Here is a 72089-nt window from a genome sequence, read left to right as displayed (position 1 = left end):
TCGATTGTCAGACATTCTCTTCTGTATCCCCATTCCCAACATCCCTTTTGTTTTTCTTCAAGAACATTATTTGTTGGGAGCAACAAGTTGACAATAAGCCACAAAACAGTAGTGGTGTTATGTGGCATGGTCTAACTCAGCAAGTTTGAAGTGCATGTAAGAAAGGTTATCATGGGGGTCCCCAGTCGGCAATTAGATTGGGTAAATCTGATTAGCTCTAGTGCTGAGGAGGATGGATTGTTGGAATGTACATAAAATTGTTTTCTAGAACAGTATGTGGAGGAACTGAAATAATTCCTTAGAGGCTGGTGTTCCTTCACCAGATTCCCTTTATTTACAAACTCAACTCCATTCCTCAAGAGTGTTTCCAGTCCAAAGTCAGACACCTCTCTCTCTCTATATATCTGTATATAGTGAGACTCCCTGATTAGACAGGCATCCATTACCTCAATCAGGGAGCTCATATTCCAAGAAGCCCACTCCATGAGCCTCGTTGAGTTCATTGCAAGAATCAATGAGAAAATAGGCAATTTTCTATCTGGAATTGTGTAATGGGAAAGGGATGATGTTGTAAAGGAGCCTTGAGGGAAGAGTGACCATAACATGACAGAATTTTGCACTAAGTTTGAAAGAGGCACAGTTCAAACTGAAACTGGCGTTTTAAAGCTAAACAAAAGAAACCTGTATGAGGGGAAAGTCTGTTAGGTTGGGAAACTACATTAAAAGTTTGGACAGTAGACTGGCAATGGCTAATGTTTAAGGAATTTGCAATAAATGTACATTCCTTTAAGGAATAAAAACCCAACAGGAAAAGTGATGTAACCATGGCTAACAAGAGAATTTAAAAATGGCATTAAATCAAAGGAAAAGTCATAAGGAATGGCCAAAAAAGTAGTTTGCCTGAGGAATGGGAATTTTTTTAGAATTCAGCAAAGGAGGACTAAGAAACTGATAAAAAAAAGATAGAGCATAAGAGCAAACTGGTGAGAAACATAAAAACTGACTGTAAAATCTTCCATAGGTATGGAAAGAGAAGATTAATAAGGATAATTGTAAACCCACTACAGGCACAGTCAGAAGAGTTTATAATGGGGAGTAAGGAAATGACAGAGAAAGTAAACAAATATTGCATATCTTCACAGAGGAGGATCCAGAAACCATCACAAAAAATACAAAAGAACCAAAGGTTCTTACACAACAAATGCTTAAAAAATGTCTTCTTCGGGACAAAGTTCTTTGATTTGATTTATAATGCTCACATGTATTGGGATACAGTGAAAGGTATTGTTTCTTGTGTTATACAGGTAAGGCATACTGTTCATAGAGTACATAGGGGAGGAGGAAAGGAGAGGGTGTAGCGTGTTTGCTGCAGCTACAGATAGGGTGCAGAGAAAGATCAGCTTAATATAAGGTGGGCCCATTCAAAAGTCTGATAGAAGCAGGGAACAAACTGTTCCTGAGTTGGTTGGTACGCGTTCTCAAGCAATTGTACCTTATTCCTGATGGAAAAAAGCAGAAGAAAGTGTATTTGGGGTGCGTGGGGTCCTTGATTATGCTGGCTGCTGTTCTGAGTCAGTGGATGGGAGGCTGGTTTGCATAATGGACTGGGCTATGTTCACAACCTTTTGTAGTTTCATGTGGTCTTGGTCAGAGCAGGAGGCATTCCAAGCTGTGACACATCCAAAAAGGATGCTTTCCATGGTTTAAGTTCTTTGATGAATGTGGAGAGCTGTGAGAAGGCGCTGTATAAATGCCAGTTACTGCCTAGTCAACTAGCGTAGTGCCACCTATTCCACATGGTGTTGCCAATAAGGGCCCTGTTGGCCAATTCCTTCTTTTATTCCATTCGAGTTGGCACAGGAAATCAGCGGAAAAACAGCATCGCAAGCACAAATTAAACAGAAGGGTTAGAAGATTGCAGATACCAATAATAATTCTCAATGTGCACTGCTCATTAAACCATCATCAATCAGATCACCTGATAACACCCATCGCAAGCAATATTTACAAAATTAATTCCATTCCTTATGTGGACTTCAGATGTTTCCCATTCATCGATCTCCAGAAGAAACTCTTGTGTGAAACTATAAATGTTGCCAAGGCAACCACAAAAACAATGACAAAACTAATGATTTTATTCATTGCTTTGCAAATATACCCGTCTATGACATCACAGCACCATATTTGGCATAAAGCCTTAAAATGTATCTTCCTTTATATCCATTTCCACTTATATACTTTTTAATGGTTCTTAGAATATGGCCTTGTCATCCTATCTTGCTCACAGTGCGTCAAGATCAGGTTCAACAGTTCAAGTGACTTAACACATCACCATCAGAAATTAGAATTGCAGAGCTGGCTGAGGCTTTATGTGAGGTAAGACCCTTCCCCCCTCACCAAGCAGATCTCCCACGTGTCGGTGATATCGGATAATCCTGCTTCCTCCTGCTGTGGGCCATAATCTGCGCAGTCCTTGCCAGATTGTGGTGCCAACCCTTCCGAGGTGTGCGTCTCTGTTTTGGGCGAGTGCTGTGACAGATCTTCCGGAAGTTAGCCATCTTTGAGATGTGGGGTGTTGGCTCCCTGGGGCGTTTGGCTGTGAACGAGAGGAGTGATAATTAGGCACATAGCAATGCAGTCAGTCTCGTTGACTGAAGGAACAGCTGGCAAAGGGTCCTCACTTGGGTCTGTGCTGCCCACCTCACCATCCCGGCGGGCACAGTCCCAGTCCTCTGCAGCCAGCTGAACAATTTGCACTTTACACGGAAGGAGCATCTTCAGCTGGGCCATCCGACCCTTGGTCTGGACCTCTCCCTCTTACTGAGGGTACGCTTGACTTGCATGATTATAGATGGAAAGAGAATGGTCAAGACACATGCCAAGAAAGGCAGTAAAGATGCCTGGCTTGGATGGGTGTTGAATGGGGAGCCCTGTACAGGATCAGTGTGCAAACTGGACATGAAATCATAAGGAATGCTTTCCTTTATTTGGGTAAGGTCCTGAAAACAAAAGCAAGGACGTAACGTTGAAACTGTGTAAAACACTTGTCAGGCCACAGCAGGAGTTTTGTGTAGAGTTCTTCATTATAGGAAGAACAGAATTTCTCTGTGGAGAGTGCAGAGGAGATTCACAAGAATGTGGTCAGGGCTTGAAAACTGAGGAGAGTTTGGGGGTATTTCCCTTCGAACAGAGGAGGCTAAGAGGTGACATAATTGAGGTGTATAAAATTGAGAGGACTAGATCGGCTGGATGGGAAAGATCTGTTTCCCCTCACTGAGGAGTCAATCACCAGGGTGCAGGTTATTAAGGTGATTGGTAGAAGAGTCAGAGAGAACATGAGGAAAGACTTTTCACTCAGAGGGTGATGGGTTTCTGCAATCCACTGTATAAGTTCTCAACTCATTAAAAAGGTACATGGATCTTCATCTGAAGTAACCTGCAAAGCTACAGACCAAGTGCTGGAAAATGGGATTAAAGGGAACGGCTTGTTCATTTTTCCCTCGTTTTTGGCTGCCACGGACACGTTGGGCTGAATGGCCTCTTTCTGCACCGTAACTTTGCTATGGTTCTCAGGAGGCGATCCAGCAACGTATCACTGAACTCGGAGGCTGCACTCTTTCTCCGCCTGGGGCCGTCTCCCTGTTGCAGCAGTCCTGGGCAGCAGTCTTTGAGACTTTAGGGAAGGAAATCTGCCATCCTCACCTGGTCTGACCTACACGCGACTCCAGAGCCACAGCAATGTGGTTGACTTTTAACTGCCCTGTGAACAAGGGCAGCTAGGGATGGGTAATAAATGCTGGCCAGCCAGCGATGCCCATGCTCATGAATAAATGAAATAAAGGCTGTTGCAGGGGTGCTGTTTAAAGATGGGGCCTGCTGTGAAGGTCCGCTTAGGTCACGGCAGGCTGGGCGAATTACGGGCTGCCCATCCGGGATAAGACATGCTTCCGGTCGACGCGTACTCAATGAAGTGAGAAGGTGTGAAACACCGCCACTGCAACCAACAGGAGAATCACTGCTCTTCTTGCCTGCTGACGCACTCAGTCCATGGAGGGGAAAATCCCGCCCATAATGGCACTCCTGGACAAGGTGCACTCCCCAGTGATATCGGTATGTCTGACTGCTGTATGGCTGCTGTACTGTACTGCACTGCACTGTACCATTACAGAGTTCACATCTCCTCATGTACTGCACTGTACCATTACAGAGATTACATCTCCTCATGTACTGCACTGTACCATTACAGAGTTCACATCTCCTCATGTACTGCACTGTACCATTACAGAGATTACATCTCCCTACGTACTGCATTGTACCATTACAGAGTTTACATCTCCTCATGTACTGCATTGTACCATTACAGAGATTACATCTCCCTACGTACTGCATTGTACCATTACAGAGATTACATCTCCCCATGTACTGCATTGTACCATTACAGAGTTTACATCTCCTCATGTACTGCATTGTACCATTACAGAGATTACATCTCCCTACGACCTGCACTGTACCATTACAGAGTTTACATCTCCCCATGTACTGCACTGTACCATTACAGAGTTTACATCTCCCTACGTACTGCATTGTACCATTACAGAGTTTACATCTCCCCATGCACTGCACTGTACCATTACAGAGTTTACATCTCCCCATGCACTGCACTGTACCATTACAGAGTTTACATCTCCCTACGTACTGCATTGTACCATTACAGAGTTTACATCTCCCTACGACCTGCACTGTACCATTACAGAGTTTACATCTCCCCATGCACTGCACTGTACCATTACAGAGTTTACATCTCCTCATGTACTGCATTGTACCATTACAGAGTTTACATCTCCCTAAGTACTGCACTGTACCATTACAGAGTTTACATCTCCCCATGTACTGCATTGTACCATTACAGAGTTTACATCTCCCCATGTACTGCATTGTACCATTACAGAGTTTACATCTCCCCATGTACTGCACTGTACCATTACAGAGTTTACATCTCCCCATGCACTGCACTGTACCATTACAGAGTTTACATCTCCCTACGTACTGCACTGTACCATTACAGAGTTTTCATCTCCCCATGTACTGCATTGTACCATTACAGAGTTTACATCTCCCCATGCACTGCACTGTCTGGCTGCAAGAACTCAGAGAGGAAGAGAAAGGAACTGAGCGATTCCAGGCTGTCCGCATGGATCCTTCAGTGCGATTAATTCAGTCTGAAGCCAGGCAAAATTCAAAAAGAAATCAGTGGAAATCTCAACACAGGAGCTTAACATTGCCGAGTTGGAGTTTCATGGAAAATGCAATGGAAGTATTCCAAGGTGACTGTCGAATGGGAAGTAGTGTATCATTCCCACTCCTGGCAACAGGAAACCTGAAGTTATTTTAGATTTTTCATGGCCATTCATCTCATCTACTTGATAATAACAAATGCCTGGCTGTATTCACTGGATTGTGGCACTAGTTCCCCTTCACTTATTCTGTGATTAGAATCTCGACTTTCTGAAACTGATACTGCTGTGAGCTGCTTTTTTTAAAGAAAATATATTGTTTGAAGGAGGTTTCTTTCCCGATGTAAAACTGAGAAATTTCCCGAACATTTACGCCTGGACAGTTTCGAGAATGGATGAAATCCAAGGCCACAACTCCAACAATGTGTCTTATCTCTAACCTTTGAAGATCTTCTGCCACATTACTGTACCATTACAGAGTTACATTTCCCTGCGTACTCCACTGCACCATTATAGAGTTTACATCTCCCCACGTTTTGCACTGTACCATTACAGAGTTTACATCTCCCTGCGTACTGTAGTGTACCATTACAGAGTTTACATCTCCCCATGTACTGCACTGTGCCATTACAGAGTTTACATCTCCCTGCGTACTGTAGTGTACCATTACAGAGTTTACATCTTCCCACATAAACTATGCCTGTGGTCTTTCTGATCACGTGCCAATTTAGTGCCAAGCTCTGGGAATTTGGGCTGTGAAATCATACCCAATGGACCTGGGATGAAACATCCCAAACTCTCTCCCCCGCTGACAGTTGTGGCTTTCAGTCAGTAGAAACTTTCATCTTATCAGTCCTGGCTGAAAGATATCTCCTGTCAACTACATGTTGTTGTGATAAAACATGTAGATTTCTTATAATACTGTATCTGTGATGCCACACACATTGCCCTTCATTAACAAAGTTCTCATACAATAGGTTCAGATAGCATAGTGATAATGTTATTGGACTAGTAACCAAGAGGCCTGGCGTAATGCTTCAGCGTTATCCAATACCCAGCAGGGCAATTAAAGAATTGGGAATTAAAAAGCTATCTCATTAATAATCTTCATTAAACTACTGATTATTAGAATCATACAGTGCAGAAGGAAGCAATCCATTCCATTGAGTCTGCACCGACTCTCTGACAGAGCATCTTACCCAGGCCCTTCCCCCCATCCTATCCCCGTAACCCCACACATTTACCATGGGTAATCCATCTAACCGATACATCTTGGAACACTAAGGGGCAATTTTGCACGTCCCAGCCCACCCAACCTGTACATCTTTGGAGTGCGGGAGGAAACCGGAGGCAGACACGGGGAGAACGTGCAAACTCCAGTCACCGAAGGCCGGAATTGAACCTGGGTCCCTGGAGCCGTGTGGCAGCAGTGCTAACCACTGTGTCACCGTGCTGCCCTATCCACCAGTGGAAGAAATCTGTCGCCCTCATCCAGCCTGGTCTACACGCGATTCCAGGCCATCCGAAATGGCGGAGGAAGCCAATCACTAGCTGCTGAACCAAAGACAAGTGGCTCATTTAAGATGGTGAGTCACCCACCACCTTCCCAAGGATGGTTAGAAATGAGCCTTGCAGACAATGCTCACATCCCAACAATATATCAAAGAAGAAGGTTGAGAAGTGCCCCTTTAAGAAGGAGGTTTGGGGGCAGGGTGGTTTAGCTAATTCAGTGGCGAGACTGATACAGAAATAGAATATAGTTAGCAGCTTGGGAGACTGGTAGCTAGTCTGAGAGTTGGTTTTAAAGGAAAGGTGTAGTTGGGGGCAATTGCATTTGAAGGAGAGATCACGGCCTCGGAATTAGAGAAGGCGATGCTGGCGGATATGTCAACAGTTTCTACAATGACAGGGAGAATGTTTACAGGGATAATGGTGGCATTAAACCGCAACTCACCTTGATGTGATGCTTGGCATTCTTCACAAAATGAAAGCCAGAAGGAAAGAAAAACAAAGTTCTCTCTCCCTCCATAGCAGAAAATACTTAGGGCTGATCTGTCCCACACGTGGGTTCCTTGTCTATGATAGTTTTGTTGAATATATCTGAGGGTCATAGATTTTATCCCTGAACTGAATTCTGAATGCATCCTTCACCACTTACTTATCCTGTGTTAAACTTTTGTTATTTAAAATCATTATCAAGAGGAATTCTATTTATTTTTAGAAGGTTACTCTTTCATAGAATTATAGAAACTAGAAGCAGGAGTAGGCCATTTGGCCCTTCCAGCCTGCTCTGCCATTCATTTTGATCATGGCTGACCATCAAATTCAATATCCTGATTCCCCCTTCCTCCCCTATCCCTTTATTCTGAAGGGCTTTACCAAATTTCTTCTCGAAATCACACAATGTTTTGGCTTCAACTACTTTCTGTGGTACTGAAATCCACAGTTTCACCACCCTCTGGGTGAAGAAATTTCCCCTCACCTCAGTTCTAAATGATTTACGCTTTATCCTCAAACTATGACCCCTAGTTCTGGACTCCCCCACCATCAGGAACATCCTTTCTGAATCTACCCTGTCTAACCCTGTTAGAATTTTTAAAGTTTCTATGATATCCCCCTCACTCTTCTAAATTCGAGTGATTATAATCCTAACCGACTTAGTCTCTCCTTCTTTCTTCCAATGCTCCCGTTTCCCTCACCTCATGTGCCCACCATTGTTGGGTTATATTTACATTGGGACACTTGTATCCGTTCTGTCTTTTATGAATGGTGTAAATGAGGGTGCATGTGAATTCCATGTACTCCACAGTAATCTGATCATAGCTTGTGCTGTGTGCCATCTGAATGATATAACAAATGTGTAGAAAAATAGCTTAATTCTTTACAATAGCTGATTTCAAAAGACAGCAGAAGTGTGAAAGTTGGCTATTACTCTAAGGAGCCAAAATGCAACACGTTGCCATCGAAAAAAGTATCTTTCACCACTTAATGCATTAGGGTTAAAGAGAGGAGAGCTGAGTGATATGTTGAAGGGAAAAGGCTATCCTTGTTTTTCTTGAGGGCAGAGGCAGAAATTCCTTTCAGACTGATTCATTAGCCTTTAGTCTACATCTTAACAAAGATTGTACTGCATACCAGCACACACAAAACGTCCCAATGATAAAGCTCTTTCGGAGGAAGTCATTTCAAGGTTAGGAATTTCTGAACGGCCAGTGCCCAGTGGCAGACTGTGGTCTGCTATTACTGAATGCATTGTCGGAATGAAACAGCGAGAGAGAAGAGTCCAAATGTCAGACCAGCCAGTGAACTGAGTCTGTGGAGAACAAAGATTTCAGCTTGGCCCACCCGATCATTAGGGCCGATAGTTATAAAACAATCTTGCTTGAGCATTGTGGTTTGATCCTGCTATGCGATGATCACTGCTTTTAAGAATCTTTACTAGTTTCTCTTTAGTGGTTAGAAACCCAGCCCTTCAAAACCTCCACGTTTTGGCTCTCCTCCAGTTCTTGGCCTCTTGGGCATCCCCAATTTCCATCCCTCTGCCATTGGCAGCTGTCTTGGCCCTAGGCTCTGGAATTCCCACTGTAAATCTCTTTGATACTCTCTTCTCCTTTTAAGATACTCCATAAAACCTAACCCTTTGAACATGCTTTTTTGGGTCATCTGTCCGGATATTTCTTTTAAGGCTTGATGTAAAATGTCATTTTGAAAATGCTCCCTAGCAACCTCTTGGTTCATTTTATTACATTAAGCGTATTGCTAGTTGTTATAGCAGCGACATTTAGAGAGCCATTGCTTGACTTGTATTGCTATAAACTGAAGTTCACACTCGCTCATCTTGTAACCTGCGACAAAGATGATACAGACAAGGCACTAAAAATTCAAAGTTTGGTTATTAGTCACAAGCCGGCTTACATTCACATTGCAATGAAGTTACTGTGAAAATCCCCTGGTTGCCATACTCCGACGCCTGTTTGGGTTACACTGAGGGAGAATTTAGCATGGTCAATCCACCTAACTTGCACATCTTTGGATTGTGGGACGAAATTAGAGCACCCAGAGAAAACCCATGCAGACACAGGGAGAACGTGCAAACTCCGCATGGACAGTGACCCAAGCCAGGAATCAAACTGGGGCCTCTGGTGCTGTGAGGCAGCAGTGCTGACCACTGTGTCACCTTGCCACCCAGGGACTGTATTGGGAAGTTGTCTCCAAATTCTCCCTCCCTTACTTCCTCGTCTTATTAAAAAAAGTGTTACTTTCTGCACCTGCACCGATGCCACCCATCTCTACCTCAGCATCACCTCTGTCAGCTCCTCCACTATCGCTAAGTTCTCAGATTGTGTCGAAATGTTGGGAAGATTAAAGCCATTGTTTCTTGCCTTGCTGTACATTCTGTTCTCCAGTGTAAAGAAGCATATCATACTAGTCTAACTATGATGTAATGGCATATGACTAAGTAACTGAGATCTGGAGGAAAGCAGAAGTATAACATTCTGTAGTTTCTAAAGGCTACATTGAATAAACAAGAAGAGTTTTTATTAACTAATAGTGCAGTAGCTTCTTTAGGGAAGCAGACAATTCTTAAAGAACGCCATCAAGTGAGACATAATGGCTGCGGACAGTGAGTACAAGACACCTCAAAAAAGCAATTCACCAAAGATTCTTAGACAGCACCTTCCAAACCCACGACCACTTCCACCCAGAAGGACAAGGGCAGCAGATACATGGGAACACCACCACCTGACTTGGAAATATATCACTGTCCCTTCACAGTCGCTGAGTCAAAATCCTGGAATTCTCTCCCTAATGACATTGTGGGTCAGCCCACAGCGCGCAGACTGCAGCGATTCAAGAAGGCAGCTCACCACCATCTCCTTAAGGGCAACTAGGGATGGGCAATAAATGCTGGCCAGTCAGTGACGCCCATGTCCCACATACGAATAAAGAAAAACCCAAAGAAAGACTCAGCACGTGACCTTATTTGGCTGTTCAGGCCACGCTCCCGCTGCAGTGAAGTCGGAGAATTTGACAGCCAGCCAAATCTCTGTTCACTGCAGCAGGATGGGAAAATCCCATTGGCGTGAACAGTGGTAATGTTCCAGCTTCAAAGTGAAGATTGCAGACATTAACATCCTTGGAAGAAGAGTAAAAAGAAAATTGAATTACGGTTTACCTGAGAACTCAGGGCATTGTGAGATGTAAAGAACAAAGAGAACAAAGAACAACACTTCACGGGAAACAGGCCCTTCGGCCCAACGAGCCCGCACCGCCATTTTAACATTTTAACATAAACTGAGACACAAACCCAGAGTTCAGACAACAGTGGGTGCAGCTCACAGTCTACAAGCCAGGCTACTAAAGTGGTAGCAGATCCAGAGCTTAAGACAAGCACTATAACTCTCAGAACCTTTCTGAAGCACTGAAACTTCTCAAGAGGCTCAGCACTGGGACAATTGGAGAAAGAAATTTTCTAAATTCAGGTTTGCACAAGAAGGAACAAAAACATCAGGTCAATACATTTCTTTATGCAGTTGGAGCTATTGCTGATGACACAATTGCAAGACTGGGAGCAGTGAGATTTCAAGCTCTTCCAATTAACTTCTTTAGACATTTGATTTGTGCTTCAGTGTTTGGGAAAATGTAATCATTGAAGATGCAAAATTCAATCGTCAGAAACATAAAATGGGTGAATGCATTGGATTTATACACCAATACCTGTACCAGGTTAGCAGATTAATAGCATACAATCACATAGTGGTTAGGGTGCTGGATGAAACTCTTTCGTATTCCAGCCTCTTTCAGGTCCCTTATAAACAACAGAAGATCCAAATGTCACTAAGGCAATACATATCACATGATAGTCCAAGATTGGAAAGCAAAGTAAAGTGGTTGTTTGTGGGGAAACTGATTTCCCTTTGAAACAAATGAGTGAGGTTGTTCAGAAAGAAAAAAGAAAGCACACGAAAGTAGAAGCCACAAAATCGGAGGAAAACCCGCCAACTGCCATCGTGAAATGCTCTTGATTGGCGCTAAGAACACCCAAACAGGTGTCGGATTGTGGCAATTAGGGCAATTTCACAGTAACTACATTGCAGGGTTAATACAAGCCTCACTTGTGGCTAATAAATAAGCTTTACTTTAAGAATCAAGGGCAGCAGAGTGCCATAACTGCGGAAAGTTAGGACATTTAAAAATTGTTTGTGGATCTAAAACACAACTAGCCCGGTAGTAAAAGGAGAAGATAACAAGGCCAGACCAAATACAAGAAGTGGAAGAGCCATAGTAAATACAAATAACCTTACTGGGGGAAGTTAATAAAGCAGAAAATAATAATTGGAGCATCAAACTAGAAGTGAATGGATATTCCACAGAATATAAGATAGATACAGGCACAAGTGTTTCAGTCTTATCTAATGAAATTAAGTGGCTCAAATCCATCACCCTACAGCCATAATCCATCCACTTACAACTACACTGCAAGTTGTAAGTCAACATTTGGCAAGATTAAGACACATAATAAAAAAACAATTGAATCTCCTTGTGTCATAAAGAAAAAGAATCATCACTGTTAAGCAGGAAAGCATGCAAATGATTGAAGCGGATCTACAAGGTTGATGAAATTGCTGATAGGCAGTTGAACAATGTATTCAGGCATGAATTCTCAAACATTATTTTCAGGTTTAGGAAAGATGAAATCTGAACGTCACACAAGCCCCCCCCAAAGCAGATACTAAGCCAGTTGTCAACTGAGGCAACACCGTGACGCCATGGTTACAACTGCTGCCTTACACACCAGAGACCTGGGTTCAAACTCCCGGCTTGAGTCACTGTCTATGCTGAGTCTGCATGCTCTCCACGTGTCTGCGTGGTTTTCCTCCGAGTGTTCCGGTTTCCTCCCACAGTCCAAAAGACGTGCTGGTTAGGTCATGCTAAATTCTCCCTCGGTGTACCTGAACAGGCGCTGGAGTGTGCCGACTAGGGGATTTTCATAATAACTTCACTGCAGTGTTAATGGAAGCCCACTTGTGACACTAATAATAAACCTTAATGTCCTGGAAGACATAAAAGGGGTAACATGCCATGTGGAAGACATACTCATACATGGTTCAAAGTAGGAAGGTCGTGCAAACTTCAGGGATAATAGCCAACCCACAGAAAATCAAGAGGATTAGAGTGTTCCCTAGAACAAAGAACAAAACAAAATCAGCCCGGGAAACAGGCCCTTCGGCCCAACGAGCCCACGCCGCCATCTCAACACCACCAGTCCACCTCTCTACCCACGACCCCTGTCTAATGTTTTATCGCCATCCAGATTGAGGGAAAACTGATTTAGGGACAATTTATTCCTGCCAATCAGCCTAACAGCACATCTTTGGGGTGTGGGAGGAAACCGGAGCACCCGGAGAAAACCTACGCAAGCACGGGGAGAATGCGCAAACTCCCACAGACACTGGCCCAAATCCACGTGTCTGCACAGCAATCAGCGATAGTCACTGAGCTGTCATCTTGCCCAGTATCTTGTTCAGTTTAGGCACACACTAGCGACATGAAGCACTAGGCCAATCTCGAACAACCAAGAGCAGCCCCAGTACGACCCATCGTGTGTATGCCCCTCGTTGGACACGAGGTGGACCGACTTAAAACCTGTGAATGGAAAGAGAAAAAACATTATTATCATAGGAACATCATCGAGGTGCAAAGATTCCTTGGGATGGTTACTAAGCTCCAAATTGGGCCAAAACCCGCAAGGGCCACGTCCAGCTCCGTCTTGAATGTAACTGGCCCCAATAGTTTTCAGTGATAGAGAATTCCACAGTTTCACAACTCTCTGAGCAAAGAAATTCTTCCTCATTCCAGTCCTGAATGGCTTACCCCTTATTCTTAGGCTATGGCTCCTTGTTCTGCGCTTCTCCAACATCAGGAACATTATTCCTGCATCTAGCCTGTCCAGTCCCATCAGGATTTTATACGTTTCTATGAGATGCCCTCTCATTCTTCTGAATTCCAGTGAGTACAAGCCCAGTTGATCCAATCTCTCTTCATACGTCAGTCCTTTCATTCCAGGAATCAGTCTGGTGGATCTTCACTGGACTCCCTCAATAGCAAGCATGTCTTTCTCAGAGTAGGAGACCAAAACTGCACACAATACTCAAGGTGTACCTCACCAAGGCCCTGTATAACTGCAGCAAGACATTCTTACTCCCATACTCAAATCCTCTTGCTATGAAGGCCAACATGCCTTTAGCTTTCCTCACTGTCTGCTGTACCTGTATGCTAATCTTCAGTAGCTGTTCCACCATGACATCCAGGTCACATTGCACTTCCCCTTTTCCTAAGCTGCCACCATTCAGATAATAATCTTCCTTCCTGTTTTTACCACCAAGTTTATCCACATTATATTGCATTTGCCAAGCGTTTGACCACTGATCCAGGCTGTCCAAGTTACCCTGCAGCCTCTTAGCTTGCTCTTCACAGCACACTCTGCCAGCCAGCTTAATGTCATCTGCAAATGTGGAGATATTGCATTCAATTCCTCTGTCCAAATCATTCATGTATATAGTGAATGGCTAGGGTCCCAGCACTGAACCCTACAGTATCCCACTAGTCACTGCCTGCCACTCTGAAGAGGACCCATTTATTCCTACTCTCTGCTTCCTGTCTGCCAACCAGTTCCCGATCCACATCAATACATTGCCCCAAATACCATGAGCTTTAATGTTGCTCACTAATCTCTTGTGTGAGACCTTGTCAGAAGCAATTTAAAAGTCCAGACTCACAACATCCACTGGTTCACCCTTGTCCATTCTACTGTTCACGTCCTCAAAAAATTCCGGAAGATTTGTCAAGCAGGATTTCCCTTGAGTGAATCCATGCTGACTTGAACTAATCCTACTGCTTTCCAAATGCTCAGTTATTACATCCTTAATAATTGACTCCAGTATTTTTCCCACCACTGATGTCAGGCTAACCGGTCTATAATTCTCCATTTTCTCTCTCCCTCCATTTTTTGAAAAGTGGGGTTACATTCTCCTTTAAGGGAGAAAACATCTCACAATCATTGATCATCTCTTTAGTTTTTAGTGACAAACTGGTTATGCCTTTGAATTGAAATTCTCTAAAAAGCACATTAGGATAGTAAAATGCTGAGCAAGTGTCCAGCAGTCAGTCAGTCAGTCAGTTAGGCATTAGTCATTCCATCGAAGAGTTAATCTCAAATTGCCTTACATGTGTAGTAAATAGCCAATAGCAGAGCGAGCCACCAGTGCCCTCAACTTGATGAGAGAGAATGAAGGTATTTACAGAGGAGGCGATCTTACCCAAATTTGGCCAAGTGTCAGTTCTGGTGAGAAAACGGGTGTGAAACTCTTGATTGTTCTTTTCTCCAGATCTTGACACTTTAACAACTAATAAAAAAGACTGGGTGTGGTTTATCTTGTCACTCTGGGGAGGCAGGGTCTCTTAAATTCAGGAACCGGCTTCACTGAGATCGTGGCACCCATAAATGAGAAATGATTTCCCCCCTTGCCCCCCCACCACAACAGCATCGGGGGTGTCCCTTCCCCCATCCCTCACAGTCATCCTTGGCATCGCTCTCCCCGCATGCGTAGAAATCCAATGACGTGCACACATCAGCTTACCCGTCACACCACCAGCTCATTTTGCTTCCTAACTCGGTTATTGCAATACGATCTTAGCTTGTGGATTCCACAGATCCCACACATCACTTAGTTGGCCGGTTGTTCAGGATTTCTGTCTCGCAAGCATTTGTAGGAAGTGTTACAGTTTTTTTTTTAATTCACTTTTGAGACATGGGAGTCACTGGCTGGCCAGCATTTATTGCCCATCCCTAGTTGCCCTTGGAGGGCAGTCGAGAGGCAACCACATTGCTGTGGCTCTGGAGTCACATGTAGGCCAGACTGGATAAGGTTGGCAGATCTCCTTCTGTAAAGGGCATTAGTGAACCAGGTGGGTTTTTCTGACAATCAGAAATGGTTTCACTGTCTTTAGTAGATTCTTAATTCCAGATTTTTTTATTGAATTCAAATTCCACCATCTGCCATCGTGGGGTTTGAACACAGGTCCCCAGAACATTAGCTGAGTTTCTGGATTAATCATCTCACGATAGTACCATTCGGCCATCACCTCCCCTCATAGGGAGTGACAAGAACAATCCAGAATCATTACAAGGATAAACTAATTAATGATGTTGTAGAACTAAATGTGATTTGCAAAGCATCGACTGCCACTTTATTTTGACACATTGTTGCTACGTAGTTCATGTAAGTAAGCTGAGTTCGTATTGCACATTATCCCCATTAAAAAGACAGGTGCGCACGTCCCTTCTGCACAATGCCCCCTATAAAGGCCCCCTATGAATGAACACCGCTCGACAATCACCAGGCAAAAGTATTCTCTTCCTGTTGGGGAACACTTCAGCGGTCGTGGGCATTTGGCCTCTGATCTTCGGGTAAGCGTTCTCCAAAGCAGCCTTCACGACACACGACAGCGCAGAGTCACTGAGCAGAGACTGATAGCCAAGTTCCGCACACAAGGATGGCCTCAACCGGGATCTTGCGTTCACGTCACGCTATCTGTAACCACCACGACTTGCCTGGGCTTGCAAAATCTCACTAACTGTCCTGGCTGGAGACAATACACATCTCTTCAATCTGTGCTTAACCCTCTCTCCACTCACATTGTCTGAACCTTTAAGACTTGATTACCTGTAAAGACTTGCATTCCAAATATTATTTTGTAAATTGAGTTTGTGTCTTTATATGACCTGTTTGTGAACAGAATTCCCACTCACCTGATGAAGGAGCAGTGCTCCGAAAGCTAGTGGCTTTTGCTACCAAATAAACCTGTTGGACTTTAACCTGGTGTTGGGAGACTTCTTACTGTGTTTACCCTATAAAGGAGCCAGCCTTTACCCTGGGCCTACCATCAGCATACAACTGTGCATGTTGGCAGCAAATGCAGCTGATACTAAAGGGTTAACATCAGAAGTATATGATGTGGATGTAACTATGATGCAAGATCTAAGTAGAGTTAGAGGATGTACATACAACTGTAAATAAACAAGAGTGTTATTTTTAAGTTTATTTATTAGTCTCACAAGTAGGGTTACACTAACACTGGTTAGGTGCATTGGCCATGCTAAATTCTCCCTCAGTGCATCCAAACAGGTGGCTAGGGGATTTTCACAGTAACTTCATTGCAGTGTTAATGTAAGCCTACTTGCGACACTAATAAATAAACAATGAAGTTGCTGTGAAAATCCCCTAGTCGCCACACTCTGGCGCCTGTCCGGGAACACTGAGGGGGAACTTAGCATGGCTAGTGCGCCCTAACCAGCATGTCTTTGGATTGTGGGAGGATATCAGAGCACCCGAAGGAAACGCAAGCAGACATAGGGAGAACACACAGACTCTGCATAGCCAGTGACCCAAGCTGGGAATTGAACCTGGGTTCCAGTGCTAACCACTGTGCCATCGTGCTGCCCTGGTTTTTAGGAACTACAATAACTTTCTTCAGGAAACAGAAAAACCCTCAAGAACACATGATGGAACACTATGCTACCAACTCCATCCCTCAGTCTTGCATAAACAAAAGATTAAACCAGTTTGTTCACAACCTTGGTGTCAAATTTGACCCCAATTTAATTTTCTGACCATGTTTTTGCATTCATCAGTCATGGGATAGGGCAAAGAGGTAATGTTGGAGCGGCACAGAGTGCTGGTAAGGCCACAGCTGGAGTATTTTGTGCAGTTCTGGTCATTTCATTATAAGAAGTACGTGACTGCACTACAGGGAGTAGAGAGAAGGTTCACCGAGATGTTGCCTGGGATGGAACATTTGAGCTATAACAAGATTATTTTCTTTAGAGTAGAGAAGGCTAAGGCGGACATGATTGATCTGTATACGATTATGAGGGTATGGACAGGGTGAGGAGGGAGCAGCTGTTCCCCTTGGTTGACGGGTCAATCATGAGGGGGCATAGTGTTAGGAGAAGAGGCAAGAGGTTCAGAGGGGCTTTGAGAAAAAACCTTTTCACTCAGAGGGTGGTGGGAATCTGGAATGTACTGCCTGGGAAGGTAGCAGAGTCCAGAAACCTGACAACCTTTAAAAATATTTGGATGAGCACTTGAAGTATTATAATATTCAAGGGACAAGTGCAGGAAAATGGGATTAGCGTGTCTTTCGTGCTAGTTATTGTTGGCGCAGACTTTGTGGGCCGAAGGGTCTTTTCTGTACTGTATGACTCTATGGGTCGTATCTTCCTTTCCTGCCCCCCACAGGAGTCGTAGTGGGGTTGTACCACAGACCATGCTAATTTCCACGGACCTTGGGCTGGATTTTCCAGCCTTGGGGCAAGCCTGGTCGGAAAATCCTGCCCTAGGAATGTCTTGGCTCATCTGAGGGAAACCCTCACTCATGCCTTTGTTACCTCCAGATCTGGTAAGGATGGCAGATTTCTTTCCCTAAAGGACATCAATCAACCAGATGGGTTTTTACAACTGACGATTGATGCCTGGTCAACATCACTGACACTAGTTTTCAATTCCAGATTTATTCATTGAATTCAAGTTCCACCATCTGCAGTGATGGGACTTGAACTCATGTCCTGCCAAACATTAGCTAGACCAGTGACGTTACCACTCTGCTACCATCTTCCCATGAGATCGGCTTGGTGTATTTAGTCATTGGGAATCTGAATTCCCTGCTTTTTATTGACAGAATACATTGAAAGATTCTGATAGTCTCTGGATGAAGTTAGAAACAGGTTTTGAATTGGAGAATCCTATGTGGCCCATTGAATCTGCACTGACAACAATCCCACCCAGGCCCTATCCCCTTAACCCCATGTATTCACCCCGTTAATCCCCCTGACACTAAGGGTCAATTTAGCATGGTAAATCCACCTAACCCGCGCAACTTTGGAGTGTGGGAAGAAACCGGAGCACCCGGAGGAAACCCACGCGGACACAAGGAGAACATGCAGACTCTGCACAGACAGTCTCCAAGGCTGGAATTGAACCCAGCTCCCTGGCGCTGTGAGGCGGCAGTGCTAACCCACTGTGCCATCAAGGCTAGGAAGATCCCCAGAGAGTTGAGGTTTGTGTATTTCTAATTGAACTAATTCTAATTGAAGCATTGCTATGTTTCAAACACTTAAATAGAACGCTATAAAGAAAATTAGGACTAAATACCTTTCATGCGTCAGACACACAATATTAAACCTCTAATTAATATGCAACAAAACTCTAACTTGCAAAGCATGGAATTATTTTTTATTAGTATTGTGCAAAGTCCAATTCTGCCTCTTTAAACAGTAGCACTGAGCCATGTGTCAATTGCATTCAAATGAAACCTCCTGATGCATTAAATGAAGTAGCCAGTAGGTATTGGGTTGCACTGGGTTTGACGATGTGTTTGATCCTTGGCTGTTTGTGTGTGAAAGTGTTGCTGTTGCCTGAACTGTAAAATGATCTTCCCTTTTCAATGTGTGTGTTCCTCTGGGCCGGAGCACAAACTTAGGCGTGTTTGATGTCTTGAGGTGTTTTTCTTTGCAAAGGCTTCTGTTAAGTCTTTTGGTGCCTCTTCAGAAATTCCAAAAAGGTTTCTTTTTTTTTGAGTGTGTGTCCAGTTGCACACCTTCCCTTGTGCGGAAACATTTGTACCACTCTGCTTTGTATCTGAAATAATAATTTGCTTTAAGATTTTCTTCCGATCTTTCCTTTAAGAAATGAAACAAGATAAACTTCTGCGCATTAGTGCAGATAGTGGCTGGAGAAATCTATTGTTTGCTTAAAGAGAAATCCTTTCAGCGGAGAAATCTGGTGAAATGCATAGGGAATTAATGGAGCAAATCTTTCAATTTCTCTGGGGTGTTCCATGACATCTTAACCAGCGTGTTCTTTAGATCAGTACATAAGTGATTATGAGACAAAGCGAGTACTTACTGGAATACCAGCAGGTTGGCGCTAAAAGGTTGCTGGGGTCTAAGCCTTCTACTAGGAAACTGGGGCCCGGACAATTATGTGGAATATGAGCCCCTCGCTGGTAAACTCAGCATCCTTCACCAGTGTTGTTTTGGAATCTGCCTCATCAAATAGCTGTCGAGGAGGTAAAGCCTTCCCCTCGAGATCCCTGGCTCCTGTGTGCACAACATTGACAAAGATGTGTCCGTAGAAAGAATTAACAGTGGCAAGAATGTTGAATCGAACCTAAATGCACTCTGAAGGGTGGAAAGGCAAATATAATACATTGCCCAGGGTCTCTGAATGTTACACAACACATTCCATAGGTTGCCTTTAAAGAAAAGAATTGTATCAAAGAGGCACTCTGTTCACAAGATCATGCAGTGATGACTTAGGGAGGCCATATAATTTATTCATTTCCTTACAAGACCCCATGGGGTTGTGGGGACAGGGCTTAGGTAGGTTAGTGATCGGTGCAGACTCGATGGACCAAATGGCCTCCTTCTGCACCATCTGTTTGTTTAGTGAGTGATTCCAAGCTTTGAGTGTTCCTCGCTCTATCGGGATGTCCCTTCCATCATAGAATCCTACAGAGTAGAAGGAGGCCGTTTGGCCCATTGAGTCTGCACCGACCACAATCCCACCCAGACCCTATCCCCACAACTCCATGCATTTACCCTAGCTAGTCCCCCTGCCACTAAGGGGCAATTTTTAGCACGGCCAATCCACCTAACCCACAAATCTTTGGACTGTGGGAAGAAACTGGAGCACCTGCAGGAAACCCATGCAGACACGGGGAGAACGTGCAAACTCCACATAGACTGTGACCCAAGCTGGGTCCCTGGTGCTATGAGGCAGCAGTGCTAACCACTATGCCACCGTGCCGCTTCATGTGGAGGTCACCCTTTGAGTGATGAAAACATTTGCGATGTCAGGCTTAAACTTAGTTTGAACTTGAGTTCCTTTTGTCTTATTGCTACAATTTAATGCAAAGTGATGTTCCAGGTTTTCCTTCTCCATTTCCCTGGCTCACTTTCACCCATCTAAAAGATCATCTCTCAGCCACCTCCCTTTCGGGTTGAAGAGCTTAGATTTCTCCGTTTTTTTTTCTTTGTGACTCAAGCCCAGCCTCATGGCTCCTCTCTATGGCTTGAATGACTCTTTTCTCTCTTGCGGATGACAAGGGGAGGGGAGGTAATGGCCTAGTGCCTTTATCACTAGACCATTATTCCAGAAACTCACCTCATGTTCTGGGGACTCGGGTTCAAATCCCGCCACGGCAATTGGTGAAATTTGAATCCGATAAAAAAAATCTGGAACTAAGAATCTACCGATGACCATAAAACCATTGTCAATTGTCGGAAAAACCCATCTGGCTCATTAATGTCCTTTAGGGAAGGGGAAACCTGCCATCCTTACCTGGTCTGGACTACATGTGACTCCAGAGCTACAGCAATGTGATTCACTCTCAACTGCCCTTGGGCAACTAGGGATGGGCAATAAGCATTGGCCAGGCAGTGATGCCCATGTTCCACGAATGAATGAAAAAAAACATGTTGCATTTATATAGTACCTTTAAAGAAGTGTTATGTTACAAGACACTTCACAAGGGCATTCTCAGACAAAACGTGAAGTGGAGTCACACGTAAAATATATTGGTGCAGGTGATCAACAGCTTGGTTAAAGAGCTAGATTGTAAGACGTGTCTTAAAGAAGGAGAGAGATGTGGAGGTGGAGATATTTAGGGAGGATATTCCAGAGTTCAGTGTCCAGCTGGCAATTATGCAGGGATTCAAACTTGGGGATATGCAAGAGGCCAGTTTCAGAAAAGTGGAGATATCTCGAAAGATCCCAGGGCAGGAAGAGGTTACAGGGACCAGCAGTGACATTGTACAAAAGGTCGAGAACTGACCAAATCACCATACAATCAATTTGTTCATAACTTTGCCAACTTGTGTTTCACAATTCCCTTGTTATGAGCAATATTTAAACTAGTTCCCAGCTCTGCATTCTTTATTTTGTGAGTGGCTCCTTACACACCTCAAAGTTCTGCATTTCTCACTTTCAGCAGGGTATGGAATAGAAACTTGACAATTTGCAGGACAATGGGGAAAGAACAGGGGAGTAGGAAAATTAGATGGTTCTTTCAAAGAGCTAGAACAGGGAGGATGGGCTGAATAGCCTCCGGCAGGGCTGTCTGATTCTTTGCGAAGGAATAACTTGTCAATTAGACTGTATCATTTATCATTCCCACCTTTTGGCAGGACAGGAGAAACCACTTAAAACATTTTCTTATGCCAACAGAGATGTTTTTAACAGCGTAGATTTGGGAGAGATTGTTTTCATCAGCTGGAGGATGAGAACCAGAGGGTACAGATTTAAGATAATTCATAAAAGAATCGGAGTGGAGGGGGAATGTTAGGGGAGAAGAGAAGAAATCTTCTTACTCAGTGACTTGTTCCAATCTGGAACATATTGCCAGGAAGGATGGTAGGAGTAGATTTAACTATAACTTTCAAAAGGAATTGGAATAACACTCAAAAGCAAAACAGAATTGCAGGGCTGTTGGGAACGAGCAAGAGCAAGGGATTGAGATAAATTGAATAGAGCTGCCGAAGAGCTAGCACGGATCCAATGGGCTGAATGGCCTCTTGTGCTGTATGATCACTGATTCACAGAATCATAGAAACCCTACGGTGCAGAAAAAGGCCATTTGCCCAATTGAGTCTGCACTGACAACAATCCCACCTAAGCTTTATCCCCACATATTTAACCCACTCATCCCTCTAAGCCAGGCATCCCAGAACACTAAGGGGCAATTTGGCATGGGCAATACATCTAACCCACACATCTTTGGACTGTGGGAGGAAACCGGAGCATCTGGAGGAAACCCACATAGACATGGGGAGAATTTGCAATGTCACACAGACAGTGACCTAAGCCGGGAATTGAACCCAGGTCCCTGAGCTGCGAGGCAGTAGAGCTAACCACTGTTCCACAATGCTTCTCCAATTCTAGATTGCATTGTTGGCAATAGAATCCCCAATGCACCCAGTGATTGGTTAAAGTTAAGACACTTACAAAACCAAGTCTATATTTCTACAGGAAAACAACACTGAACTGAGGATTGCTTGTTGTTTTGCCAGCTGGTTCACCTCCTTGGAATGAAGTTGGCGTGCGGAGCTGTGACTGCACGTTCCGACTTCTTTGCTCTGATAAACCTTAAACCAGGTGCTCCTCTCTTAGGAAGCTCCTGTCCTTTGGCTCAGTGCCTCTCTGGGGAGGCCTGGCTGGTGTTTGGAGTATTGCAGCAAAAGTCCTGTTCCTCTGAGGCACTCTGGCATTGACCTGGCACGGAGCAGCCGTTCACAAACATTGCCGTGCTTACTGAATATCTGACATCTCTTCATATCTCTACTCTCATTTTTAGTTTTTGCTCATTCTTGACTAAAAACAGTGGCTGAGAAATTTGCTTGGGCAAGGCCTATTTCGCAGCCTAAGATTTCAATACAGCGGCAGGCTGGCTTATTAAAAGCTGGCAATGCTTCACCTGCCATTGTGATAAAGACCCCAATCTGGCATGTAGTTCCCAATGAATCAGACAAAAGGGCTGTTGTGTGTAAAGGGAGCTAAGTGCTATTGAGGCACCTCTGCGCACTCAGGTCATGCATTCAGGAAAACTGAGCCAATATTTATTTTTATTCACTCGTGGGACATGGGCATCGCTGGCTGGGCACCATTTATTTCTCATTCCTACAATCCCCCGTGACCATCGTAACAGGGATCTAATCTCCAATGGAGACCCATGAAAGAACAATAGCTTTCTAGCTTAAATTTTTCATTTTCAAAAAACTAAATTGCTGCCAACAATCTAACATACCCTGGGCAAGCTGAAATCACTTCCCAAATCATTGTCCTGGATATCCATTATTGTATTGGGAAAGAAGTTGTACTTTTCTAGCTACTTGGGCAGCATGGTGGCACAATGGTACCCAGGGACCCAGGTTCAATTCCGGCCTTGGGTCACTGTCTGTGGGGAGTTTGCATTTCTCCCCGTGTCTGTGCGGGTTTCCTCTGGGAGCTCCGGTTTCCTCCCACACTCCAAATATGTGTGGGTTAGGTTGATTACATTAACGCTGCAATGAAGTTACTGTGAAAATCCCCTAGTCGTCACACTGTGACGCCTGTTCGGGTACACTGAGGGTGAATTTAGCGTAGCCAATGCACTTAAACAGCATGTCTTTTGGACTGTGGGAGGAAACCAGAGCACCCGGAGGAATCACATGCAGAAATGGGGAGAACATGCAGACTCCACACAGACAGAACAAAGAACAGCACAGCATGGGAAACAGGCCCTTCGGCCCAACGAGCCCGCGCCGCCATTTCAACATTGTGAGTTCCCTCTTCCACCCATGACCTTATGGCACTCCACATTGGAAACCAGATTGAGGGGACACCCAAGCCGGGAATCGAACCTGGGTCTCTGGCACTGTGAAGCAGTAATGCTAACCACTGCATCGCCGTGCTGCCCTGACATGAGACTGTGTGTGCTGAGTGGTTAGAATGTGGGGTGTAATATTTGACAGTATGGCGGAGGGTGATTTGATCATGGCCTTCAGAAGAGAATTGGATCGTTTGCAAAGTTAGGGGGAATAGGTGCGGGAGTGGAACCAGCTGAGTTGCTCTTGCAGAGAGCTGGTGCAGGCATGAAGGGCTGAATGGCCTCCTTCTGTGCTGTGGCCATCCTATTGGTGGATTTTTTTCCACTCCTTCTCGAGGGCAGGATCTTCTAGTCCAACTGAGGTTGACCCCTGCGCCAGGCTCCCTGGCGGCTGGACAGGTGAACCATGCTGTAGACTTCAACGGGTCTGGAAGATCCCCTTGACAGCCAATAGCGAGCTGCCTCTGCAGGGGAATCCAGCCCCGCTGTGGCTGGAAAATTCTGGCATAGGAATATGTTCTGTTTCTCCCCTGCTGTATAAGTAGCTACGTGGGGTGATGGGAGGCAATCTGGAAGGACTAACTCTCCCATATCCTGCTTGGGGTGGTCTGCCTATTCTGTCAGATGTCTTTTTACAGGCGCATGAGATAAAGGCCATTCCATAGAATAGAATCAATTTAACATGGCCAATCCACCTAACTTGCACATATTTAGAGTGGAATCATAGAATCCCTACTGTGCAGAAGGAGACCATTCGGCCCGCCAAGTCTGCCTCAACTATAATCCCACTCAGGCCCTATCCCCATAACCCCGTGCATTTACCCTAGCTAGTCCCCCTGACACTAAGGGGCAATTTAGCATGACCAGTCCACCTAACTTGCACATCTTTGGACTGTGGGATGAAATTGGAGCACTGGGAGGAAACCCATGCAGACATGGGGAGAACATGCAAATTTCCACACAGACAGTGACCCAAGCTGGGAATCGAACCCAGGTCCCTGGTGCTGTGAGGTAGCAGTGCTAACCACTGTGCCACCGTGCCACCCCAAAAAGCAAACTGGAGGAAAATCACGCAGATGCGGGGGGAACGTGCAAACCCCACACTATCAACCCAAGGCCGGAATTGAACCCAGGCCCCTAACGCTGTGAGGTAGCAGTACTAATCACCATGCCACCATGCCACCCTCACCTAAAAGACAATCTCTGGCAACCTAATAGCCTCGCTGCTCAAAGTCGAAACTTTGCATAGGCAATTTCCAAATTCTTGCCCCACACTCTGTGAAGAGTGTATCAGCTCCTACACCCCTCTCTCTTACATCCAGTTTGAACGGTAGCGTCTGGGAATAACTGCGGTGACACTGAATATCCTCCAGGCATCAACTGCACTTCCTGATTGTCGATTAGCAGTGAAAGATAAATATGTTAATGAACCGTTGCGCAACTCAATGTCTTTGCATTGTGACAGATGTTCAGCACAATATTTATTTTAGTTTTAAAAAAAGGCTCTGCACCTGGAAAAAAATTACACAGAATTAATTCTTCAAATGGAAGCTTTGTCATCGGCCTCTGAGCCCTCATTAAGACCCTGTGGTATTAAATACAGTATGAAGAAAATGGATTTATTTATAGTCTGACAGATGACATACAGGTGCTGTCTTTTTGAAGAAAAATTAATTCTCCTTACAGTAAGTGATTTAAAATGAAGATGGATCCGGCAGAGGGACTTCACTGGAGCATTCTGGGAGAAGTCGGCCCAGCAACATCTCGGCTGGCATAGTGGTTCGCACTGCTTCCTCACAGTGCCACTGACCCGGGTTCGATTCCCGGCTTGGGTCACTGTCGGTGTGGAGTTTGCAGGAAAGCAGGCAAACGATTGAAGCTGATTTACAAGGTTGATGAAATTGCTGATAAGCAATCCAATAGTGTATTCAGGAATGATTTCCCAAACAATATTTTCAGGTTTGGGAAAGCTGAAGACTGAACATCACGCAAGCCTTAAAACTGATGCTAAGTCAATTGTCAACTGGGATGGCACGGTGGCAGAATGGTCAGCACTGCTGCCTCAAAGCACCAGGGACCCGGTTCAATTCCTGGCTTGGGACACTGACTGTGTGGAGTTTGCACATTCTCCCTGTGTCTGTGTGTGTTCCCTCAGTGTGCGCTGGTTTCCTCCCACAGTCCAAAGATATGGGGTTAGGTGCATTGGCCATGCTAAATTGCCCCTGAATGTCAGGGGGACTAGGTAGGGTAAATGCATGGATTAGGAGGATAGGGTCTGGGTGGGATTGTGGTCAGTGAAGACTCAACGGGCCAAATGTCCTCCTTCTGCACTATAGGATTCTATATAGCTGAATCATGGGCTGAGTTTTCCTGTCCCGCCCATCATGGGAATTGTAGCAGGCGGGACAGAAAGTTCCACAGATAATGCGAAGGTCCGTTGACCTTGGGTGGGAATTTCTGGACTTGGGATGAGATTGGTGCAAAATCCCACCCCATTTGTCTGTGAAATACAAATTTGCAATTGGTTACACAATGTCTTTCTATGATCTGAAAGGGAAGGCTAAAAATCGACTCATGCAACTTCATTTTTTCCCCACAGTGCGTCTGTTTTGTTTCTCCACAATATTAGAGGTCATGGAATCCAATGGTAATCATGCAACAAAGCATTCTTCATTCAGCCTGTGTGAGGCACAACAGCATGGATCAGATGGGCTGAACAATCAGCTTCTGTGCTGCACAACCTGGATGAAATGTTCCTGTGTTGTCCACAGAAATCATAGCGAGTGGGACTCAGATCATGCAAAGATCTTTTGACCTCGAGCAGAATTATCCGGCCTTGAGGCGAGCACGGCTGGAACATCGCGCCTCTGTCTCATTCTATTTTCATGTACATGCTATCAGTAACAAGCAAAACGCTTTGCATTTACTTCCTTCGCATTGTCTGACTCTGAGGGCAATACGGTGGCACTGCTGACTCACGGCGCTAGGGAACCGGGTTCGATTTCGGGCTTGGGTCAGTGTGTGGAGCCTGCACGTTCTCCCCGTGTCTGAATGGCTTTCCTCCGGGTGTTCTGGTTTCCATCCACACTCCAAAGATGTGCACGTTAGGTTGATTGGCCACGCTAAATTGCCCCTTCATGTCAGGGGTTTAACAGAGTTAATATGTGGGATTATGGGGATAGGGCCTGGGGGGGATTGTTGTCAGTGCAGGCTCAGTGGGTCGAATGGCCTTCTTCTGCAGTGTAGGGATTCTATGATTCTATGTCTCTGTCCCAGCGCATCTGCTGTTGAAACTCTCATCAATGTCTTTGTTCCTTCTCGATTAAACCATTCCAACACACTATTCCTTACTATTCTTCCACTTTCTATCTTCCTTAAATTTCAGGTTGTCCAAAGCTCTGTTAACTGTGTCTTTACTCTCAGTGAGTCTCCTGTCTTCATTGTTAGTCTCCCGGTCAATCAATGTCTTTATTTCAAAATTCTCTTCCTTTCAAATCTCTTCATGGCCTCTCTGTAATCTCTCCCGATCCTCTGAGATATCATGTGCTTCTCTAATTCTGGCCTCTTGAGCAACCCTGATGTTAATTGCTCCATTATTGGTGGACGTGACTTCAGTTGCCTGGGCCTCATGTTCTCGAATCCTTTCCCTACATCTGTCTGCAACCACACTTTGCTTTCCTTCTTTAAGGCATACTTTAAGTCCTACATCTTTGACCAAGCTTTGGTCAGCTGCCTTAATGTCTCCTCATGTAGTTCAGTGTCATATTTTGTTTCATAAAGCCCCCATGAAGCACCTTGGGATGTTTTATCATGTTTAAAATGTTAAATGAATCCAGATAAGATAGGGGTGTTTAACGGGTTTTTAGATAGGCAGATGGCAATGCACGGAATAGAGGGATATGGATCAAGGGCAGGTGGAAAGATTAGTTTAATATGGTGTTATATTCGGCACAACATTGTGGGCCAAAGGGCCTGTTCCTATGCTGTACTGTTCCATGATCTATGTAAGTTCTCTAAATTGATGTTTTAACTAATCTGGAACAGATTTGAATGCTGAATTAGATTTGTATGAAAGTGTGTGTCTGTGGAGAGAGACACACACGCACACATACACACACACATAAAAGCACATGCACACACATGCACATAAACACATACATACAAACACACATATACATATACGCACACAAACACACACATGCACACACACATATATGTAAACACACACAAACACAAATGCTTGCACGTAATCAGACACACAAACACAAACATGCACACATAAATACACACACACAAAAACACACACACACAACTATATCTTTCTTAGCTTACGTACACAGCTGTGTGCCATCACTTACACCTATGCATCAGCCCCGTAGAAACATAGAAAATAGAAGCAGGAGAAGGCCATGTGGCCCTTGGAGTCTACTCCACCATTCATTATGATCATGGTTGATCATCCAACTCTAATTTAATCCTGCTTTCTCCCCATAACCTTTGATCCCATTCACCCCAAGTGCTATATCTCACCCCCTTAATAAGAACAATTCAGGTACGATCCTGATGGAGGGTCATTAGCAGCGAGAATCTTTTATTCTGTTCGGAAGCCGTTTCACGCAGCCTTATTATTATTTTCTTTGGACCCGTCTGGGTCAGTGTGGACCTGTTTGCCTGTTCTGAGTCAACTCAGCAACCCATAGGGCCCCAAAGCTGTCCATCAAACAGGCCCCACTGACACGAAGCCCTGAAACGAAGTTCAGCCTTGCCCAACTATCCCACCCCGTTCATTCACTGTTGTAGCCATTCCATGAAAGGGAGATTTTCTCAGAAACTGCAGACAACTGACTGCTGTAGTTTGTCTGCAAGCCAATTGGTAAAAATAGTTTCCATGCATTGTAACAAAAGGGGATAGCTCGAGATATATCTCATGGATAAAGTTCTGTGATCTGTTTAATGCTTTAATAAATTATACCGGGAGAAGTTAGAAAGACAATTAATTGCATCTGACTGAATTATGCCTTGATTTAAACTCAATCAGCTTTGTCTCAGATTCTTTATAATTTTGTCTCTTAGCAATAGGGAGAGAAATATTTGGGATTAGCTGCTTTGTGCAATAGAATACATCCCTTTTCGTGCAGTTCTCAAGGGAGGTAAGGAGTTAGTTTCACTCCACATAGCAACAGAAAACTTTGCTGATTGCTTTATTTCATGGTCAGAAGGTTCTGGGTTCAAGCCCCACTCCAGAGATCTGAGCACAAAAATCCAGAATGACTCTCCCAGCCCAGTACTGAGGGAGTGCTGCGCTGACTGAGGTACCATCTTTGGGTGAGATGTTAAACTAAGACCCATTCTGCTCTCCGAGTTGGATATTCAGTGGCATTATTTCACAGAAGAGCAGGGGAGCTATCCCCGCTACCCAGGCCAATACCAAACTCTCAATCAACAACACAAAAGGGGAGGCAATGGCCTAGAGGTATTATCGTTAGACTATTAATCCCGAAACTCAGCTAATGTTCTGGGGGACCCGGGGTTCAAATCCTTCCACGCCAGATGGTGGAATTTGAAGTCAATAAAAAAAATCTGTGATTAAGAATCGACTGATACTGTGAAACCATTGTTGATTGTCAGAAAAACCCATCTGGTTCACTGATGTCCTTTAGGGAAAAAAATCTGCCGTCTTTTCTTGCCTGGCCTACATGCGACTCCATAGCAAAGTGGTTGACACTGAACTGCCCTCTGGACAAGGGCAACTAGGGATGAGCAATAAGTGCTGGCCAGCCAGCGATGCCCATGTCCCATGAATGAATAAAAAAAAGTAGATTACAGCTATTATATTGCTGTTTGTAGGAGCTTGCTGTGCCCAAACCTGCTTGCCACATTTCCTACATTACAACAATGACTTCAATTCACAGCTGCATCCATTGACTGCAAAGCACGTTGAGATATCTCAGTCATAAAAGGCGATACAGAAATTATTTTTTTTTAATGGAACTTTCTCTTTAAATTGACCTAAGATGCAAGGATGTTGATTTAATGTTTGAGTGTTGTGTTTGGTTTGCCTGTGAGTGTGTTGCCACATGGGGTATCATGCCTTTCACAAGGCATCAATTTTTTTCTTATTCATTTGTGGGACACGGGTCTTGCTGGCTGGCAAGGGATTGCCCATCTCTTGTTGCCCTTGAACTAAGTGGCTTGCTGGGCCATTTCAGAAGGCAATTGAGAGTCAACCACATTGCTGTGGCTCTGGTGTCACATGTAGGCCAGATTCTTAATTCCAAATATTTTTTATTGGATTCAAATTGTACCATCTGCCATGGTGGGATTTGAACTCAGGTCCCCAGAACATGAGGTGAGTTTCTGGATTGATAGTCTAGCGATAATACCACAAGGCCATTGCCTCCCACATGCTACAGATTTAGATATGGTTTTCATGACTCCAAATGTAACATGAGTGACATGAAATTGGTTGTGTTTCAGTGTTTCCACTTTTCTGTCTGGGTGATTGGTCATACTTCCATCCTTCAAAAAATGTGCGGACAATACATTAAACAAAAACTGACAGAACCGAAGGAGGAGACATTGAGGACAGATGAGCGGTGCTCTTGATCAAAGATGTAGGTTTTAAGGAGCAGAGAGAGATAGAGGTGCCTTTGGGAGGGAATTCCGGAACTTAAGGCTGTTAAGGTAGGAATCAGAAATCTCAAAGTCTGAGATTACACGCAACTGACTGAAGAACAGCTTCTTCCCTGCAAAAGTCAGACTTTTGAATGGATCTACCTCGCATTAAGTTGATCTGTCTCTACACCCTAGCTATGACTGTAACACTACATTCTGCACTCTCTCATTTCCTTCTCTATGAACGGTATGCTCTGTCTGTATAGCGCGCAAGAAACAATACTTTTCACCTTATGCTAATATATGCGTCAATAATAAATCAAATCAAGTACATCATGAAACCCAACTAGACCTTCCAACAGTCTTTTTTTGTGACCATAAGGTATTTCACTCCAGGTATATACTACTGACACACTAAGAAGCTTTTATCAAAACTTTATTTAACAATACAATTTAACTATAATAAAGAACAAAGAACAAAGAAAATTACGGCACAGGAACAGGCCCTTTGGCCCTCCAAGCCTGCACCGATCACGCTGCCTGACTGAACTAAAACCCCCTACCCTTCCAGGGACCATATCGCTCTATTCTCATCCTATTCATGTATTTGTCCAGACACCGCTTACAAGTCACTATCCTATCTGTTTCCACTATCTCCCTGGCACTGAGTTCCAGATATCCACCACTCTCTGTGTAAAAAAACTTGCCTCGTACATCACCTTTAATCCTTGCCCCTTGCACATTAAACATATGCCCCTTAGTAATTGACTCTTCCACCCTGGGAAAAAGCTTCTGACTATCCACTTTGTCCATGCCCGTCATAATCTTGTAGACTTCCATCAGGTCGCTCCTCAACCTCCGTCATTCTAGTGAGAACAAGTTTCTCCAGCCTCTCCTCATAGCTAATGCCCTCCATATCAGGCAACATCCTGCTAAATCTTTTCTGTACCCTCTCCAAAGCGTCCACATCCTTCTGGTAGTGTGGCGATCAGAATTGAACACTATATTCCAAGTGTGGCCTAACCAAGGTTCTATAAAGCTGCAACACGATTCGCCTATTTTGAAACTCAATGCCTCGGCTGATGAAGGCAAGTATGCCATATGCCTTCATGATTACCTTCTCCACCTGCATTATAACTTTTAGTCACCTGTGCACCTGTACACCCAGATCCCTTTGCCCGTCAATACTTTTTAAGGGTTCTGCCACTTACTATATATTTCCCATCTATATTAGACCTTCCAAAATGTACTACCTCACATTTGTCCAGATTAAACTCCACCTGCCTTCTCTCTGCCCAAGTCTCCAACTGATCTATATCCTGCTGTATCCTCTGATGGTGCTCATCACTATCCACAAATTCACTAACCTTTGTGTCACCTGTAAACTTACTAATCAAATCAGTTACATTTCCCTCCAAATCATTTATATATATTACAAACAGCAAAGATCCCAGCACTGATCCCTGAGGAATGCTACTAGTAAGAAGTCTCACAACACCAGGCTAAAGTCCAACAGGTTTCTTTGGAAGCAAATACTACTAGTCTTCAGAGCACTGCTCCTTCGTCAGGTAATTGGGAGTTCTGTTCACAAACAGGGCATATAAAGACACAAACTCAATTTACAGAATAATGATTGGAATGCGAATCTTTACAGCTAATCAAGTCTTAGAGGTACAGACAATGTGAGTGGAGAGAGCATTAAGCACAAGTTAAAGAGATGTGTATTGTCTCCAGACAGGACGGTTAGTGAGATTTTGCAAGTCCAGGCAAGTCATGGGGGTTACAGATAGTGTGACATGAACCCAAGGTCCCGGTTGAGGCCATTCTCATGTGTATGGAACTTGGCTACCAGTCTCTGTTCAGCACTCTGCGCTGTTGTGTGTGGTGAAGGCTGCCTTGGAGAACATTTACCCGAAGATCAGAGGCTGAATGCCCATGACCGCTGAAGTGTTCCCCAACAGGAAGAGAACAGTCTTGCCTGGTGATTGTCGAGCGGTATTCATTCATCTGTTGTCGTAGCATCTGCATGGTCTCTCCAATGTACCATGCACTCTGAAAGCTAGTGGCATTTGTTACTAAATGAACCTGTTGGACTTTAACCTGGTGTTGTGAGACTTCTTACTGTGTTTACCCCAGTCCAACGCCAGCATCTCCACATCATGAATGCCAATAATCACAGCCCTCCACTCAGAAACGCACCCTTTCACTGCTACCCTCTGACATCTAGGACTGAGCCAGTTCTGTATCCATCTTGCCAGCCCAACTCTGATCCCATGCGACTTCACATTCTGTACCAAGCTGCCATGAGGAACCTTGTCAAAGGCCTTACTGAATCAATGTAAACAACATCCACTGCCCTACCCTCATTAATCATCTTTGTCACTTCCTTGAAAAACGTGATTAAGTTAGTGAGACAAAAACTTGATCAAGTTAGTGAGACCAAAGCGCAATCAATTTAGTGAGGCTAATCATAAATCAATTAACTTAATTTTTACCAATTAAACATGACGATACAATTCTTGACTGCTAATCTATCTCTATTTGTTCCAATTCAGGCAATATTCCTCTTATAGACTTAAACTCCTCTTCAAAATCAGCAACACACTGGCTTACGTGTTTGGACTTGGGCTGTCAGTCCTCAAGCCTCCAGAACATCCTCAGAGAGAGATAGGGAGACACAGACCATTTCTTCTAGTAGGTCTGAAGTAGCAGCTCCAGAGAGAGAGACAGAGAGAGAGAGAAATCTCCTGCTTCTTTCAGAACCCAACAGTAACTGCCTGCTTTCTCTGTAAACTTAGCTCCCTCCCTTCAGCACATGACTGTCCCTATCAATCAACCAAATCAAAAACCCACTCTGTAACGCCAGGGGAAAAAAAAACAAATGGACAAAAATCCATTAACTCAGATTAATACAAACACATCCCCCCCTAGATAAAATCAATCATTTGTCTGCATTCTCAGCAAGTGAGTTGCCTGGTGCCCAGATAAATTGGCACTATGTACAACAGAGCTGGATTTTAAACATACCCCTCACAAGAAGCATGATATGAATACGTTTCTTAAAGGCACAGTATCATCCCTGGGCATAACCGATGCAGTCATCAATGGTGGAACGAAAGGATCTGGGGCATGGGTAAGAGACCAGAAGCCCAGATATCCTGGAAAATCGTAGCGCTGAACGAGGTTACAGAAATAGGGAAGGAGCAAGGCAATGAATGCATTTGAAATGCTAAAACCGTGCACTGAAAACAATGTACATGAGTGCAGCAACAGGGAGCAAAGGGTGGAGGAGACTTGGTGAGAGTTAGGATCTGAGTGACAGAATTCTGGTCAGATCAAGCTCTTGGATAATGGGCAATGGGAGGTTGAACAGGAGAAAATGGGAATACTGGAATCTGAAGGTAATCAAAATCAGGATGAGGGTTTTGGAAGCAAATGAGCTGTGGCAGAGGATGGGCAATAAGAAGAAAGTTTTACATTTATTTATTAGTGTCACAAGTAGGCTTACATTAACATTGCAATTAAGTTACTGTGAAAATTCCCTAGTCACCACACTCCGGCACCTGTTCAGGTACATTGAGGGAGAATTTAGCATGGCCATTGATCTAACCAGCACGTCTTTTGGACTGTGAGAGGAAACTGGAGCACCTGGAGGAATCCCATGCAGACACAGGGAGAATGCGCAAACTCCACACAAAACAGTGACCCAAGCCGGGAATCAAACCTGAATCCTTGGCGCTGTGAGGCAGCAGTGCAAACCACTGTGTTACTGTGCCGCCCAATCTAACAGTGGTGGAAATAAGTGCTCTCTGTTATGGAGAGGAGTCGGGGCTTGGGATCATATAGGATGCCAAGGTTTTAAACATTTTGAGAGTGGGCCAAGGAATGGAGTTTGGAACTGGGGCCAAAACTTTTCTGCCCATTGGGCCATCAGATGTCCCTAAAGCCCTGGTTTGCCAATATTGTTCTAATGGCAAAAGCGCTGTGGTTTGTGCATTAAATGGATTTGCGATAAAGCTGACCTATGAGCACCTGTCTACCTGAAGCACGGGGACATTGGTATCTAACAGCAGGAATGTAGCTGAGATTCCACAAGGCATGTTTCAAATCTAAAATCCTCTGCCAAATATTAAAAGCTCCAGGATATAAAGCAATGAACCGAAGCCAAAAAAAAATGATTCTTAGGAGGATTATGCAATGCTTATGCTATAATACAACACGATATTCCAGAAGATAGGATACCAGGGCACAGCTATGATTTAATCAATGTTTTCTTGTAGTGGGGATCAACCAGATTCACAATGGATTGACATAATTGAAGTAAGTGATAGTGGGTGACTATGAAGTCACTGGGTACGTACATTTGATCTCTCATTGTTGCACTCCACTATGTGCAAGAGCTGTCATCTAGTGAAAGTAATCTGTCTGGTGCTGCTAATTCCCTGTATCACATGGGCCTGAGCAAACCCTGTCCTGTTGGATCTGGGAAAGAGCCAAATCTGAACTGCCAGTGCTGTAAACGACATGTACAAGCCCTTTGATGTTTCGCTTTTCTTCCATTTCATTCAGGATCTCAGGACGATGGTCAGTCAATTCCAATGTTGCAATAAGCCACTGGTTGGAACTGCAATCCATCCAGAAACTACACTCCTGACTCAGCCACTGAAGAAGCAGAGAGGGTGGCACAGTGGTTAGCACTGCTGCCTCACAGCGCCAGGGACCTGGGTTCGATTCTGGCCTTGGGTGACTATCTGTGTTCTCCATGTGCCTGCGTGATTTCCTCCGGGTGCTCTGGTTTCCTCCCACATTCCAAAGATCTGCAGGTTAGGTTGATTGGCCATGTTAAATTGACCCTTAGAGTCAGGAGGATTAGCAGAGTAAATATGTGGGGTTACAGGGATAGGGCCTGGGTGGGATTATTGTTGGTGTAGGCTCAATGGGCTGAATGGCCTTCTTCTGCACTGTTGGGATTCCATGATTCTTGAGGGACAGTGTGGGATTGCTTAATCCTATGTCAGAAGGATTAATATTCAACCTTGCAAAATGGTACAGCGCCTAACATAAGAAATAGGAGCAGGAGTAGGCCATCTAGCCCTTCGAGCCTGCCCCGCCATTCAATAAGATCATGGCTGATCTGAAGTGGATCAGTTCCACTTTCCCACTTTCTCCCCATAACCCTTAATTCCCTTGTCTATTGGAAACCTATCTACCCGTGACTTCAATATATTGAGCGAGGCAGCCTCCACCACTTCAACGGGCAGAGAATTCCAGAGATTCACCACCCTTTGAGTGAAGAAGTTCCTCCTCAACTCTGATCTAAACTGCACCCCCCCTTATCTTGAGGCTGTGCCCTCTAGTCCTGCTATCCTTTCTAAGCGGGAAGAATCTCTCTACCTCTACCCTATCCATCCCTTTCATTATCTTATACGTCTCTATAAGATCCCCCCTCATCCTTCTAAACTCCAACGAGTACAGACCCAGTCTATTTAGTCTCTCTTCATAGTCCAACCCCCTCATCTCCGGTATCAGCCTAGTGAACCTCCTCTGCACTCCCTCCAAGGCCAATCTATCCTTCCGCAAGTGCGGCGACCAAAACTGCACACAGTACTCCAGCTGCGGCCTATTTGGTCAATTGTGCTTCTGCTGACTCCTTGGAAGAGTGGTCAGCTGAGTCCCACTGCTCTCTCTCCTTTTCACGCTTTCCGGCAAATTATTTTGGTGAGTTACTATCAAATTGGCAAAAGAAGCAACCATGAGCTACCATCTGGAATACACGATCTGAAAGGTACCAACGGGTATTGTCCTATTTGACCTCAGGATTGGTTCCGATCCCATTCCTTCCCCGTCTGCTCATTTCAATCACTCTAACAGTGCCTGCCTCTGCTCCTTCCTCTGCTGCTGAAATCCAAACCCATCTATCAGGGCTCGATTTGATAATTGCGACGTTCTCCTGGCCAGCCTCCCACCATCCATCCTCACTGTAAACTTGCCAATCTGTTGCCTGGTGATTTCTGATGTGAGGAACTGTTGACTACATTCCAGATCTAACAGGCTGAATTTTCCCAGCGTAGAATATTCTCAGCTGTCGAGACCATTCCTGGATCCCTATCCTAGCCACGAAAGCAGTGCTCTCTCGGGCTCAAATTCCCAGAAGGCAGCCAGTTAACAGTAGCCCCCACCCCCGACCAGCCCCCACCCCCCCCCTTACCTACTGATGAGATCGCCATCCGGTTAGGATTCAGCTTGCCTTGAGTAAGCGGCAGATTTCGCCTCAGCCTCGCAGTGAGGGAGGCTGCTGAGAGGAAGGCAGCAGGAGAGGGAGGGTGGCAGCATCAGTGTGATGCCAGTGCCCTGCCACTGCATCACACCCCCGCCAGCACTATCGCAGACACATCGGTCCTGGTGAAAGAAACGTGCTCCTGGCGCAGGTCTGCCCCGGAGCTGGTGGTCAATTAATGCACTGAGCGCTGCCCGGGGATGGCAGAAAGAGGGTGGGCACAAAGAACAAGGAGGGTGCAGGCTGGCATTTCCAAATCACCACCTCAGAGGGGCAGCCACTCCGGAGCTGTCTCAGGGAGCTGCCGACTGGTGGATAGTAAATATCGACGTTAAAACAGTGCCACGAGTGTCCTGGCAACACAATCAAGCACTGATGCCCATTCTCAGACACAATGGGTGGCATTTTACAGCCTCGCTCGGGCGAGACTGGAAATCCCTGCCTGAGGTCAATGGACATTCCCGTTGTTGGATCATCACCCGCACCGATTCCGTGGTGGGCAAGATGGCAGAGTTACGGCCAGTTTGTTAGTTTTATTTTAACCCTGACAGTTCATCCCACCCTGGATCCAGGTTGCTACCAAAATGCAAACGCCATCTGGCCAATCGGCCCGTCTGGCAACAATAAAAGCAACCGAGCCACGTAAAATTGCATTCAATTTTCCCCTTTATTGGCTAAATTGCTGGCGGGCATGCTTCTGACTCCCGCACGCACCCACTGACCGAAATATTGAGGGAATACATGATTATTGACTGATTTATTATTGTCATATGTATCAGCACATGGTGAAAAGTATTGCTTCTTGAGCCTCATACAAAGGATACCGTTTACAGAGTACATAAGGGAGAAGGAAAAGAGAGGGTGCAGAATGTAGTGTTACAATTACAGATAGGGTGAGGAGAAAAATCAGCTTAATATATGGTTGAACCATTCGAAAATCTGACAGCAGCGGAGAAGAAGCTGTTTTTGGGTTGGTTGGTAGATGCTCTCAGACTTTTGTATCTTTTTCCCGACGGAAGAAGGTGGAAGAGGATATGTCCAGAGTGAATGAAGTCCTTGATTATGCTGCTGCTTTTCTAAGGCAACAGGAAGTGTAGACAGAGTCAATGGACAGGAGACTGGTTTGAGTGATGGACTGGGCTATGTTCACAATCCTTTGTCGTTTCCTATGGTCTTGGTCAGAGTGGGAGCTGTACCAAGCTATGGTATATCCAGATAGGTATGTCTGTAACAGTTGGTGAAGCAGACATGTCGAATTTCCTTAGGGTCCTGCGAAAGTAGAGGTGGTGATGGGCTTTCGTAACTATAACATCGGTGTGGACGGACCAGGACAGACTGTTGGTGACCTGGACACCTGGAAACTTGATGATCTCGATCATTTCCACTTCGTCCACATTGATGTAGACAAAGGCATGGGATGCACGCTTGATATCTTCTTGCACGATTTCACTCACTTTTTCATCAGTCGTGCTTGTCCAAGCCAGGTAGAATTCTGGCTGAAGAGTTCCCACGCAACAGAAAGACTCTGTCTATGAGATACATCAGGCTTTTTCGGTTTGTGCTGTTAATGATTGGAAATGACTGAACTTTCCCACTGCTTTGACCTTACATGTATGCAATTGCCTCCTCTGCATTGGTGAGGTGTAGACCTCAATATGAAGTTCGTGCACATCCACTGAAATTGCTGCTAATTCTCAAACTATCTCAGTGGGTTTCCTGTCACTGGTGTTGTAGTGTCTCTTAAAGTTTGACCATGATCTGTATACATTCTGTTTTTATTCACTTGTGAGACACGGTGTCGCTGGCTGGCCAGTATTTATTGCCCATCCCTAGTTGCCCTTGGAGGGTAATTGAGAGTCAACCACATTGCTGTGTCTGAGGAATAACTTTAGGGCAGACTAGGTATGGACGATAGATTTCCTTCCCTAAAGGACATTAGTGGGTTTTTCTGACAAATGATAATGGTTTCACGGTCAACAGTAGATTCTTAATTCCAGATTTTTTTGTTATTGAATTCAAATTCCACTAGCTGCCGTGGTGGGATTCGAACCCAGGTCACCAGAGCATTCGTTGAGTTTCTAGATTAATAGTGTAGTGATAATACCACAAGGCCATCAGACAGGAGAGGACATCCATCTGTCACATGATACAGTAGTTAGAATGTGTTAGTTGACCAAACAAGATGGACTAGTAAGAGTTCTCCAGCAACCCATGTTTCTACTACTGTAATCTTCAACTAAAGAAGCCACAATATAGTTTACCAGTTCTATGTGAGATGTGAGTTTGTGTTTTAAGTGTAGAAGGGAATACCACATATGGGTTGCCAACTTCAGCATCATTCAGCTCCTGGGAAAAATGCTGAAGGCGGGAACACATTGGTTAATCAGCCCCATGCATTTTTCTCTGATTTTGCTTGCTTTATCCCTTGCCCAGCTCCCCAAGCCTGCCTCCAAGGCCCTGGCAAAATCCTCTTCAACAAGCCTTTGCATTAAAAAAAGACTTGCCTCATCTCGCCCCTGGATCTTTTGCCAATTACCTTGAATCTGTGTCCTCTGGTTATTGAATCTTAAAAAGGAATTTTTAAGAAAAATGACGAGTGGGAATTTGAAACTTGTCTTTTTGATGGGTCCCTCAGTATTCAGCTGCTGCCGCTGTTTACTGGATTGGATTTGCTTGACTTGAGGGATAGCGGAGGAAATGAGCCAGATCTTTTGGTCAGTGGTGATGCTGTGCTCATTGCCTCTGCTCGTGAAGATTTCCAATCCTAGTCGCAACATCGATGGTCAGTGCAGAAACCGATGAGTGTAGGAGAGGATGGGTAAAGAGAGAACAGGGCCCTCACTGCTCCCTTTTATATTAGTGCCAGAGTCAGCTAAGTTGTTAAGGGTCTCAATTCTTTTAGTAGTAGTAGGGTGAATGGGTGAGTGAGTGGCTGAATGAGTAGTGGGTGAGTGAATTAGTGAGTGAATGAATGGGTGATTGAGTGAATGAGTAAGTGGATGAATGAGTGAGTGAATTGGTGAGTGAATGGGCGAGTGAGTGAATAGGTGAGTGAGTTAGTGAGTGAGTGAGTGCATGGGTGAATGAATGAATGTGTTAGTGAGTGGGTGAGTGACTGGGTGAATGAAGTAATGAATTAGTGAGTTAGTGAGTGAGTGAATGGGTGAGTGGGTGAATAGATGAGTGAATGGGTGATGAGTGAGTTAGTGAGTGAGTGAGGGGTGAATGAATGAGTGAGTGAGTGGCTGAGTGAATTAGTGAGTGAGTGAGCGAATGAGTGAGTAGATAAATGAGTGGTTGAGTGGATGAGTGAGTGAGTGAATTAGTGAGTGAGTGGGTGAGTGAGTAGGTGAGTGAGTGGGTGAATGAGTGAGTGGGTGAAGGAATCAGTGAGTGAATAGTGAGTAGTGAGCGAGTGAGTGGGTGGGTGATTGCAAGCTTAACCCCAAATGACTTTGCTGCTCAAGAAATAGTTCTTTGAAGATAAAAGAAAGAACTTTCATTTAATCAGTTCCTTCCGTGACCTGAGGGGGTTTACAGTCGGTGATCTGCAGTCACTGTTCTAATGTAGAAAATGTGGCAGTCAATTTGCACTTAGCAAGCTCCTAAATCCATCAACGTGATGATAACCAGGTCATCAGGTTCACTAATGTTGGGTGAGTGATAAATACAGGTCAGAGCACTGGGGGGGAGCTCCTTTTCGAAAGAGCACCGTGGGATCTTTCACACCCATCTCGAATGGTTGACAAGGACTGGGCTGAGCGTCTCATCCCAAAATTGGTACCTCCGATTGTAGCAGCAGGTTCATGGAGAGTTTTTTGGAAGGGAAACCAGGTGAGGGTATGGTTACAAGAGGAGGCTTTTTTTTTAAAGCAAAAGATCTTTGAGGTTGGTGTACGGACTGCAAAGATCTCTCTGCTCTGACACATCCTTCTGCTCCTTCGCCTTGACTTGTGCTCGCTGCTGCAAAAACATCCATTTCCTGATAATCGCTGATAATGTGTTTGTTCAGGATAACAAAGTACTGTAATAAAGAGGATTCACTACTTATTTTGCAGTCCATATCAATATGAAAAAGGATAATCACCGGTCTGGGTTCCACGTATATCAGTGTGGTATGCACACTCCCTTTGACTAAAGCATTTGAAGCAATACATGTATAAATGGGCTTCCATTGTACTGAGTTGCTCCCTTGGTGAATGTTGCAAGCCTGCCAGAGTGTGACAATTTGTGTCTCCCCATCACCTGTCACGTAATGAGAGTGAACTTACCGAAAGGGTGTTGAGTTCCACTCCCCGCCCATCCCCCCCTCTCTCAATAATTGGGTAAAGTGATATTTTAACTCCATGGTATTTACCCCCGGGGACAGTGCCAATAAGAACTCCCTGACTTTGGCAGCTATCTCTTCTCTGGAATAGGGCCAATGAATTATCTCATTTGAGTATGGGAAAGTTATGTACAGTTCATCTGAACTAAAGAGAATGGGACAGAAGGAAATGTTGGTGAGGTAGTCAAACAGGCAATGCATGTTGGTTCCCTCTTCTCCTTATTGTCTGGGCCCCCACATGAACCTTTCATGTGAGATATATCGCTCTACTAGTGTCCTACTAATGTAGGTTATTGCTTAATTCTACTGCCTATATTTTAATTGGCGCTAAGTGCCAGGGTGGCACAGTGCTTAGCAATGCTGCCTTACAGCACGAGGAACCCAGGCCTCGAGTGACTGTCTGTGTGGAGTTTGCACGCTCCCCTCATGTCTGCGTGGGTTTCCTCCGGGCACTCCAGTTTCCTCCCACAGTCTAAAGATAGGCGGATTAGGTGGATTGACCATGCTAAATTGTCCCTTAGTGTACCAAGTTAAAGTTTATTTATGTATGTATAGGTTGTATATGTATGTGTTTGGATGTATATGTTAGGGGGATTAGTGGGGTAAATATGTGGGGTTATGGGGATAGGGCCTGGGTGGGATTGTTGTCAATGCAGACTCGATGGGCTGAATGGCCTCCTTCTGCACTGTAGGGATTCTATGATTCTATTGTATGATTTGAAGTCCCATTGACCCATCACCCTGGAGTCCATCTACCGTCAATAAATCCTGCTCTGACAATGCCTCAGTTTTAAAATTCTCATTTCCATATTCAATTCTCCCCAAGACCTCAGTGCTTTCCAATGCAGTAACCTTCTCTAGCCCTGCTCTGCGGTGAAAATTCTGTGCTCTCTACAATTCTTTTTCTCCACTGTTGGTGTACGTCTGACAGAGTAGCACTTTGTGCCTCCAGCTGCCTAGGTGCTAAGCTCTGGAATTCCTTCCTTTCTGACATCTTACCCCTCGCTACCTCTCGTTCCTCTTTTAAGACACTGTGTGAAACCTACCTCTTTGACCACCTTTTTGACAACCTGTCCTAATATCTCCTTCTGTGGCGCAGTATCTGATTGAGTTTTTTCATGCTCCTATGAAGCTCCCAGGGGTTCTTTGCAGCATTTAAGGAGTTATGGGAACACACCCTGTGATCGGTGATCTGACCAAGCAGGGAGCAGGTGACTGCTTTGCCCATTTCCACACTCTCTGAAAAATGGACTCACCACATCCTGTTCCCCTCTCGGGCCTAACTCGCGCATTTGACAAAGATTGAAAGACTTGTATTTATCCAGCACCTTTCCAAACCCCAGGACATCCCACAGGAATTCACTGCCAATGGAGTACTGTTGAGGTAGGTGCTAAAGGAAACATTGCAATCGATTTGGGCACAGCAAGAACCCAAAAACAGACAAGGTGGTGAGGACCAGATCATCTACTTTTGTTAAGAGATGAATGTTGCCCTGGAATTTTTTTTTGACATTGGGGTACAAGATCATTTAGCTCTAGCCAGAGGGACCTATGTTGAGAATTTCATTGCAAGATCTCCAACAACTAACATTTTTAACATCTAAAATAAAGGCTTAAACAAACAGAGGAAGAAAACAAATTTCACAGTTACATTTCTCCACTGACTAAGCTCCTCCTCTCTTTCTTTTCCTCCCTCTCTCTTCCTTTCGTTTTCCTCCCTCACTCCTCTTCCCACTCTTTCCTACCCTTCTCTCCTCCTTTGCCGTTCTCCTCCTCACTTCCCTCTGTCTTCTACCCTCACTCCTCCTCCCTCTCTCCTAGTCCTCCCTCTCTCCTCCTCCCTTACTCCTTCTCCTCTTCCACTCCCTCTCTCTTCCTTCTCACTTTCTCTCTGTCTTCTTCCCTTACTCCTCCTCCCTCACTCATAAGAACATAAGAAATAGGAGCAGGAGTAGGCCATCTAGCCCTTCGAGCCTGCCCCGCCATTCAATAAGATCATGGCTGATCTGTCGTGGCTCAGTTCCACATTCCCGCCCTCTCCCCATAACCCTTAATCCCCTCTCTTATCAAAAACCCATCAACCCGCGTCTTAAAAATATTTAGCGAGGTAGCCTCCACAACTTCAACGGGCAGAGAATTCCAGAGATTCACCACCCTTTGAGTGAAGAAGTTCCTCCTCAACTCCGTCCTAAACCGCGCCCCCCCCCCCCTTTATCTTGAGGCTGTGCCCCCTAGTCCTACTGTCCTTTCTGAGCGGGAAGAATCTCTCCACCTCTATCCTATCCATCCCATTCATCATCTTATACGTCTCAATGAGATCTCCCCTCATTCTTCTAAACTCTAACGAGTACAAGCCTAGTTTATTCAGCCTCTCCTCATAGCTCAACCCCCTCAACTCCGGTATCAGCCTAGTAAACCTCCTCTGCACTCCCTCCAAGGCCAAAATATCCTTGTGTAAGTACGGCGCCCAAAACTGCACACAGTACTCCCTACTCCATCCTCTCTCCTCCTCTCTTATTCCTTCTCCTTCTCTTCTCTCCTCCTTTGCTCCTTCGTTCTGCCCTCCTGTCTCACTCTCCCTCCCTTTCTCCTATTCCTCCCTCTCTCCTCCTCCCTTACTCCTTCTCCCTCTCATCTCCTCCCTCCTACTTCTTTCTTTTTCTCTCTGTCCTACTCTCTTTCTCCACCTCATTTTTTTCCATCTGTTCTGTCAGCTCACTCCTCCCCCCTTTCCTCCTGTAGGAACCTTTTACTAAATCGCTGGACTAATATTTCCTTTGGTTCTTTTGATAACACCTCTGTTAATTTCCCTGTTATCATTTTCTAAATTAAAGGAACCTTATCTGAGCAAGTGCTGTATTTCTTTCTTTTAATATTTCCGGCTGTCCAAGTCTCTGTTTCTATTTTAACTTTATACCACGTTCTGAACTTCCCTGACCTTGCTCTTGTGTTTAGTTTGGCCCATTGGATTAATTACAGCTTTATGCTTCATGAATTAACTCCTGTGAGGCTCCACATGAAAGAAGAACGGGAGCACGTTGCTGGAGCACCTTCCAAGCCCTGGGAACAGCACCAAAGTACTGGAGGGAGTGTTGCCATGTCGGAGCTGACATCATTCTGATGAGACATCAAACCAAAGCCCCTTCAGGTGGATGTTAAACATCCCATAATACTCTTGGGCAGATGAGCAAGGGCGTTCTCCCTGTTGCCATAGGAACCTGGGATTTAGGAGCAAGATAGGCCTCTCCTCCTCTTTCCTGCCTGCGCTCCCGCGCGCCCCCCCCGCCATAATTCTTGACTCTCTTGTCTACCTATCAGCCTTCAATATATTCAATGACCCGCCCTCCAGTGCTTCCAGCAGAAGAGAATTTCACAAAATATTGACCCTCTGAGAGAACATAAGAACATAAGAACATAAGAAATAGGAGCAGGAGTAGGCCATCTGGCCCTTCGAGCCTGCCCCGCCATTCAACAAGATCATGGCTGATCTGTCGTGGCTCAGTTCCACTTTCCCGCCCTCTCCCCATAACCCTTAATCCCCTCTCTTATCAAAAACCCATCAACCCGCTTCTTAAAAATATTTAGTGAGGCAGCCTCCACCACTTCAACGGGCAGAGAATTCCAGAGATTCACCACCCTTTGAGTGAAGAAGTTCCTCCTCAACTCCGTTCTGAACCGCCCCCCCTTTATCTTGAGGCTGTGCCCCCTAGTCCTACTGTCTTTTTTGAGCGGGAAGAGTCTTTCCACCTCTATCCTATCCATCCCATTCATCATCTTATACGTCTCAATGAGATCTCCCCTCATTCTTCTAAACTCTAACGAGTACAAGCCTAGTTTATTCAGCCTCTCCTCATAGCTCAACCCCCTCAACTCCGGTATCAGCCTAGTAAACCTCCTCTGCACTCCCTCCAAGGCCAAAATATCCTTGCGCAGGTGCGGCGCCCAAAACTGCACACAGTACTCCAGCTGAGAGGGAACAAAATGTTCCTCATCGCCATCTTAAAAAGGATTCCTCTTATTCTAAAACTGTGTCCCCTCATCTGAGTCTCTCCCACAAGAATAGAATCTCTACAGTGCAGAAGGAGGCCATTCAGCCCATCATGTCCGCACTGACTCACCAACAGAACATCTCACCTGGGCCCTAACTCCATGTAATTATCCTGCTAATCCCCCTAATTTACACATCTTGGGACAATAAACGACAGTTTAGCGTGGCCAATCCACCTAACCTGCACATCTTTGGACTGTGGAAGGAAACTGGAGCATCTGGAGGAGACCCACGCAGACATGGGGGAAACGTGCCAAATCCATATGGTTGCCCAAGCTGGGAATCGAACCTTGGTCTCTGGTTAGTACAGCCAATATTTATTTAAAAACACACAATCAAAAATCACCCACCCAACCAACAATAAATTATCTTTTAGAAAATACTGAAGTTCGAGTCCAATACTAGACCTTGACTTAACCTTGCGTGACTGGCAAGTACCCAGGCAGATATTGACCTTTATCTGTGCGCTGGTCTCTATAGTCCTCTGCGTAGTCTGGTCCTTTGGTCTGGTCTGGCACTCTGGTCTTCCTTTCTTGGCTGCTGTGGCTCTCCTCATGCTGGTCGTTGCTAACGATGGTCACCATTTCAGCTCGTTCATAGGGTCAGAGAGAGAGATTCTTGGTTGTGCCGCACCCTTTATACCCCATTGGGTTTCACATCCCTTTTGGCCATTGCCAATCAATCGATCGGGACTTGATCACCCTGACCTATAAAGTCCAATTGGGTGCTGCCACACCAATCTCTGGATGTGTCCCCAAAGGCCATGTCTGTAAGTGCTGGGGGCACACAGGTCACACACCTTCCTCCCAAATAAGGGGTTACGGCGCCCCTATGTCTGGTAAACAACTCAGTTTGACCAGAAAGTTCCTTTTGTCCTGGAGATGACCCATACCCTGTGTAATCAGTCGTCTGACCTGCAGCCTGTTTATCTCTGTCTTCAGGCTGCAACCTGCTGTTTTAGTTCTTGCCCAAATGTCCCAGAGTGCTTTTCAAATCGCCATTTTAGATGGCCTGTTTGGCCACAGTAACGACCACAACCCCACCTAGGCCCTATTCCCACAACCCCATGCATTTATCCTGCTGATCCCCCGACACTAGGGTCAATTTAGAATGGCCAATCCATCTAACACGCACATCTTTGGACTGTGGGAGGAAACTGGGGAACCCAGAGGAAGCCCATGAGAATGTGCAAACTCCACACAGGCAGTGACTCGAGGCCAGAATTGAACCTGGGACCCTGGCGTTGGGAGGCAGCAGTGCTAACTTTTATCGGATTTCTGTTGGACGTGTCATCTTTTAGATACCTAACAGACGAAGAAAATATTTGGGATCATGCATAGGAACAAGCACACACAGATAAGAGCATGTCCTCTGAGATTTCTGCATTTCTCTAATTCTGGCCTCTTGTACATTCCCTCTGGTACAAGAGACTAGAACCTATGGGGTTAATGTGAGACTGAGTCTGAGTACAGTACCACCCACACAATGATGTAAGAGAACATGACCCCCACCTCAGGGTCAGTCTAGTGTTGGACAAAAACCAAGCAAGAACGAAGGCTGCTCTTAGCTGTAAACATTTATTGTACGTACATTCAAGGTTCTGGTCAAATCACATTTGGAGTATTGTGAGCAATTTTGGGCCCATATCTAAGGAAGGATGTGTTGGTCTTGGAGAGAGTCCAGAGGAGGTTCTCGAGAATTATCCTGGGAACGAAAGGCTTGATATATGAGGAGCATTTGAGGACTCTGGGTCTGTACTTGATGGAATTTAGAAGGATGAGGGGGAATTGCATTGAATCTTACAGAATACTGAAAGGCCTGGATCGAGTGGATGTGGAGAAGATGCTTCCATTAGAAGGAGAGACTCGGATCTGAGGACACTCCCTCAGAGTAAAGGGATGACCCTTTAGAACTGAGATGAGGAGGAATTTCTTCAGCCAGAGGGTGGCAAATCCATGGAATTCATTGCCACAGAGGGCTGTGGAGATCAGATCATTCTTATTTAAGACATAGAACATGGAACATTACAATGCAGTACAGGCCCTTCAGCCTTCGATGTTGCGCCGACCTGTGAAACCAACCTAAAGCCCATCTAACCTACGCTAATCCAATATCATCCATATGTTTATCCAATGACCATTTAAATGCCCTTAATGTTGGTGAGTCCACTACTGTTGCAGGCAGGGCATTCCATGCCCTTACTACCCTCAGAGTAAAGAACCTACCTCTGACATCTGTGCTATATCTATCACCCCTCAATTTAAAGCTATATCCCCTCATGCTAGCCATCTCCATCTGAGGAAAAAGATTCACACTGTCCACCCTATCTAATCCTCTAATCACCTTCTATGCCTCTATTAAGTCATCTCTTAACCTTCTTCTCTCCAGCGAAAACAGCCTCAAGTCCCTCAGCCTTTCCTCATAAGACCTTCCCGCCACACCAGGCAACATCCTGGTAAATCTCCTCTGCACCCTTTCCAGTGCTTCGACATCCTTCCTATAATGCGGCAACCAGAACTGTACACAATCCTCCAAGTGCGGCCACACCAGAGTTTTGTACAGCTGCAACATGACCTCATGGCTCCTAAACACAATCCCGCTACCAATAAAAGCTAACATATCGCACGCCTTCTTAACAGCCTTATCAACCCTGGGTGCATGGATTTAATAATGTGGCAATGCCAGCGTTGGACAGGTGTAAACACAGTAAGAAGTAATAAACGCCACTAGCTTTTGGCTGTTCTGAAGGGGCAGAGCCCCGAAAGCTAGTGGCGTTTGCTATCAAATAAACCTGTTGGACTTTAACTTGGTGTTGTGAGACTTCTTACTGTCATGGATTTAAGACATAGATGGATTCTTGATTGGTAAGGAAATCAAAGGTTACAAGGAATAGGCGGGAGAATGGGGTTGAGGAACATATCAGCCAAGATTGAATGGTGGAGCAGATGGGCTGAATGTCCTAATTCTGCTCCTGTATCTTATGGTCTTATAGTCTTATAATTAATCAATACATACGATTAGCCTACTTAAGACAATGAAGATTTCATTAAGATCTTCCAAACAATATCCAACAACATTCCCAATTGGAATCATTTTACCATTGGTAGTCTTCAGCTATATCTCTGCTTCTCTACCTTTTCATCCTTTCCTTTCTCCTTGAACAATCTTTTGCTCAGCCGACCTAATACTTGTTTTTGTCTCTTGGGATCATACTTTGTTTTATAATTCCCTTGTGTGGAGTCTTTGGACATTTCATTATGTTATCGTAGAATCCTACAGTGCAGAAGAAGGCCATTTGGCCCACCGAGTCTGCACCGATAACAATCCCACTCGGGCCCTATCCTCATAACTTTATGAAATTATCCCAGCTAGTCCCCCTGACACTAAGGGACAATTTACCATGGGCAATCCACCTAACCCACATATCCTTGGACTGTGGGAGGAAATCAGAGCACTCGGAGGAAACCCACGCAGACACTGGGAGAATGTGCAGACTCTGCACAGACAGTGACCCAAGCCAGGAATTGAACCCTGGTCCCTGGAGTAGCGCTAACCATTGTATCGCCATGCTGCCCACAGTGAGTTGTTGTTTTGTTTTGCCAGTACCTTTTGCTGTTGTCACCTTCCAAACACATGATCATTTCCATCTAGAAGGACAAGGGCAGCAGATAGATAGGAACACCACCATCTGCAAGTTCCCATCCAAGCCATTCACCATCCTGACTTGGAAATATACCAGCCATTCCTTCACAGTCACTGGATCAAAATCCTGGAATTCCCTCCCTAACAGCATTGTGGGTCAACCCACAGCACATGGACTGCAGCAATTCAAGAAGGCAGCTCACCACCACCTTCTCAACTAGGGCAATTAAGGATGGGCAATAAATGCTGGCCAGCCAGCAACACCCATGTCCTACGACCAAATGAAAAAATGTCAGTGCTCCGAGTCTGCAAAGGTAAGAGTTGATGCAAGTGGTCATTATTTGGGGATAGCAATATTGAAGAAAATGCTGTCATTGCAAATAGATGCAGGAAATGCTGGAGTTTAAGCTACCATCTCTTATATAAAGCTGAACTCAGCTGGTGCCCACTGCCAGCCTTATTCACTGTGTGTCTACCTATCAATCTGTATGTCTTTCTCACCACATTTTTATTCTTTCGTGGGACATGGGCATCGCTAGGCCATCCTTAGTTGCCCAAGGACAGTTGAAAGTTAACCACATTGCTGTGGCTCTGGAGTCACATGTCAGCCAACTCAGGTAAGGTTGGCAGATTTCCTTCCCTGAAGGACATTAGTGAACCAGATGGGTTTTTCCGACAATGATTTCACGGTCATCAGTAGATTCTTAATTCCAGATATTTTTTATTGAATTCAAATTCCACCAACTGCTGTGGCAGGATTCGAACCTGGGTCCCCAGAGCATGAGCTGAGTTTCTGGATTAATACTCTAGTGATAATACCACTAGGCCATCAACTCCCCATGTGGCCTTACTGGTTGGTCAAGATATCTATAGATAAAAGCACATGGATTGTCAAATCCAAAGGAGTCCCTCCCAGGAGACAGTAAATCCTGGCCCACTTATCTGTACTTCAGTTGCGTCCAGATTGTTGTCAACCACTGCAATGCCTGGGGATGCAGCCAAACAAATTCTGTCCATTAAGATTCTGGATTGATAGTGGACACACTATTAGACCATTGCCTCCCCTCCACTTGTCCAGGTGTCCTCTCCTTCTCGGGAGAGAACCAGCCCACTCTGTGTCGCACATGTGTTGCTCACACGTGCTTCTGCTGAATCACGGTTTGTATCAAGCACACCCTCCTGCTCATGGCGCCACATATAAGCATTTTCCTGGAAAATTTCCCTGAAACGCCAGCAGTCTGCGGACCCCAGCTTGAGAATTGCTGCTCCCTCAGGAGCTCCTTGTCCCAGTTTCCATAATTTCATCCAAGGGAAAACAGAGCAGCAGAACATCCTTGTATTAGCGAACAGTTAATGAGTCAGCAAATGTAAAAACAATTCGGAAATCTGATGACGGACACAAGGCTGTTGACCTCATGGACGGGGGGTGGTGGTGGGCGGAGGGACCTCTGGGAGAACTGGGAGCCCAGATGGAGATCTGATGATGTATCAGGGCCAAACATATCGATGTGACTGGCTGTTCCCACTTGTTAGCCAGGGAAAATCTGATCCCTATCCTAAAAAACAAGACTTGCAAATAAGTGACCAGTCACCGATGTCGTTGAGTCAGTCCGAAGGGCATGGAAAAGAATGCACAGAAACAAAATAATTTGGGGTTTTTTTTAGGGTGGGGAATGAACTACAGAGTTGAACTAACTGTGAGGTGATATATCGGGAAAGCACATTTGCCTTTCCAGGCCTTAACTGGAAATGTATTGCAATTGCCTTGTTTTTATAGTTCCCACAGCCTATGTGGCCTTTCATAGCATCATAGAATCCCAACAATGCAGAAGGAGGCCATTTGGCTCATCGAGCCTGCAATGATCACAATCCCACCCAGCTCCCATCCCCGTAACACCACATATTTACCCTGTTAATTGCCCTGACACTAAGGGGCAATTTAGCTTGGCCAATCATCCCAACCTGCACATCTTTGGACTGTGGGAGGAAACAGGAGCACTTGGAGGAAACCCACACAGACATGGAGAAAATGTGCAGACTCTGTATAGATAATCACCCGAGGCTGAAATTGAACCTGGGTCCCTGACGTTGTGCCACCCCTACTAAATAGATCCCTTCTTGATTGAATGTGCTGGAGCTTCTTAATTCATTTGATGCACTTGCACCAATATTTCATTGCAAAATGGTTGATTAACGTCTCGCGGGCGTTCCGCAGTTTCTGTCAGCTCCTTTCATTGAAGATGTACGATGGGCCTCTGACTATCTGTCTGCCAACCTTTCAGTTTCAGTATAAAATGGCATGATAATTGACGCTGGACTAGAGAAATAGCAGTTAATCGGATGTTAGTACACTCTCAGGTGTTGAAGGATAATGTTTTAGTCACACGGCTGGAGTTATTGTACATTCACTCCAGTAGTCTCAAAGCATGAAGACATGTCAATGAAAGCAAATAGCATTATCAGGCGCCCTTGTGTTTGGGTATAAATACAATGTGATGTGTAATTAGTTCTTTGAGCAAAGCATTATGTCATAGTTCTCAGCAGCCCCTTCTCTACAATCAGAAATACTGATGGATTCAATGGGCAATAACTTGCATTTCTTTAGTACCTTTAAAGAAGTTAAAAAAGTCTCATTGTGTGTCACAGGAGTGGTATCAGACAGGATTCAGCTCGAGGTATCAGGGCAGTTGATGCAAAAGATGTCCCTTAAAAAAGAAAAAAAAGGAAAAGGTGGAGAGGTTTAAGGGAGGGAATTTCAGACCTCCAGTCAGGGAAAAGGCCTTCAGTGCTGGGGCAAAGGAAATTGGGGGATGCACGAGAGGTGCAAACTGGAGCTGCACAGAGATCTCAGAGGACTGTAGGTTTGGAAGGGCCTGAGGCCATGATTCAGAATGTTAAAATTGTTTTAGTTTAAAGTTAAAATTTATTTATCAGTGTCACAAGTAGGCTTACGTTAACACTGCAATGAAGTTACAGTGAAAATCCGCTAGTCACCACACTCTGGCGCCTGTTCGGGTACACTAGGGGAGAATTTAGCATGGTCAATGCACCTAACCAACATGTCTTTCGGGCTGTGAGAGGAAACTGGAGGAAACCCAGACAGACACGGGGAGAACATGCAGACTCCGCACAGGCAGTGATCCAAGCCAGGAATCGAACCCGGGTGCTTGGTGCTGTGAGGCAGCAGTGCTAACCACTGTGCCCAATTGACATATCAGACTGGAGATCCGAAATGAAGAACTACTGCATGAAGATGTTATACCTGAGTGGTAATCACTTTCTTTTTCCTTTCTAATCTCAATGACTTATTTGTGGTATATTGGAGAACAATGTGAGAGAGCACAGAGGTTTTAAAACAACAGTTGTATTTAGAGGTGAGTGTTCTCTGGCTGCCTCTTCTCTGCCTGTTTCTTATGATGTCCCTTCCAGTGAATACATGAGTACAGCAAAGCTCAGTAAGCCAATAGAATTTATACAAATACATAACAGGCACCCCTCTTAAACTGAATGTCCCCAAACAAGTTCCAAACAAGCTCAACATGAACAATAGTCAGTGTTCATTAATCAGACGGTCCGGAGATTGTCACACTCTGAACAGTTTATGGTAAAACTCCGGCGCCCTTTTCTTTACACTGGTGGCAACCTTGGGTGTTTTTGTCTTTGCATGAACAGTGGTGAGTTTGACTGGCGTTGACTTTGGAACTAGAGGTTGTCTCGGAGTTTGATTAGTGGATGAGGTGTTGCTTTCCTCGGCACTATCTGTTGGTATCAGGGTCATAGGAAGGTCCAGGTCAGGACTTTATACGGATGAATGTGGATTCTCAGCAGGCTCCGATTCCAGCAGATCTTGTTCTCCCAACCAACAGCTGGTCCACATGTCTCCTCCAGATAATATCACCTCTGGTCTGGATGGTATATGAGACAGATCTAATATGTGTAATACTTGTGGCAGGAACTCATTTCTTCAAAACGTCTTTGCTTTGCTAAATCCACACTTTGTTTTCCTGCTGTCCCATTTGGCCTCCTTAGTTTAAAGGTTAAAGTTCATTTATTAGTGTCACAAGTAGGCTTACTACAATGAAGTTACTGTGAAAATCCCCCCAGTCGCCATACTCGGGTGCCTGTTCGTGTACACTGAGGGAGAATTTAGCTTGGCCAATGCACCCAACCAGCATGTCTTTCGGACTATGGGAGGAAACCGGAGCACCTGGAAGAAACCCATGCAGACATGGGGAGAATGTGCAGACTCCATATGGACACAGATTCAAGCTGGGAATTGACCCTGGGTCCCTGGCGCTGTGAGGCAGCAGTGCTAATCACTGTGCCACCGTGCTACCGCTTGCTGCTTTTGCACAATCCCATTAGCTTTTGGAGGTTGCAATGAGTTAAATGCTGATTGTAATTGTCTCTTTATTATTAACAAAGCAGGAGAGGTCCGGGGCGTGGAATGTGTGGCATTCCTATACACTAGTAGGAATTTGTTGAGATATTGGATCAGTGCATCTGACTCCCTGGTTGCTCTGAATATATATTTCATTGCTCATGGCATTGACTCCAGTTCAACATCTCACAGCGGCGAGGCCATTTTAATATCTAAGAAGTCATAGAACAAAGATAATGCAGGGGTCTTTGCAAAGCATAGACAGTTTAATTAGCTTTGCTGGACCAGGAAAAGATGTTTCCCAGATGTGATTATCTGCGTTGTATTATGTGGTAACTATAAGCTGGACAGGACTTATGGAGTTACTCAATTTGGATGTGGTTTAGGAACTGGAAAATCTTAAGGAGTTCAGGAATTGCAGATATATCTTGGAACATGAAGTAATTTCTATATAAACTGGGTGTGTGTTTAGTAGTTTGTATATTTAATTGTCTTATAGCATAGTAGTCCTATTCATATACATTTATTAAAGTTTATTTATTAGTCATATTAACACTGCAATGAAATTGCCATGAAAATCCCCTAGTCGCCACACTCCTGTGCCTATCTGGATACAGTGAGGGAGAATTTAGCATGGCCAGTGCATCTAACCAGCACATCTTCAGACTGTGAGAGGAAACCAGACCACCCAGAGGAAACACACGCAGAACAGGGAGAGTGTGCAGACTCCGCACAGACAGTGACCCAAGCCAGGAATTGAACCCAGGTCCCTGGTGCTATGAGGCAGCAGTGCTAACTACTGTGCCACCATGCTGCCCATATCGAGTTGGGACACCCTCACAGATAACATCAGTGTGGCTTGTGACATTCACTCAATGTAATGTGGGAGATCAGCACTCCTTCACCATAAAGGGATGTAGCACAAACTAACTGTCAGGGGAGAGTAGGATCAAAATGGGTAAGAAGTTCAGATTTAAGTAACGTTTCTTTGGGTTGCATGGAAGCGTTGTTGCATTTATTCGACCACTTCTACTTCTAGTTCTGGCTCAAGAGGTTATGTAATGGTTTCAGAATGGTTGCCAAGTTTGGATTAAATCTTCCGTAGTAGTTCAACAATTCTAGGAAGGAACATAACTGATCAACATCCTGACGTACAGGCATATCTGTAATGGCCTTAATGTTAGAAGAAGACCTGTCAAGGTCAGATAATCAAATGTCCAAAATACTCAATGGAAGGTTAGAAGAGCTTGCACTTGTCCTTGTGAACTGTCAGATCATAGTCTTCCAATCTCTGAAGAGTGGCGTCCAAGTTTCAACCTCTTCTAGTGACTTAGGTGTCATCCAGATAGCACTGGACTCTGCTCAGTCTACTCAGAGTCCGATCCATTGCTCTTTGAAACAATGTAGGAGCTGAGGTGATACCAAACGGCAATCTCCAGTACCGGAACAAGCCATTACATGCCACGATTGTGAGAAGTTCCTGTGACTTCTTGTCCACATTCACCTGCAAGTAAGCCTGGCTCAGGACAATTTTGCTGACAAACCTGCAGACAAGTATTAAATATGGCTAATGGGCACTAGTCCGCACAAAACACTGGATTAATGGTGACCCTGTGTGACGATAGTATACCTTTAAGAGATTTCTAAAAAAATCATGATCTCTGCAGCACTCATAGCCGTCTCACAGCCTTATTACGTTTCCGGCTTGACTGGAAATGTCCTTTTATTGCTATTTAAATGGCTTAAATGGGGTTGTTTGTATTTACTCTGAGATTAGTTTTACAACCCTGCTTTGTTAGGAAGACAGTCATGTGTTTTTGAATAGGTTTTTGTCCCAGTGAGTTAAAAGTTTCATTTTCAGTTCTGAGCTGCAGTTGAGCTTTAACAGGGATAGCTGAAACTGAAGCTGAACAGAAGTCTCTCTCTCTCTCTCTCTCTCTGTTTTATTTGGAAATTCTGCTGGCGACCATAAAGCAAGGCTTTATTGTTTATCTTCTTTTAATGTTAAGGCCATTACAGATGTGCCACACCTCAGGATGTTCATCAGTTATGTTCCTTCCTAGGATTGTTGAACTATTATGAAAGATTTGTTCCTAACTTGGCACCCATAACCTCTTGTGCCAGAACAAGAATTGGAAGTGGTCGGATAAATGCAACAATGCTTTCGTGCGTGGAAATAATTTGCTGTTAGTAGTTTGCCTAAAGTCCCTAATATTCAGGGGAGCTGTTCTGACTTCAATCTGTTCTGAGTGAATCAAGATTCAGGGTTTTCAATTCTCCAACCAAAGGACTCAATTTCCAGTATCACGTGAGCAGTAGTCTGTGTTAAACCTGTCTTTGTCTATGGGATTGGTCTGATTGGAACATTGCAGATATCTTGGTTAAGGATTATACATTATCATGATTGTTTGTTTCTTGTTTGTAATTGATAAAAGTTCTTGCCAATTTCCTTACAATACGTGTTAATTATATTCTTAAATAACCTTTATTTGATAAAAGCTCACTAGTGGGTCTTTTGAATCATACCTGAAGAGAAACATATCATGCTTATCCCAGCTAAATTCAAGCTGCAAAACTTTATGATTCAGGCGGGCTTCATAAAACACTTTGGAATTTCTAACTGGAACCATAACACTTTGTAGTCTCCATAAATCCTTACGGATCCATCCTTCTTATTGATTGGAACCATTGATATGGCCTATTCATTAATTCTGACAGGTTCCAAGGCTCCCATCTTCACAAGTCATTCCAAGTCAGCTTCCACTTTCAGCCTAATAGCATCTGGTACAGACATTGCCTTCAAGCATTTTGCTTGGCTTCCTTCCTGTATTTTCAGTTCCACTGTAATATCTTCATGCTCCCTAATTCTCCATCAAACACAATTATGTGCCTCTTTAAGATTTTTGTGAGGCCTGATTCTCCATTGGGCATCATATTGACTTTGGCCCAGTTCAGATAAATCTTCTCCCGCCATGCACAACCGGTCAACGCTGGGTAGTTGCCCCTTTGCAAGATGTAGTAACAAATCTGCCGTTTGCCCATTAAGTTGCAAAGCTACTTCAATACGGTCCTTCAGTGGAATCACTTCACCTGTGTACATCTTCAGGTCTCTTCTTGATGGCTTTAAGTTTAAGATGTGCTTCAGTTTCTCCTTGTAAACAGTCTCTGGCACCAGTGAGACTGTTGCTCCAGTGTCAACTTCCATTGCTACTGGCTGTCCATCCAGCAGTGAAGTGATCCAGTATTGATGTGTAACACCAGCAATGGCAAGGACATTCTGTGACATTTCTACCTCAGACTGTGAGTCGCTACATTTTTCTCAACCCTTTTGTACAGCATGAGCCATCCTCCTTTTTGCCCCTTTACAAGATGTAGAGACAAATCTGCAGTTTGAATTTATGAATTTTGAGGGTCTTGGCTGTCGATTGAGCTGCCATTTTGAGTATTTGAGTACGCAAACTCAATTGCTGAATTTCCTTTGCTGAGTTTCCTTTGTGGTCAGTTCTCTGGAAACAGCAATTTCTATGGCCTTTTTCAGAGTACAATTACTCTCCAATAGTGGAGGTAGGGGTACAAGGGGTAATTAAGAGGTGTATACAAATATCAATAGCAGCTTGTAAATTAGAAGTGATTGCGGGACGATAGAGAAGTGGGATAGGAATATAGGAACATAAGAATTAAGAGCAGAAGTAGGCAAATTCAGCTTTTCGAGCCTGCTCTGCCATTCAATCAGATCATGGTTGATCTCTTCCTGGTCTCAGATCCATCTCCCCATCTGTTCCCCATTTCCCTTTAAACCTGTTTTTTATTAGAAATAAATCTATTTCTTTCTTGAAACCATTCAACAATTCAGGCTCCACCATGCTATAGGGCAGCAAGTTCCACAAACTCACCACCCTCTGCGAGCAGCAGTTCCTCCTTATCTTAGTTTTAAATCCACCATTTCCCAACCTATACCTGTGACCTCTTGTTTTAGGTTGTCCCATAAGGAGGAACATCTGGTCTACATTTACTTTATCAACCCCTTTAAAAATTTTATATACCTCGAGCAGATCCTCTCTTCTCCTTCTGAACTCCAGCCAGTACAAGCCCAAACTGTTTAATCTCTTCTCATACGTCAGCCCCTTCATCCCCAGAATCAATCCAGTGAACCTCCTCTGAACTGCCTCCATTGCCACCACATTCTTCCTCAAATAAGGAGACCAAAACTGGCCACAATGCTCCAGATGTGGGATATACCCTATACAATTACAACAACACTTCTCCACTTTTATACTCCATATGGTATGGGTTAACTGTGATGAAACAAGGATCTCCAATTGTTTCTGTCCTGATGCACACTAAGGCCCTTACCAAAACAGAATCACAGAATGGTTGGGGAACAGAATGAGGCCATTTGACCCATTGTGTCAATGGAAGAGCAACTCACCTTTTTTTTCTCTTCATTCTTGGGACATAGGCATCGCTGGCTGGCCAGCATTTATTGCCCAACCCTAGGTGCCCTTGAACTGAATGGCTTACTAGGCTATTTTTGAGGGCAGTTGAGAGTCAACCACATTGCTGTAGGCTCTGGGAGTCACATGTAGGCCAGACCAGGTCAGGACGGCAGATTTCCTTCTCTAAAGTATCTAGTCCTGTTCCCTTGCAGCACTGCAACATTTTTTATCATTAGATATTATCAACTTTTCTTGGGGACGGAGGGGAAGAGTTAGAACACGCTAGCATCCTGCTGTCTTGAATCATGCATCACCTTCTTCTGTAAGAGGGAGAAAGTGTGTCAGTGAGTGCCAAGGTATTTGTTTTGGGTGGTGTCACTGTCATGGTTCTGAGTGCAAGCTGTAAGATTTGCACATGTGAAGTGTGACATGTTAACTACGAATTCTGAATGATAGAGGTTTCTGGCAGGTGACTAATGTAGTTTTTTTTAATTCATTCGTGGGACATAGGCATCGTTGGTTGGCCAGCATTTATTGCCCATCCCTAGTTGAGAGACAACCACATTGCTGTGGCTTTGGAGTCATATGTAGGCCAGACCAGGTAAGGAGGACAGATTTCCTTCCAGATGGGTTTTCTGACAAATTGACAATGGTCATCAGTCGATTCTTAATTCCAGATATTTTTTAATGAATCACAACTCGCCATTTGCTGTGCTGGGATTCGAAACTGGGTCCCCAGAACATCAGCTGAGTCTCTGGATTAATAGTCTATTGATAATACCACCAGGGCATCGCCTCCCCTTGTGGGTAATGCCTGAGACAGGTGGTACAGTCAGGAGGGTACAGCATTTGAAAATGCGTTCACTTACCTTGACCACCCAAGTGAGGACATTAAACATCTTCTGACACTATCCAGATCCTTGGGGCTTGACTCCTGCTGCTGACCTCCATGGCTGCCTGTTCCCACCGTCTCTTAGCAACAATCTCCGCCAACTATTGAAACAGGCCATCTCTCTTACTTTTTACTTCCTCTATCCAGATCATCGGCGCAGCATTGGAAAGCCTCGCAGCCTGTTTTTGGCTACATTTGCTGTGTTTCCCAGGTCAGATTCACTTCCTGCAGGATTCCCATTGGCAATACTCCTCTCCTTAAAGGGGTGCTGTATGCATTGCTGACAAACCTTGATTTTGCCCATCCTGCTGAAGTGCACAGCCAAACACCAAAGTGGTCAATGCTGGCTGCAAACAGAAGTCATGCTGGGTGTTATATTGCATCCCCAGGGCTTAATCACACATCATGATCCCTCTGGCTGTTTTCAGGCCTTATCCAATTTAGCGTTGAAGTTCTCTGCTTGGAACCTGGCTCCATGGGTCCCTCCACAATCTGTCTGCACTAACGTGTGGATGACTGCAAGCCTGAATGGAGAGTAGCAACAGGTAATTCCACAATGTAATGCAGTGCAGCTGAGTCTGAACCTGCTCTTGCCTCCAGACACTAACATTTTCCAGCAAGGGGAAGGCCTGGATAGTGCTTGGGGGGCACGCTATAGAGATCATAATCCCAGCACTGAGGCGAGAGAAAACCCTTGCGTTCCACCCCGTCCTGAGGCTCAACCTGATCTCCCTGATCCCTCCCGCCTGACCCTGTCATCCAGTTATTCCACCTCTGGGAAGGAGACTCCTGGAATGTTCAATGATGCTGTGGAGTTAAATCGGGCTAACATTCCTTGTCGAGATTTCTGTGCTTTCACCCTCATCTTCCCCGAAACCCCTGCCCTTCCTAAGTGGCTACTCTCCTGCCCTGGGGTGGCACGGTGGCACAGTGATTAGCACTGCTGCCTCACAGTGCCAAGGACCCGGATTCGATTCCCGGCTTGAGTTGTTGTCTATGTGGAGTTTGCACATTCTCCTCGTGTTTGTGTGGGTTTCCTCTGGTTGTTCTGGTTTCCTCCCACAGTCTGAGAGATGTGCTGATTAGATTCACTGGCCATGCTAAATTCTCCCTCCATGTACCCGAACAGGTGCCAGAGTGCGGCCACTAGGGGATTTTTTACAGTAACTTCATTGAAGTGTTAATGTAAGCCTACTTGTGACTAATAAATAAACTTTAAACTGAGGTCCATGGGTCACAATCATGTCTGATTTTCTTCCCTCAAAGTAAACACTCCCACCTCCCTTCCATAATTCAATTTTAGCAGGGCAAACATAACCCAGTCTGGTAGCAGATAACAAGAGTACTTGATTTGATTTATTATTGTCACATATATTGATATACAGTGAAAAGTGTAGTTTCTTGTGCCTATACAGACAAAGCATACAGTTCATAGAGAAGGAAAGGAGAGGGTGTAGAGTGTAGAGAAAGATCAACTTAATGTAAGGTAGGTCCATGCACAAGCCTGATGGCAGCAGGGAAGTAGCTGTTCTTGTATCGGTTGATACGTGACCTCAGAGTTTTATATCTTTTTCCTGATGGAAGAAGGTGGAAGTGAGAATGTCCGAGGTATGTGGGGTCGTTGATTATGTTGGCTGCTTTGGACTGGACTGGATTGGACTGACTGGACTAGCATTAGCTATGAGGAGAGTTTGGAGAAACTTGGTTTGCTCTAACTGGAGCAATGGAGGTTGAGGGGTGACCCGATAGAAGTCTATAAGATTATGAGAGTCATGGACAAAGTGGATAGTCAGAAGCTTTTCCCAGGATGAAAGAGTCAATTACTAGGGGGCACAGGTTTAAGGTGCAAGGGGCAAGGTTTAAAAGAGATGTACGAGGCAGATGTTTTACAGAGAGGATGGTGGGCGCCTGGATCTCATTGTGGGGGGAGGTAGTGGAAGCAGATACGGTTGTGACTTTTAAGGGGTGTCTTGACAAATACATGAATTGGATGGGAATAGAGGGATATGGTCCCCGGAAGGGTAGGGGTTTTAATTAAGTCGGGCAGCATGGTCAGTGCAGGCTTGGAGGGCCGAAGGGCCTGTTCCTGCGCTGTAATTTTCTTTGCTCTTTATTCTTTAGACTGGACTGGACTGGACTGGATTGGAAATGGGAACTGGCTCTTTCTGGTAGCCTCGTCCCATCATGGTTCACTAAAGCCTTTGGAAGAACGTGTCAAAGCTTCAGGTGACAAACCTGGGAAAGCAATGCAACTGTTGCAAACACTGATCGCAAGCGAGCAAGACTCACCATTTCACCGACTTGCAAAGAAACACACCACTCAGTGGAGCCCGATTATAAATTATTCTTTGGCAGATATAGAGATTTGATGCACATTGCCAAGAATTTATCATCGGGCTGCGTACGGGTTCAGATTTGACTGGAAGTGTTTGTTCAAGTTGAGTGATGTTACCTTTCTGAGTGTTGAGAAACACAGGTACTGGGACAATGGCATTGCTGTTCGTGGTCTGGATCTTCTGGGCAGGTGGTGGGGTGTGCTATCCTGAGGGGCGGCCAGTGGCAGAGAGGGGGGAATGAAGTCAGCCATCGTTCCCATGTAGATCAGCCCCTCTCTCCTCCCGCACCCCTCTCCTCCTGGAACCTCGCCCTTGAAATGTGCAAGGAATTCGTTCTAATTTCCCTGCCTATATTCAAATGATCATTTTTTTTTCCCTTCAAGGGTTGGGGATTAATCCGAACATGATGGATTCCTGAAGTTTAGCCGTCCTTTGTTCCACTACAGCAGCTGATGAAATACGAGTTGCAGAAGCTTTAGCTCAAGATCAGTTTTCTCCATTTCAATCCTTGGCATCTGGATACATTTTAACTGTAGCATTCTGCTCTGTACATTCTTAAGACAACAGGTCTCCCTTGTTGAGAAATACCCCCTCCTCTCTCCACCCCTCCCCCAAAATTAAAGAAAAATGTATTTTGATGTTCATTTTTATTAAAATCCAAGCAGTGGGAACATTAGCAGAAGAGAAATGATGGAACTTTGCCATATATATAATTATCCACCACAGTTTGTATTTATCCAGGGTCCTTTACGTCCCAAGGTGTGCCACGGGACTGAAACTTGACACCCAGCCACAAGAGGAGATCCTACGACAGGTGAGTCTCTTGGAGGTAGCTTTTAAGGAGTGTCTTAAAGGAAGTGAGAGAGTGAGAGGCGGAGATGTCTCGGAAGTATATTCCAGAGTTTATGTCCAGGCAGCTGATGGCACGCCTGGCACGAGTGGAGTGGTTAAAATCCTGCTTTCCTAGGAGGGCAGATTTGGAGGAATGCTGCAAGGTGTTAGCTCCTTGGACTTGCTCTCTTTCTCTCTCTCTCACACAGGTGGGAGTCGAGTTGCTAGGATAAAGGCGATGTGTATTTCGTGTTGCCCTGGTTGAACTTCTTCACACTCACATTCATTCGCATTCAAGACACATTCTACATGCATTCCTTTCTACAAATCTGCTCTGACTTTTTTTTCCCCCTCTGAGAAGATCTGCATGAGACACAGCTGCTTCTACCCTGTGGGCCCTATTTTATGATGTGGGTATGCCGGCGTTGGACTGGCGTAAACACAGTAAAAAGTCTGACAACACCAGGTTTTAGTCCAACCTATTTATTTGATAATATACTCACAAGCTTTCGGGGTTAGCCCCTTCGTCAGGTGAATGGAGAGTCTCCATTCACCTGACGAAGGGGCTAACCCCGAAAGCTTGTGAGTATATTATCAAATAAATAGGTTGGACTAAAACCTGGTGTTGTCAGACTTTTTACGGCCCTATTTTATCCAGTCAGCTATGGTATAAACCCAGATCTTGATTAAGCTTTGGATCAGTTTGATTTAAGTGGTGATGAAAACGATTGCTATTGAAGGCAATTCTCTGATACTGGGTGGTAAGGGTATTTTTCTCCCCCTCTTTCCCTCCCTCCTCTGCTCCCCCAAGATATTGTCTTTCCCATTGGAGACCATTTGGTGGCTCTTGTTTCCCTGTTGTTCTTCACTCACACGAAAAGGTATCCTGAGGCTAGTTGGCATGGTGGGAAGAGGGGGAGAGTGCAGTTAACCTCACTACCTGTAATTATTACACCCCACTTCCCATTGGGAGGGACCATTTTCGAGGACTGGGCGGTTTTGACAGCACCTTTGCATCTGGCCCCACCACCTCCTTACACACACACACACACACACACACACATACGGGCACACACATAAACATACACACACACACACGCACGCACGCACGGCATAATGGTATTGTAGGTTAGCAGTGCTGCCTCATAGTGTTACAGAACCAGGTTTGACTCCATCCTCGGGTGACAGTCTGTGAGGAATTTGCCCATTCTCCTGTGTCTGTGTGGGTTTCTTCCGGGTGCTCCGGTTTCCATCCACGTTCCAAAGACATATGAGTTAGGTTGATTAGCTGTGCTAAAATGCCCCTTAGGGTCAGAGGGATTAGCAAGATAAATACGTGGGATTACAAGGATAGGGCCTAGTTTGGATTGTTGTCGGTGCATGCTCATTTGGGCCAAATGGCCTCCTTCTGCACCATCGGGATTCTATGATTCTATTCTATTTTGGAGGGATTTACAAGTTGATATTCAACTGGTTTGGCCATGTTATGCATGCTTCTTCTTTGGCCTTCTTGAACCTGGAGCTTCTAACTCTGAGGTAAAGGCATTACCCATTGTACCACAAGATCAACCTGAATTAACCATCTGGAAATAAAAAAGCTGGTATCAGTAAAAGTGACCACAAAGCTGTCAGAATGATCAGAAGCCTGACTGTTTTATCAGTGTCCTCCTCAGGAAAGGAAATCTGTTGGCCTGGATCCTGTTTGGATTTCTGTGACTTCAGGCCCACATCAGGGCAGTTGAAGTTTGACTGTCCTTTGAAATATATGGGAAGGTAGTGGCTCAGTGGTATTGCATTGGACTAGTAATCCAGAGACCCAGAGCAAGACCTGGAGACCTGGGTTTGAATCCCGCCATGGCAACTAGTAAAATTTGAATTCAATAGAAAAATCTGAAATTAAGGATCTACTGATGACCATGAAACATTGACGATTGTCAGAAAAACCCATCTGGTTTGTTAATGCCCTTTAGGGAATGAAATCTGCCATCCTTTCCTGGTTTGGCCCACATGTGACTCCAAAGAGGAAGCAAATGGGGAAAATAATGTATTTTTTTAACTTTGATTTATTGTCACATGTATTAGTATACAGTGAAAAGCATTGTTTATTGCGCATTATACAGACAAAGCGTACCGTTCATAGAGAAGGAAAGAAGAGAGTGCAGAATGTGGTGTTACAGTTATAGCTAGGGTGTAGAGAAAGATCAACTTAATGTAAGGTAGGCTCATTCAAAAGTCTGATGGCAGCAGGGAAGAAGCTGTTTTTGAATCGGTTGGTACGTGACCTCAGACTTTTGTATCTTTTTCCCGACGGAAGAAGGTGGAAGAGAGATTGTCTCTAACAAATCTCTCAGTTGTATCAAACTGTGGCAACGCAGTGGAACAGAAGACAGCTCACAACCAGCCTCTTAAAACAGTGGGGGTGGGCATGGCCAACCATGCCAGTGAGATCTGAAGAATGAATCATGAAGAGTATGTCCACAGTTGGTACATGACAGTGATCCATTAGCAGCAATGCTGAACTATCTTCTGGGCTGTCGTGTAATTGTGGCACGGCAGGCATGGCGACTGTACCAATGTTATTAAATTTAATTTGAAGACGGTGTTCAGAGATTCTTCTCCTACATAATGTGATCAAATTGAAGACTTGAACTGAAAAGAGAGTTTGTGAACTTGGGATCTGCCTAATATAAAAACATTGAGTGATGTAGGATTGTTTGATCTACCCTTGAAATCATAGATTACCCACCTTAAATTGTCTTCTTTTCTGATCTGGGTGAGCTGCACTGAAACAAGGTTGCTACATGATCAAATGCCGGTGCCAGTGCCACGTTCAAATAGTAAAATGTGGGCGCTTGTCTAATCACATACTGGCTGCTTGGAGCAAAGTGGTAATCATAAGAATTATCTTTGCTTCCTCTTTGTAGGTAAAAGAAGTACAGCCAGCCTCTTCTACTGACTCTCACTTACTTATGTTTGGACTGTTTTGATTTGATTCGATTTCATTTATTTTTGTCACATGTATTGATATACAGTGAAAAGTATTGTTTTTTACGCACTAAACACACAAAGCATACCGTTCGTAGAGAAGGAAACAAGAGAGTGCAGAATGTAGTGTTACAATCATAGCTAGGGTGTAGAGAAAGATCAACTTAATGCAAGGTAGGTCCATTCAAAAGACTGATGACAGCAGGGAAGAAGCTGTTCCTGAGTCGGTCAGTACATGACCTCAGGCTTTTGTACCTTTTTCCCGACAGAAGAAGGTGGAAGAGAGAATGTCTAGGGTGCATGGGGTCCTTAGCTATGCTGGCTGCTTTCTGAGGCAGCAGGAAATGAAGACAGTGTCAATGGATGGGAGGTTGGTTTGCGTGATGGATTGGGCTATATTCACGACCTTTTGTGGTTTCTTGTGGTCTTGGGCAGAGCAGGAGCCATACCAAACTGTGATACAATCAGAAAGAATCCTTTCCATGGTGCATCTATAAAAGTTGGTGAAAGTTGTAACTGACATGTCAAATTTCCTTAGTCTTCTGAGAAAATGGAGGCTTTGGTGGTCTTTTTTAACTATAGTGTCAGCATGGGGGGGGAGGCCAGGACAAGTTGTTGGTGATCTAAACCGCTAAAAACTTGAAGCTCCCGATCATTTCTACTTTGTCCCCATTGATATAGACAGGGCATGTTCTCCACAATGTTTCCTGTAGTCAATGACAATCTCCTTCATTTTGTTGACATTCTGAGGGAGAGATTATTGTCACCGTACCAGTTCACCAGATTTCCCTATCTCATTTCTGTACTCTTGACTCGTCATTGTTTGATATCTGACGGTGGTGTCGTCAGCAAACTCGAAAATAGAGCTGGTGGGGACTATATGGGTCATGGCTCTTAATGTGGAATCCTCCATGCACTAGTTTCAGATTTATTTCTTCAGTTCGGAAGACTAAGTGAAGGTGAAAAGGCAATTCTCCAAATAGGAAGAGAGAAGAAGCATGTATGCGATTCATAGAAGCATTTGGTACCTTGGGTACAAAATGCTGCCATGGCCGGAAGGTTAAAAGCTGAGGTGAATTAATCACTAATGGATGACTTGTGCCTAGTTCATGTCTCAACATTATGTAAACCTGGGACATAATAAATTATGCAAAGAAAGGAACTTAGGAAAAACAGGAGACCATTTATCCACACAAAGCTCTCCTGCTATTCAATGAAAAGGAATTACTTCTCGCAGAGGGTGGCGAATTTGTGGAACTCTCAGCCCCATAGCACAGTGGACTCTGAATCATTAAATGGTTTCAAGAAGGAGATAGATATATTTCTGACTTAAAAGACGGATTGAAGGCATATGGGGAACAGTTCAGGAGACCAGGAAGAGATCAGCTAAGATCTGGTTGAATGGCAGAGCAGGCTCGAAGGGCTGAATTTGCTAACTTCTGCATCTAATTTCTATGTTCCTGTTAGGTCAGGATAGATTGGTATCTGTACTCCGTCTACCTGTCCTGAGAGAGGACTTGCATTTCTGCGGCATCTTTCATGACCCCAGGATGCTGTAAAGCCAAGTTTTGGGGTGTAGTCACCATTGCACTGTAGAAAATACAACTACCATTTCATGCACAGCAAGCTCCCACAGACAGAGGTAAAACAGCCAGTTAGTCTGTGGTTGAGGGATAAATATTGGCCAGGACACCAGGGGAAATTCCCCTGCTTTTCTTTGAATAACGCAACAGGGTCTTGCGCAACCACCTAAAAAGGGAATGAGACAAGGCCTCACTTTAATATCTCACCAGACATTAGCATGGGAAATTTTACCTTATATTATGGATACTAAATATAGCATGCAACTCATTATGAGACTTTAAAGGTTGGGTTCTCAAAAGGAGCCTTGTGGAATGCATCTTGCCAGTTCTTGTAGCTGCAGAAATTAAATTGTTTGCCTAAATTAATAGGTAAAATCATTTCAGAATTAATACCCAGTAAATTACAAGTATTAAAGGTACTAATTGGACATGAGAAAACAGGCACAAGCCAGGTCTTTGTTGCTACATTACTGAGCCCTAATATTGCTATTGTGTGCGTCAGTGCCCTAGGTAATCTCGTCTGATGGGGAAGAGGTGACAGGATCACACCTAATTGGGCATGGACAGAGTGGGTAGTCAGAAGCTTTTTCCCAGGGTGGAAGAGTCAATTACTAGGGGGCATAAGTTTAAGGTGTGAGGGGCAAGGTTTAAAGGAGATGTACGAGGCAAGTATTTTTACACAGAGGGTGGTGGGGGCCTGTAACTCGCTGCCATGGGAGGTAGTGGAAGCAGATATAATAGTGAGTTTTAAGGGGCGTCTGGACAAGTACATGAATAGGATGGGAATGGAGGGATATGGCCCCTGGAGAAGTAGGGGGGTTTAGTTTGGTCAGGCAGCATGGTTGGTGCAAGTTTGGAGGGCTGAAGGGCCTGTACCTGTGCTGTAATTTTCTTTGGCCTTTGTTCTTCGTTCTAACCACATATGCGATGCTGGATTAGACTGGATGTCAAGGAGCTGAAAGGGGAGCATTGACTGCTGATCCACAGTTACCACATCTGAAAACATTATTGAACCTCAACCAGTCTTGCCCTGAATAGTTTCTTCTATCCTAGTTATTAACATAGCAGATAGCTTCTCTGCTCTTTCCCTCAGTCACGTTCATCAAGTTGCCAGGCTTTGCTCCTTGTCACCACCCCCTCCCTCACTCCCTCAGCTACACTCCAACAAATCCACCTCCACTGCATGTTTCCAATTCTTTCCCGCAAATCCTTCCAAGTGACACAGTTCTACAGCATCACATTGGAGTTACAGTCCAGCTGCTGTTAAAGTTCCATATGCACCTCCTGCTTCAACTCACCCAATCGGTATCCCACTTTCTCCCTCATAATTGATCCAGCTTCCTCTTAAATCACTGTGATTTCTATTCAGCCCATCGAGTCTGCACTGAACACAATCCCACCCAGGCCTGATCCTGTGGGATTAGTATGGTAAATATGTGGGGTTACAGGGATAGGGCCTAGGTGGGATTGTGGTCGGTGCAGACTCAATGGACAGGCTGGCCTCTGTCTGCATTGTAGGGATTCTATCCCCGTAATCCCATGTATTTACCCTCCTAATCCCCTCACAAGGGTCAATTTAGCATGGCCAATCAACCTAACCCACACATCTTTGAAGTGTGGGAGGAAACCGGAGATCTGGGGGAAACACATGCAGACCCGGGGAGAATGTGCAAACTCCACACAGTCACCCAAGGCTGGAAGTGAACCTGGGCTCCTGGTGCTATGAAGCAGCAGTGTTGACTACTGTGCCACCTCAACCATTTACCGCAACCATTCCCTGTGGTAGCGAATTTCACATTCCCACAACTCTGCGAGTAAAGAGATTTTTCCGGTATTCCCTACTGAATTTATTGTTGACTACCCCTATTTACAGACCTCTAATTTTGGACTCCTTTCCATGCGGAAACATCTTCTTTATATCTATCCTATTGAACACCTTTATCATTTTAAAAACCCTTTTCTCTTTTTTACTAAAGTTTATTCTTTCATGAAGCTTTGGTGTCACTGGCTTGGTCAGCATATACATTGTCCATCCCTAACAGCCCTCGAGAAGGTGGTGGTGAACTGTTCTTGAGCTGCTGCAGTCCATGTGGTGTAGGTACACCCACAATACTGTTAGGGAGGGAGTTCCAGGATTTTGACCCAGCGACAGTGACCATATACCATTTCATGCACAGCAAGCTCCCACAGACAGCGATATAGTAGCCAGTTAGTCTGTGGTTGAGGGATAAATATTGGCCAGGACGCCGGGGGAAATTCCCCTGCTTTTCTCTGAATAACGCAACAGGGTCTTGCGCAACCACCTAAAAGGGAATGAGACAAGACCTCACTTTAATATCTCACCATTCATTAGCGTGGGAAATTTTGCCTTATGTTATGGATACTATAGTTCCAAGTCAGGATGTTGAGTGGCTTGAAGGGGAATTTCCAAATGGTGATATTCTCTTGCGGCTGCTGAAATTGTCTTTCTAGATGGAAGATGTTGCAAGTTTGGAAGTGCGTCAAAGTGAGTTGGTGAACTCCTCCAGTGCATCTTGTAGATGGTGCACACTGCCGGCACTGTGCATTGGGGATGGAGGGAATGGATGTTGGAAGTGGTGGATGGGATGCCAATCAAGTGGGCTGCTTTGTTCTGGATGGTGTTGATCTTCTTGAGTATTGTTGGAGTTATACCCTTCCAGACAGGTGGAGAGTATTCCATCAGACTCTGACTTGTGTCTTGTAGATGGTGAATGGGCTTGGAGAGTCAGGAAGTGAGTTACTTTCCACGGGATTCCCAGAATCTGACCTGCTTAGTCTTTGCTGATGGTTGGGTCTAGTGTTCCCTTGTTTATTATCAACCTCCATCAGACATCTACTTTCTCCAACCCCAGCATTTCATCCTACCTCAGAATGTGGCTAAATATCGGCAATCTATTTTTGTTCCTTCCAACAATCTCCTTTCCCTTTCTTTTCTTCCTATCACTCTTCGTCTGCTTCTCCTCCGCAAACCTAGCAATAGTGTTTCCCTTTTGTCTCAAAGATTCTCTAACGAGTGGTTCAGACTGGAATGGGTTTGCCAAGAACACAATGTGAGTGGATAGCATAAAGGTCAGAAGGCATGCTATGTGTAGAATAGATTGGGGGTAGGAGACATATTGGCAAGAAGGGAATGATTGAGTATACATTGGGGATTTAAGAAAATATTCTTGTTTCCTTCAGTTTGTGGCCAAGTCTTCCCGTGGCTTGATTCCATCAGACGTCTTTCCACTGTGTGCTTGGTAGCTAAGTACAGACTTGGGTTACAAGGTCCTTGCTGCATGCACTTTTGTCTTTGTTGAAATATCAATCCAATGCCACATCATGTAGCTCTTTGCCAAAAAGTGGGTCCTGTCACATTGCTTTGGCGTGGGGTAAGAGGCACTGAGGGTGGGATTTTCCGTCTGTGGCTGCCTCGAAACTGGAAAACCCTGCCTGAGGTCAACGGACCTTTCCATGGTCCGCCTCCTTGCCTGCTACGATCCCCATGGCAGGCGAAGCGGGAAAATTCACCCCTGAGTGTAGGCACCTAAAGAGATCCAGGGATACTGCAACCTGAGGCTGTGAAATATCAGCTGATGAGCAATGGATTGTGGGGGTATCAGCTGCCACAATATGAGTGCAGATACCCCCAAAGACATAAAGAATAAATGGGCTGGGTGGACGTAACATACATCTTACATTGGCCATCAGCATGCTCATCAAAATTGACTCTCTTTCCAAAGAGAGTTGTTATCTTTGAGTGTGATGGTTTACCACCAGCAAATCTTATAGTGTGAGGAAGAAAACAGGAATCTGTGATTGCCACACTGTTGAAGAATTTGTTTCACTAAAAACTCATTTAGACAGCACCTTCGAGACCCATGACCACTTCCATCCAGAAGGACAAGGGCAGCAGGTAAATGGGAACACCACCACCTGCACATTCCCCTCCAAGCCTCTCACCATCCTGACGTGGAAATATATTGCCGTTACTTCATAGTCGCTGGGTCAAAATCCTGGAATTCCATCCCTAACAAAATTGTGGGTTAATCCACAGCACAGGGACTGCAGCGATTCAAGAAGGCGGTTCACCACCACCTTCTCAAAGGTAACTTGAGGGAAGGCACTGGCCTAGTGGTATTATCGCTAGACTATTAATGCAGAAACTGTTCTGAGGAACCAGGTTCAAATCCTGCCATGGCAGATGGTGGAATTTGAATTTAAAAAAATGTCTGGAATTAAGAATCTACTGATGATCATGACACTGTTGTCGATTGTCAGAAAAACCTACCTGGTTCACTAATGTCCTTTAGGGAAAGAAATCTGCCGTCCTTACCTGGTCTGGTGTAGCTGTGACCCGGAGCCACAGCAATGTGGTTGACTCTCAACTGCCCTCGGGAAACTAGGGATGGGCAATAAGTGCTGGCCAGCCAGTGATATCCATATCCCACAAATGAATAAAAAATAGACAGAAATGAGGAGGAATTTCTTCCCACTGAGGGATGGGAATCTATGGGATTCATTCCTGCAGAGGGCTGTGGAGGCTGAATCATTAAGTATGTCCATGGTTGAGATGGAGAGATTTTTAATCAGTAAGGGAATCGGAAGTTATGGGAATAAAGCGGGAAAGTGAAGTTGAGGAATATCACAACAGATCAGTCATGATCTCGTTGAATGGTGTAGCAGGCTCGGTGGGCCGAATGGCCTACTTCTGCAGCTGTAACTTACGATCTGGCTCCAGACTAATTAGCAATGGAAATAGGGAGTAACATGACTTCAAACAACATGTAGGGGGAAAAAAATGATTGTAATGACTTCAATGAGGCCCATAAAATTGGCCTCTTGGAGTGTGAGATTGAGGCCTTAATTGCCTGCCCAATCAGGGAGTCTCAGCTATATATAAGTATGGGAGTGTCAGGTCCACTGGCATTCCCAATTCTGACTTTGTACCTGAAGAACTCTTCAGAGTGGAATTGAATTTATAAATACAGGTCTCTGAGGAGTTAATTCAAAGTCTTTCTTGGGTTAATTCCTCTCCTCCTGCGCTTGTTGATCTCATTCCTCTTTGTGTTCTATTTTGTTTGGTGAAGTGTGCTTTTTTTGATCGTGGGGTTAGCACTATAGGGGCTGAGTAGTGATTAGTGCATCAACTCCAATACCGCTGACTTGTTTGCCTTTGTTGAGCAGTTAGCTTCAGTGGCAGCAAGCTGTGTGTGAAAGAGACCTGAGCACAATTCTCAGTGCAGTACTGAGTGAACCACACTGGATCTACCATGTTTCAGATGTGACTTTAAACTGAACTGCCCTCTTAACTGCCTGTGAAAAGTTCCTAGGTTGAGGAAGAATGGGGGAACGGAGTTCTCTCCGGTGTCCCAGCCAATACTATTCCTCAATCAACTGTCCCAATATCTAAAAACAAAAAACAGATTAGTAATCATAGAATTCTACAACACAGAAGGAGGCCATTCAGCCCATTGAGTCTGCACTGATCACGATCCCACCCATGCCTTATTCCTATAAACCCATGCATTTACCCTAGCTAGTCCTCCTGACACTAAGGGGCAATTTAGCATGGCCAATCCACCTGACCCGCACATCTTTGGACTGTGGGAGGAAACCAGAGGAAACCCATGCAGACACGGGGAGAATATTGCAAACTCCACACAGACAGTGACCGGGAATCGAACCTGGGCCCCTGGCACTGTGAGGCAGCAGTCATTATTGTTGTACTGTTTGTGGGATCTTGCTGTGCACAAACACCTGAATTGCAGCAGGGACCACACTTCAGGAAGTGTCATTAGCTAATTTGCCTGAAGCAAGGCCAAAAGAGAGTAAGATATAGGAGCAGAAGTAGGTCATTCAGCCCATTGAGTCTGTTCCACCATTCTGTTGCATCATGGCTGACCTGTTGGCTGGAAAAGCAGGTTGGAACAAACTGAAGCTGTGACAGACAAGTTTTTCTTCTTTTCTCCTCCAACGTAAAACTGGGGGGAGTGGGGTGTGGTTCAGTGTGGAGAAGGTGTTCCGTTTTGCAATGCTGATTATCCCTCGCTCTGATAAGTGTAATGGACACACC

The sequence above is a fragment of the Carcharhinus amblyrhynchos genome, chromosome 18 (assembly GCF_965287045.1).
Source record: "Carcharhinus amblyrhynchos chromosome 18, sCarAmb.v2.hapA, whole genome shotgun sequence".
Taxonomy (NCBI): Eukaryota; Metazoa; Chordata; class Chondrichthyes; order Carcharhiniformes; family Carcharhinidae; genus Carcharhinus; species Carcharhinus amblyrhynchos.
The sequence above is the reverse complement of the archived record's forward strand: the minus strand, read 5'-3'. Positions refer to the sequence as shown.